The sequence below is a fragment of the Gymnodraco acuticeps genome, unplaced genomic scaffold, assembly GCF_902827175.1.
Source record: "Gymnodraco acuticeps unplaced genomic scaffold, fGymAcu1.1, whole genome shotgun sequence".
Lineage (NCBI taxonomy): Eukaryota > Metazoa > Chordata > Actinopteri > Perciformes > Bathydraconidae > Gymnodraco > Gymnodraco acuticeps.
The window spans coordinates 44,837-116,925 of record NW_022990059.1 but is presented as its reverse complement, the minus strand read 5'-3'; the positions used below and the strand labels follow the sequence as shown (position 1 = coordinate 116,925).

Sequence of the window (72,089 nt, the reverse complement as noted above, 5' to 3'; positions counted from 1 at the left end):
AGAAACGGAGATGGTTAGATAAAACGTGGAAGATAACGTTTATGTAGCATTTATTTATTGTCGAAATGATGACATTTATAACGGGATCAAACTGAATGGCCTGCTGCTGCTGAATGCATGGGGCAAGTGACTGGGAAAAGTTTTAAAAGTTATTACATCGTTTCAGATAATAAATAATAATGATAATTCATTCCATTTAGGGGCGCCTTTCAAAGCACCCAAGGACACCTTACAATTCATAACATATTCCAAGGAAAGGTTTTAAGATAGTAAAAAAAGAATGCAGTCTGGGTGAGTTTTTTATGTGTGGTGCAGATGAGAGCTGTCCAGAATGACACTAAGATGTTGTGTTTGTGCTCTTCATAAGCCATTAAAACAGTAAAATACGTGTCTCCCGTTCACCAAAACATACCCATCTGTTATGGAAAGAAGTATTCCAAAGAAAAGAAGAAAGAAAGAAGAGAAGAAAAGGAAGTATTCTAAAAGTAATCTGCCACCGGTACCGGCGGGGATTGTTGTTAGCTTCTGATGCGCAGAAGAAATATCTGGCCAACCCTATATTTTTACAGGCCCACCCTAAAGTACATTTCTGCCTACGCTACTGGTCCGCACAGCAGCGTGCGTTGACGTTGGCGGTCGGCGTGTCTGAAGCAACAACCAATCACATGAATCTCTTGCCCCCGACATACAAAGCAATAGCAATGTTAAAACGAAATAAACTGGAAAAAATCCCCAACAGGCGAAAACCTACCAGTTTTATCCACTTTCTCTGCCACCTCCCTCCATGCCTCGCTCCTCTGGTTTGTATCCCGGTAGTTGAACAGAGACTGATCATACAGCACCGGGTGATCACTAATGCTATAATGAATTTTCCCTCACATTTTTGGAATATGAGGAAATGACCTGCGTAGTCTCTCCCAGCATACACGCGGTCTGATTGGCTAGCGCTTGTATTGGCAGATTTGCATAAACGGGATTTCATTGGCCGACGCTTCTTCCGAGGCGCCAAAAGTTTAACATTGCTCAACTTTTGAAGCGAGCAACGCCAGCAACGCCAGCAACGCTCCACATCGCTTCCGAAAATACAGTTCTGCTAAAAGTGACGTCACCCCATTCAAAGTGAATGGGCAGAAGCGTTTGGAAGCTTTAACGCACGCCACCGTGTGGACGGGTCGTCACAGTAGCTCTGCGCCAGAAACATTGTGAAAAAAAACAAACATTTTGGAATATCACCCCTCCACTCCCATTAACATCCCTCAGCTAGCAGCTGCGCTATCTACTCACCCAGATTCCGTGTTTGTTGACTATCTCCTGTCAGGGCTCTCCCAAGGCTTCAGGGTAGGGGTCCTCCCATCTCCCACAGTGACTTTCGTAGCAAGAAACGTACAGTCAGCCGCTAAAGAACCCAACATAGTTTCCCAGCTCATCGACAAAGAACTTCTCAAAGGATATATAATCGGTCCTTTTAGCTCCTCCCCCCTCTCAGTGTTCCGTTCAAATCCCATCGGAATAGCCACACGTAAATAAAAAGGCTGATTTTCGATCTGTCCGCTCTCCGCTCCGGCCCATTCTGCAGCGTCAATAGCATCATCCCTCCAGATCAGTTCTCCCTTCACCATGCTCAGTGGATAATGCAATAAAGATGATCAAGTTCACAGGGCACGGAGCTCGGCTCTCCAAAGCGGACATTACCGATGCCTTCAAAATCATCCCCATTCATCCGCCTCAGTGGAATTTGTTCGGTATTAACGGAGCCTACACACGGCGGCGTGCGTTGCCGCTTCAACGCTTCTGCCCATTCACTTTGAATGGGGTGACGTCACGATTCGCCGAACTGCATTGTGGGAGCAAAGCGTAGCTTCTCTCGCGGTGCTCGCTGCAAAAGTAGAGCAATGTTCTACTTTTGCCGCCTCGACGGAGGCGTCAGCCAATCAAATCCCGCGTATGCAAATCTGACATTACAAGCGCTAGCCAATCAAACCGCGTGTATGTTGGGAGAGCCAGACCGCAGTTATTTCCCATATGTCAAAAAATGGAGGAGAAAATGATCGTGGCGGTAGGGAATCACCCGGTACTATATGACCAGTCCCTCTTTACATACAGGGATACAAACCGGAGGAGCCAGGCATGGGGGGAGGTGGCAGAGACAGTGGGTGAAACTGGTAGGTTTTCTCCTGTTTGGGGAGTTTATATCCAGTGTACTTCGTTTGAATGGACAGCTAGCAAGCATAGACAGTATATTTAGCCAGCATGGATGTAGCATGAATGCTTTGCTTTGTATGTCCGGGGCAGGACATTCATGTGATTGGTTGTCGGTCGCGTTGTTCGTAAAAAATCCCCAAGCTTCAGACACGCCCACCGCCAAGCGGTAACGCACGCCGCCGTGTGTAGGGGCCGTGAGTGGGAGTCCAAACTCTATTTTCGCCGTTCGCCTGACCTTCGGGTGCAGAAGCAGCCACTGCATCTTCAATTCCTTCTCGGAAGCGCTCTGCTGGATCCTGCTGAACATCCGTCCTTCACCTACCGGACGACTTCCTCCCCATAGACCCGCCACAGGACAGCTCAGGGATCTCACTGGCCAAGCTTAAACACTGCTTCAGGAGTTAGGTGTCCCTCTCTCCAAAGAGAAAACGTTAGGTCCCGACACACGCTTACGGCCCGTACACACAGCAGCTTTTGGCGATTTGTCCACCGCTTCCAGCGCGTCTCCGCTCATTGACTTTGAATGGGGATGACATCACTTTCCCTCGCTTGTCGCCGAACTGCATTGTGGGGGGGCGAGGCGAAGATTTCCAGGATGTTCAGGATTCCAAAGTTGAACAATGTTCAACTTTTGAGGCTGAGCTGGAAGCGACAGCCAATCAGATCCGTTTATGCAAATCTGACAGTTCAAGCGCTAGCCAATCAAACCGCGTGCAAGCTGGGAGAACCAGACCCGCAGTTCATTTCTATATTCCACAAAAATGGAGGAGAACTTAGTTATTGCGGTAGCAAATCACCCGGTTCTTTATGACCAGTCCCTATTTACTTACCGGGATACAAACCGGAGGAACCAGGCATGGAGGGAGGTGGCAGAGGCAGTGGGTGAAACTGGTAGGTTTTCGCTTGTTTGGGGATTTTATATCCAGTTTACTTCGTTGCTAGTTTACTTCGTTGCTAGCAAGCATAGACAGTATCATTAGCCAGCATGGAATGTAGCATAAAATAGCACCATAAACATTAATCTCATAAATGTTAAAAAAATAAATGTTCATCATAGCCCTTCCCACACTTTACCTCTGCCACATCATAGACTATATCTGCATCACATTAATGCACACAATGTCATATTCCTTTATGCACATATTCTGATTTCACATTTCTTAGTTTATATGCAAAAATGCATTCATAGCATTCTATTTCCATGTAAATTACTGCTTTATGTAATTGTTATCTTATTGCAATTTAACTGTATTTTATTACGGTGTAAAACATTGCGTTTTATATTAGATTTCTTGTTTTTTTATATATGCACCATGACATCAAGTCAAATTCCTAGTATGTGCAACCTACCTGGCAATAAACCTGATTTTGATTCTGATAAAGTGTGACAAAACCTTTTATGCAATTGACAGTGATAAAGGGATTAGGTTTTCATTGATGGAGGAATAATTTTCGTAAATTAAAGAAATTAACTGTATTCTTTCATTTCATTTTATTAGACGAAGTGTGCAGAAAGAAATGGAAGACACTGAGGGACAAGTACAGAAAGGAGAAACAAATTGAAAAGGAGGGAAAAGAAGCGGTGCAGGGTCTTCGGGGGGACATAAGCCCTGGCATCTCGCGGCAGTCATGACTTTTTTAAACCCATTCATGATTGACCGTGAGACGTCCAGCAATGTCCCCCGGCAAACCCTTCCTCCATCCACCCTGGTGCCAGAGGAAGAGAGCCAGGAAAGCCAGCCAGCCAGTCCAGCCAGTCAGCCGGCAAGTCCAGCCAGCCAGCTAGCCAGCCAGTCAGTCAGTCAGTCAGCTAGTCAGCCAGCTAACAGCCAGCAAGCAGAGCAAACAGGACAGGAGGAGGCGAGTGTTGCGATCCGGGGGAAAAGGAAAAGGGGAAGTGAGATGTCCTCCTTTCAGCAAAGTTTGCTGTCTGCCGTCGGTCCTATTCTGGCCATGCCACCACCAGATTACATTACATTGCATTTAGCTGACGCTTTTATCCAAAGCGACTTACAATAAGTACATTCGACCAGGAAGACACAACCTTGAAGAAAACAGAATCATATAAGTACATCAGGTTTCAAAGAGCCAAACATTTCAAGTGCTACTCAACTGGCTTTAGATAAGCCAGTCCTTTATTAGTATAAAAGTGCTTTGTTAATAAATCTATCGCTCGAAGTGGAGTCGAAAGAGATGAGTTTTCAGTTTGCGCCGGAAGATGTGCAAGCTATCTGCCGTCCTGATGTCAATGGGGAGCTCATTCCACCATCCTGGAGCCAGGACAGCAAACCCACGTGTTTTCGCCGATGGGAACTTGGGTCCCCCTCGCAGCGAGGGTGCAGCGAGTCGTTTGGCTGATGCAGAGCGTAGTACACGCGCTGGGGTGTACGGTTTAACCATGTCCTGGATGTACGAAGGGCCAGATCCATTCGCAGCATGGTAAGCAAGTACCAGTGTCTTGAAGTGGATTCTAGCAGTTACCGGAAGCCAGTGAAGGGAGGAGTGGTGTGGGAAAATTTAGGAAGGTTGAAGACCAGACGAGCCGCTGCATTCTGGATGAGCTGCAGAGGTCGGATGGCACATGCAGGTAGACCAGCCAGAAGGGAGTTGCAGTAGTCTAGGCGTGAGATGACGAGAGCCTGGACCAGAACCTGAGTCGCTTTCTCTGTCAGCTGGGGACGTATCTTCCTGATGTTGTAAAGCGTGTATCTGCAGCAACGGGTTGTAGCAGCGATGTTTGCAGTGAAGGACAGGTTGTTATCTAGGGTCACACCCAGATTCCTTGCAGTCCGAGTCGGGGAAACAACTGAGGTGCCGATGTTGATTGTTAGGTCAAGAGTGGGACAATCTTTTCCCGGAAGGAAGAGCAGCTCAGTCTTGTCAAGGTTGAGCTTGAGGTGGTGAGCAGACATCCACTGAGAGATGTCAGCTAGACAAGCAGAGATGCGTGCGGCGACCTGGGTCTCTGAGCGGGGAAAGGACAGAATTAATTGGGTGTCGTCAGCGTAGCAGTGGTAAGAAAAACCATGCGGGCTAATGACTGATCCGAGCGAGTTTGTGTACAGGGAGAAGAGGGGACCAAGAACAGAGCCCTGAGGGACCCCTGTAGTTAATTGACAAGGCTCGGACTCAGTTGTCCTTCACTGTCCTCAGTGAAGGACAATGGGATCTGGGTTAAAGTGTCTGTTGAAATGGAACATTGAAAACACCTTTGTTTATGTATTTGTTTCTTAAATGTTTCCCTAATTTATGTTGACTACTCAGGGAATTTAAACATTTTTGTTTTAAGTCACTGTATGATTGTTTTATGATTCATGCAATGTAAAGTTGTTTTTGTTTTATTTCTTTCTTTAAAAAGATAGAATGAGATTGTTAACATGTAATCTCTTTGCGCCTATACTACTGGCCTTACGGTAGTCTAGGTTGCCATCTTGAGACTGTGAAACGCATGCGCAGTTAGTCTGTGTCGACCTGGAGCATGAGGTCCACTGTTCGCTAATGGCTCTGTATTGGTGTTATGCACGTTGATTGAATAAACCAAGTTAACAGAAGATAAACGTCTGTGTTTATTTGTAGTAGACTAACATTGGTTGCCATGTATGGCAACCAATGGTGGTGGAGGAGGACGAGGACCTGTCATTCTTCAAGAGTCTCTTGCCCACCATGAGAGTGATGTCAAGACAGAAGAAGTTAAGAGTCAGATTTGACATTCACAAGGTGGTTTTAGAGGCAGACCAGGAGGAACATTGATTACTGATACTGATCCACATTACATGTTTTTACACTCATCACACACTTCACTGACAACATTACATAAATAAAAGTTATTTAAAGTATGTTATGGCTCTACTGTGTCTTCACTTGTTCATGTGGTTTGTCAGTTGCAACATACCAGAAGCTTCATGTATGTCGATATATAATGTGCCGTCTTCTGTAATTGTTCAGGGGATTTCATCGGAGCGGTTCTTTCCCTCCTGAATGATTATCCTGCAAACCGGGCCTAATCGGCAAACACCATTCCATTCTCCTTTTGCATTATCATGGCAATCATTTCATTCATATGACGTGTAAACAATAAATATGTATTCCTTACATCACGTCTCTCCGGTTTGAAATGGCGGCAGTGGGAAACAGTTGTTCCAGGGTGGGTAGATGGGCCTGGCTGGTCTTGGGAGTGTGGAAGGCCTTGGATTCCTCCTGGGAGAGACATAAAAATGAGTGTGAGGCAAAAGCAGGCAAAGTTGTCAAATAATATGCTGGTAAAAAGGTAGAGCGGCACGCAACAAACTGTTCACGGCAACAATCCGGTAGGGAATGAGTGCAGGCTGCAGGCTTTCATAGTGTGGCTGATGAGCAGGTTGCAGGCGTGGTTGATTGGAGATTGCTCCCAGCCGTGTAGAGCAGACCAGCAGGCAGAGAGAAGAGGCTTCTCAATAGTCAAATGTCCCCTCCTCGGGTCCTCGGTCCTCCGGTAGTGACCCGGAAATGAATTTCAGCGCGCCATTTTGAAGGACGTCTCATTTCTCTAAATGCACACCGAGGACCGAGCGTCGAGGAAGCTCTCTGGAGGAGCTATAACCGAGGATACACTGATGGTTCCTCCACGGCTCCTCCGCGGATGCATTTCCGGGAACGGTGGAGGCGTGACGCACGGCCGGACTTATCTCAGCCAATGACAGCTCTGCATGCATCCTCTGGATATTATTTTAGAAACTGCTTTCATCGCGTTGTGATGTTTACAGTGAGAACAGCTGTGGGGTCCGTGCAGAAAGCAGAGCAGTGTACAATATCACTCAGTATAACAGGCCTACATTACTCTCTTTATTTGCTGTAGTACAAAGAGTCGATATTTTTCTAAGACCATTTAGTGCTTCACATAATAAAATACACAACGGCTGTAGCCTGATTATGCTTTAGGAGCTGTAAGTGTGTGTTGTAGGCTGTGTGTGTGTGTGTGTGTGGTGTGTGTGTGTGTGTGTGTGTGTGTGTGTGTGTGTGTGTGTGTGTGTGTGTGTGTGTGTGTGTGTGTGTGTGTTGTGTGTGTGTGTGTGTGTGGTACAGTATGTAGGTGTGTGTTGTACAGTGCGTAGATGCGGCGGACAGACGGGTCTCAGTTGGTTTGGTGTCCTCTGCTTACTTTTAATTTAATTTAATTTCAAACCTTTATTTAGACAGACAAATCCCATTGAGATCATTGATCTCTTTTTCAAGGGAGACCTGCTCAAGTAGTTCCACATGAAACATAAAAACATAAATAGAACAACTAAAGGACATCATACAGCATCATTTACATAATTATCCACATAAACAGGTACCAATAGCTTCCGATTGACGAGCATCCAACCGAGCTTTAAAAACATTTAGTGGCACCAGATTGTTCAGTTTCCATTTAATTTGCAGACTATTCCAAGACAGAGGAGCTGCACATCTAAAAGCTGTCTTCCCTAAGTCCTAGCAGTTGGCACATTTAATACAACTACAGCATTCCATCTCAGGCAGTAGCCACTTACAATTTTCCGTGAGATCAGGGAGCAGATATAAGATGGAAGTTTCCCTAACATGGCTTTGTATGTTAGGGAAACTTCTTATATCTGCTCCCTGATCTCACGGAAAATTGTAAGTGGCTTATTATTATTACAAGTTAATACTTGTAAATACAACTTTTGGCCCGTAATTTCAATTCCCCATTTCAGCGAACAGAGAGAGGGGGGATATATCCAGTCTCTGATTGTGTTACGTTATTATGAGAGTGCTCTCATACTTTAAATTGTATATATTTATATAAATATATTTGTGTGTGTGTGTCCGCATCTGTAGCCTGTTATTGTCTCATTATACGGTATACCGCACTCTCAATGAATTCAAAGTAAATATGTGGGGGAAACAATGTTCAGCTGATCTAACAGAGATTATACAAATACAGCGCTATGACAAAACACTCGACAGCTGATGCAGCTGTTGCCACGTAATAATGAACGGACGTCGCTTTAATATGACCGCTCAGAGGAGAGGAGTTCTCATTTCTTTAAACGTCTGCTGCTTCCCCTCCTCTCTCCTCGGTTCCCCTCCTCGGTCCTCCGCTCGCATCTCCTGTGGGCGGGTCTAAGTCTCGAGGAGGGGAACCGAGGAGGGGAGTCGAGGAGGGGAAATTTGAGTATTGAGAAGCCTCTAGAGAGACACACAGTAGAAACAAATACATACAAACACTAACAGGGGTTTCAGGGACGGGCAGTGACAGTCAGTCCGTTCCTCTACAGTATATGTCTGTCGGTCTCAAATCTAAAGGGTGCAATAACGATTTGTATCCAATATGCATAAACATCGGACACTGTTTATACGCAGCCCTCACAAACCACACACGGCCAGATAGCTTATCTAGCAGTTAGAACCTACAGAAAATTAGGGTATTTTTTCGGGTATTTCACACATTTTATACGTCCTATTCATTGTCTCAATGCGCTCAAACATCTTAAGAAAGCTATCACCAAACATTTTAAGAATGTTTTTAGAGAACGTTATCCTACCTTTCAGAAGAACATTCTGGGAACCAAAATAAACCGTCCCGCTGAAAACGTTTTAAGAACAGTAGGGCATAATGTTCGAACAATGTGATCAAAAACATCTTAAGAAGGTTATCAAAAACATCTTAAGAAGGTTATCCCCAAACATTTCCAGAATGTTTTTAAAGAACGTTATCCTACCTTTTCAGAAGAACATTCAAACTAAAACATCCTGCTGAAAATATTCCTAGAACAACGAATGGTAACAAACATTTCTAGCTGGGAACTCACACATGCCACCGCAAACATGCAATATCTGCTTACAGCTTATCATGAATTACGTGCTTGTTTGTTTTTTTCAAAAGGAAAATGTGGTGACATCAGATTTTCTTTTTAAACATCCTTTTCAAACAAATGCAACAAGTTTGTTTTTTAAAGCACTCTAGAAATAAATCTGACGTTGACCATGACCGTGTTAATATTTGCCATAACGGGAACGTTTTATAAAAAAAGAATAACATCCTGAAAACATTTTCAGAATGTTTCTTTGAAAATGCCCTTCATTTGTTATCATGTAACATTGAGGGAACGTTTTATAAAGAACATCTTTAATGTGTTATCCAACAACGTCCAAAACACATCCTTAGAATGTTGCAAGGAAAACGTTCCGCCTTTGTTAACATATCACATTAAAGAAACGTTTTATAAATAAACTTTCTGTCATCTCAGGCCTCAATAACATCCTCAAAACATCCTCTGAATGTTGCAGTTAAAACGTTATGTCTTAGTTAACCTTAAACCTTATAGGAACATTATTTGAAAAAATAAACATCCTAAAAGGTCCTTTGAACATCAGATTAAAACGTTTCTTTAAAACCTTATAAGAACCAATAGGTAACGTTAGCCAAAGTTGTGAGAACGTTCCCCACTAGCTGGGTAACATGTGGGTTATGAACACCTCGGAGAAAGAAGCCAAACGGGTTGTAATCAAATGAATGTGAAGCACAACGGCTTTACAGGTGGTATTCCTCTCTCATACAAGTTCTCCGTTAAGATGAATCCTAATTTTGCAAATAGTTGTTGTTTAATTTTAGACAAATGGGACATTTCTGGCCAATTGATGCAGTTGAAACAATGTCAATATGATCCCGCTCCAAGTTGATATTGCAAACTTATAAACTAACAGTTGCCTGCTCAGAGGAACATTAGCATTCATTTAGTTAGAGTTGCATTTCTGACAATCTAGCAAATACAACTAAACCTTAAGCTTGTTTTGTCTCAATTTACTCCTGAGGGAAGTATCTGGCCCTTTAGATGGTAAACTCTGCATTATATTCACCAGCTAGTCGCCAAATCTGTCCGTATGTCCTGTGCTGGCAGAGTACAGTACCATTTTGGGAGATTTTTCACACTAAAGAGCTGCCTCCAAAATGTGAACAGTTTTCCTAGTCCGTATAACCCAAAAACTATAAAGTTCCTCAGAGCTGAGGGGCACTGCAAAGTGTCTCATGTCTATGGGTTTGTCATTGTCAAACTATTAAATATTGCTTGTATATATTTTTTGTATTATTGTTAACATTTATTTGACACGAAATGTATACACAATCGATGTATTCAGACTGACAAATAAAGGTTTTTTTTTTTTTAAATCTTAACATTTAAAGGTGGGGTAGGTAAGTTTGAGAAACCGGCTCGAGATACACTTTTTGTTATATTCCATGGAATGCTCTTAACATCCCGATAGCAATGCACATCTTAAATACTGTCATCTGTGGAAGCCGTAGTACTGTAAAAAGCGCGACCAATCATTCTAGCCGGCCCCGGCTAAAATAACTGGATGGCCTACCTGTCTGTCAGCCTTCCATCTGTGCACAAACTTATCTCGTGCCCTCATTGGTCATGTGCGCGTTCGTGTGTGTTGGAGGAGGGGCTCTGTAAGGAAGTGGCAGATTTTTCCCGGCTGTGTATTTTCAAATTCTAGCGCACTCGAGCTGATTTCTCCAAAATGACCTACCCCACCTTTAAGTCCAAATAATATATTAGTATAGACATATCAAAAGTCATCTCTCCAGCCCTGTGTGCCACTACCAAGCAGTGACCTTCAGAAGGTCAAACCAAAGGGGGAGTTAAAGGATGCCTGGGATCAAAGGAAGGAGGGTTTAAGGAGAAAGTGATTAAGGGTTTGTGTTTTGGGGGAGGCGGTCATTCTTACAACTGACTCTCCTCTGGCCTGTAATGGCCTTTGCCAACAATGCCTGATAGAGGTGTGTTAATAATGTAAGAGACGGGACAATAAAGCTGTCAATCAAAGAGCTTCAGTCCCCACTGCACTGAGTGAATTATTCACCAGAGGCAGTGATTAGCACAGGGGGAGAGAGCGAGAAAAGGGGCTGACAAAGGTGTGGAAGAGTGATGTGACTCTCAGGGGAGGAGGATGAGGAGGGGAGACTGGCAGAAGAGGGAAAAGAAAGGTATTCTCCTGTTATGTAACTCAGGGGTTGAAAGAGGAGAGTAATGGGTTGTGGCTTAAGTCAAAATGACATTTGTGTTGAAAGACAAAGCAGCAACCTGATGGTACAGAAGTACATAGAGTAGTGCTCTGCCCCTTTTATGTCTCTGTGTGAAAACCAGTAGTTTCACAATCTTATCTCCCTTTAACCATTTATTTACTGCTCCCATCCATCCCTCATGATTTTGTTTCTCCCCCATCCCCTTTGCATGCTTTCAGAGCTTTGGGTGAAAGCTGATCATTCAGATTGGAAATGGATAAATCACACACCAAAAGGAAGCACAAGTAAACATGTCATCTGTCACTGACGGGTAATGCATTTCTGATGAGCAGCTGCAAACACTGTAAGCACAATGACGCATTACAAGATTGATTGCTTGTCTTTGGATTCAGTCACAAAATCCACATGATTTTTGTTTCTGTTCACCTCCATGTTTGTCCCTGCCTGTTTCCCTCCTCCTCACACAACACTACTTCCTGCCCTTTGAATTAGCAAATGTTTGAAACACAACGCTTCCAGGCAAAACTTCATTCATTAGGATGCAATTAGCAACTTAAATGTTGAGCTCATGTATAAATATAGCGTGCATTTGATCACTTCATACTAGCAAAAGGCAATGCAGGCATGGAAAGAAGCTGGTAATGAGAAGCCTATGGCACAAAAGGAAATGTGCCACATAATCATCTACAGGTGTGCAGAGACATGCAGGAACACACACACATGCATGCTAATTCAAGGTTTTCCATATAGACAGAGGTCCTCAAAGTTTAATGATGTCTTTATTCAGATCTTCAGGTTTGATTACATTGCATTTAGCTGACGCTTTTATCCAAAGCGATTTACAATAAGTGCATTCGACCAAGAAGATACAAACTAGAAGAAAACAGAATCATATAAGTACATCAGGTTTCATAGAGCAAAAACATTTCAAGTGCTACTCAACTGGCTTTAGATAAGCCAGTCCTTTGTTAGTATATAAGTGCTTTGTTAGTCATTTTATTGTTCGAAGTGGAGTCAAAAGAGATGAGTTTTCAGTCTGCGCCGGAAGATGTGCAAGCTATCTGCTGTCCTGATGTCAATGGGGAGCTCATTCCACCATTTTGGAGCCTGGACAGCAAACCCACGTGTTTTTGCTGATGGGAACTTGTGTCCCCCTCGCAGTGAGGGTGCAGCGAGCTGTTTGGCTCATGCAGAGCGTAGTGCACGTGCTGGGGTGTACGGTTTAACCATGTCCTGGATGTAGGAAGGGCCAGATCCATTCGCAGCATGGTACGCAAGTACCAGTGTCTTGAAGTGGATTCTAGCAGTTACTGGAAGCCAGTGAAGGGAGCGGAGGAGCGGTGTGCTGTGGGAAAATGTAGGAAGGTTGAAGACCAGACGAGCCGCTGCATTCTGGATGAGCTGCAGAGGTCGGATGGCACATGCAGGTAGACCAGCCAGGAGGGAGTTGCAGTAGTCTTGGCGTGAGATGACGGGAGCCTGGACCAGAAGTTGCGTCGCTTTCTGGGTCAGGTGGGGACGTATCCTCCAACCTGATCCACTACGAGTAAAAAGAAAAATGGAGATTAGCAGTATTTCTAGCAGTTATTGTCAATATTCTTAAATAGTCCCTATACTTCTGACTCAGGGTTATATTTTGGTAAGTTTATCTACATGATTAGGTTTGATTCCAACCTGAGGACTATTTAAAGCTTTTCAAAGTATCCTCTTTGAAAACCTGTCTTTATAATAAAGGCACAAGAGGCTAAAAAAGTTTAGAATTAAATTCAAAATGAAAGAATAAAAAAAAGAAAAACATGAATGCGGTCGATCCAAATGTGGGCAGGTTATGACTAACAAGGCACAAATTCCTTCTCAGGTGCATCACTGTAGTTTTCTCATGTCTTGTAAGCTTTGCACTTTACATCTAACAAAGCCTGTGTGTGAAAATACACCATGTGCAGCAGTGGTAAAGCAACTCTCAAGTGTTTCCTCCCAGACCCAGTTTACTGTTTTTCCAAGATTGTGGGCGAACATCCTTGATGGAGTGCTGTTGGTTGAAATCTACTTTTTCCACGTGTGTGTGTGTGTGTGTGTGTGTGTGTGTGTGTGTGTGTGTGTGTGTGTGTGTGTGTGTGTGTGTGTGTGTGTGTTGTGTGTGTGTGTGTGTGTGTGTATGTGTGTGTGTGTGTGTGTGTGTGTGTGTGTGTGTGTGTGTGTGTGTGTGTGGAACTTTTTGTCATGATTACACATGGTGGAATAATGCCCCAGGAGTCTCTCTCTAAGAGAGCTACACAATCCAGTTAATCTTTGCAGTCCACCATTTATTTACTCTGTAATAATGGACATATTGTACAACAGTGAAACTGAGCAGACCTTCTTTGAATAGATAAGTCCAATTCCTGACAGCAGAAGCTTATCAAAACCATATGATCACTAAAATACTTGGATGTGGAGGAAGAGGAAACATCATGAGCTGCTTGATAGGGATGTGACGACCCTCAACAACTTGTCCCAGTAATCTTTAAGGGTGGATGTCAAATACTAGTAAAGGATTGCATAAATAAAAATGGTATTACAGAAATACGTTACAGACATGTTTTAAAGAGTGAGGTTCTAGTGAAAATGCAAGTGTTTGGGAAAAAGTGAGGAAAGTTCTAACTCAAATTTAAAGGAACTTTATGGCATGACCATGTCAAAAAGATTGAATTGACTATTGCCAAATGTATTGGATAAATAAAATGTGGATTATATCGAACGAGTTATGTGAGACTGTAAAAACATGTTTGCATAAAGTTTCGCTGTTAAATGCTGTCCCTATTTACTTCAATTCATCAAGTATTTTCTCAGTTTTTCAATTATTTGTTCATCATGGATGTTCTTTCCAAGCATAATGGTTATTTTGCAGGAACAGTATTTATTTAACATTGCTCCTTTTGACTTCACGTCTTTCAGATTATTGCCGTTTAATGACAAGCATTAAACAACCAAGTTTACCACATTTCTTGAAAATTAGCATATAGAGCATATCATTTTACTCTGTTGATCTTTGGATGTGTTTGAGATGATTTTAAATGACCTTTCTCACACGGTTTTGTTGCCATGTAGGCCTACAGCTGATATTGAGAGCCACGGTAACTTGTTGATAAACCCTGCACTCTTGTTTCATAGAAATCAGGTTTACAGGGAAGCCTGATGTCAGAATCAGAATCAGAATACCTTTATTAGTCCCACAGAGGGGACATTTGCATCGTTACAGCAGCAAAGAGCCACAGACAGCTTACATATGTTTAAAAAAGTACTAAGTTATGATATAATAAAAAATATAATAAAAAAAAACATAGATTTATGATTGTCCTGGGCCATAAGTGTCGACTCTACAGAAGTGACCCTTTTTTTTTTTTAATATGCCATTTATGAAATTATTATGAGGTTCCATGTAATGACAACAGGACATGGACAATAAAGATGACTGGCCCTGATTATGATGTCCGCATTAATGTGACCAAGCTCCAGTTTCACATGGGGGAGATAAGTGTCCCACATGGAGACAGAACATGGTGTGTGATGTTTCCATACACTGTACGGTACAGACATTAGCCCTCTCACTGAACTTGAGCACGGCATCTTTAGAGTCTCCAGAGAGATCAGCTACTCTAAACCAACACCAAAAGGCAACTCAACCGCCACTTCCTGAGTAGATAATGCAATACATTTAGGCCGCAGCATTCAAATTAAGCAACAAGCTCAATCTACAAAGGTTGATTGCGATTCTTAAATTCAAGAAGATCTAAATAACCACAAAGGCTCACACACTGAGTTAGATTGTTGCCCAAATTCCAGCCACCATTTTCCACTGAGATTGACTTGACGATCACTGCTGCCCCCTAGTGGTATGTAGGGAGAACTGAAGAGGGTACCAAATAAAGCGATTGAGTGAAAAGTGCTGAAGTTACTCCTCTCATCATACAAACATGAGGGAATAAAGAATATGGTAAAAATCAAAAAGGAAAATAAAGTATGACATTAAGAAGAGAGAGAGAGGAAAAGTATGGAGAGAGCAGGTAAGGAAAGAGAAGGGAGAGTATTTTGGAAGAAGCTTTTGTGCTCCAGTACAAAAGCGCATACAAAGAAGCATGGACACCTGATCACCGAGGCCTTGGATCAGAGCGAGAGCCTATAGGAATTAAGAGAGAGAGAGACGGGCAAGGGCATGAGGTGCATTTGAGTATATGTGTGTGTCTGTGCAAGTGTGTGTGTGTTTTATCTGGGGAAGGGGTGAAAGCCAAGAAACAGGTCCCCATTGTGCAGCGGGGAGTAATGAGGAAGGTAATGAGGGTTTGGGTTTCCAGAGCTGCCCAATTACAAGTGCACCATGGCTGCACCCCAGAGAGCCAGGGGACCGAGAGCAGAGGACGGGGGGGGGTGTATCAATGAAGATAGGGGAGCTTGATCCAGATAGCAGTGAACAGCCGTCTGTCTCAAACTACCACACAGGGAGTAGAAGTGACACTGTGGGTTTTGATAATAAGGGACGCTTACAATTTAATATGTTGAGCATTCATGTTAAATATGTCAAATGGAATATATCTGGGAAATCTGGACATTCAATTTTCCTGCAAATGATGTTGCAACTTTGGGTTTAATTGGCATTTTTGTTTTCATTTTTGCTTCTCTGTAGTATTATTAATAACCACCTGAGGGCAGCAAACAACACCAATGTGCCAATGTTTCCTCTCAAGCTCTGAACATATGATGGGGAAACTTTATCAGCAACATCATCATTATATGGTTAGTATGGTTTATTTATTGGCATATCACTGTAGTTAGGCGTATGAGTTCTCACACACACATCTATCATTCTGAGGTCCCCAACCTCCATCAAAACAATATGCCTTTCCTCAACTTGTTTTTAAACTCAGAGGTAGAAAAAGTACTAAATATTTTACTAAAGTCAAGAAAAATGCAATCAAGCATGTGCTAAAAGTATTAAAAAGTACTTACTACAGAGCAGACTTAGATTTTGGTGGAACTTATTTTAGATAAGCAGCTCATCTATATGTTGTATGGCAAACAGTAATCTGTGAAGTTTCAAGTTACTTTATGTGACATAAATGTAGTCAGCCACTCTGATATTTAGAGCAGTAGAAGTATAAAGTAGCAAAAACATAGAAAGAAAACGTTACAATTACTTGGGGTACTTGTTCCTTTCTTTACAAGTTTAATAAAAGTACTTAGTTACTTCCAATCACTCCTAAACCTTAGACATTATTTAATTCAAATGTTAACCTTAAAATCTTGTTTTAACCACAGTCTTTTTAGTCTGATACGCAGATATAACTCAGCCATCTTTATTCTCATTAGACAGGAGGAGGAGATGACACAAGGAATGCAAACATGCCATAGGGTTAAATCGAACAAAAGAAAGGTTGAGACTGATAAATGGATAACAAACGTGTATCGCTTAATTGTGTTAATTTTTCCTGAGAGCCGGAAGTTCCTCTTCCACTTCAGTAGTCAAACAACATCTATAATGCAAACAGTATATTTTGCCTGATCCGACAGGCTGAAAGGCCATCACGGAAGAAAGGCACGTTAATAGCTAGGTGAGGAGGGATTTACAATGGATTACATGTTTACTGTCTGTATGTATACACAGTGGATTGAAGAGATGTCATCCTTATGAAAGAGTCTGTGTGCAGTCGGCCCTGCCGGCTGGGAAGTAATGGAAGATTCAACAGCAGCAATGGTTGCTTACAGAGGTTAATCTCATCTTAAATTAAATCAGTTAAACCATGTGAAGTCAGTTGTGACTCTTTATGGCTGTAAAGTCTCCCTCTCTGTTCCCTCAAGGTGTATGTCTTTGAGAGCATTACCATCCCAGCTTGGTGTTTGTCCAGAGACACAAATATCACCTGATTCATCTCTGTGTGTATCCATCAAAGCGGTTAAGCTTTGGATGTCTCCTTGTCATCCCTCGGCTTGGTTGTCTGACTGTGTAAACTCAACAGACTGACACTGAGACTGGGGCAGAACAAACTGGCAAGTGGAATGTAAGCATTTGGGAAATGTGAGAACTTGTCTGCGCCTTGCACTCCGTGTGCAGTCTAAAGCAGTATTATGGTCTGTGCTTGTGCTTATGTAATGTGTGTGTGTGAGTAGCCTGAAACCTCAAAGTATATCTGACTTGTTTTTACAAAGACTTTAGTTGTTCCTGGTGACCACATGAACATAATACAGCCGTAATCCCTGAGAGTCTGCTCACTATGTGTACAAATCTAAACATGTCAGTTATCTTTAAAGCTATCGTTTGACAGTAAATCCAGCCCCCCCCTCTCTCGCTACAAACACTCATATGTTCAAGATGACAAAAGGAGGAAACACTGCGAATGTGGTCTGGGTAAGAAAGATGTTGTAAAAAAAAAAAAGTGTAACACCTTTGGGTTCTTGCCATGAAATGTTCCAATGCACTTATAAAAGTTGGTGTGAGTGTGTGCAATGGATTATAGGGGAACAATCTGTTCACGTCATCACATGTGGCGATTCATCTTCCATATGGGGACATACAGTACTGTATAAAGATGCTCATAAAATCTTTTAAAGGTATTATTAATCCCCAGAGGATGAATCCTAATAACATTGATGATATCCTGAGATTTATTTTAGTGCCACCAGCAAATTGACATACTGTGGTTTTGGGTGAATATAACACTATTGGATGACATTGACATTTATCGCACTCACATTACAAACTGTAGTAACATTGCAACATTGTGAGCATGTTAGGACAGCCTCACAGAGCCTCTAGCATTGCTGTAAACTTCACGTCTTTTAAACGAGGACATTCTTGTTTGTCTTGACTTCTTCAAAGGGATGTTTAAAGACTCGGATGTTAAGGTCTAGGTGAGCATTAGGTTGGGGTGAGGAATGCAGATTTGATGTTTAAGTGTGGTGGCCGGGGTGAGTGTCTTCCAAATGCATGTATCAAGAAGGATCCCAAAAAGTAACGATGTACAAGAAAAATATATAAATCTGTGTATGTGATGTTGGGGTTTGGGGTTATTGGACAAACATATCGGCTACTAGCGATTGGTTGAACATCGCCTGTTGTTTTTAGGTGATCTTGCCGATTTGTTGCAAGTGTACTTTAATGGTCTGCTTCTTAAGAGCGAGTGGGATACAGAAGAAATGTGCAAAGAAAGACTAAGCAGGATTTGGTGAGATTTATTTTTGTTTCTGTCAAGTTTGAATAAACAATTAGATCATAGATCGCTTGTGGTTGGGCTGGTGATGGCCAGTTGAAATGTATAAGCATATTAGTCAACCCTAGTAGGCACTGCATACAAGGTGGCATATAAGGTGACCTAATGAGTAATTCATAAAAGTCTGGGCACACATTGATGTTATGAAAGGAACAACTTGCTGAATACATTATATAAAATGATGATCCATCCCATAACAACATGCAGACAGACTCTGATTTTTCCACAGAGTTCAACTCCTGCTGCGTACAGTAGAATGACAGGATTCCTCCATATAAAACACAAACAAAATATGATCCGTCTGCATCTCTTCATCTTTCCACAAGTATAATTTAACATGTCACATGCCACTGTAATCTACCACAAAACAGTAACTTAATTACAACGTAGAATAAAGAGAACTATTTGATCAGCAGAAAAAAAACACCAAAACAGAACACCAATCTGAAAACAATTACTAAGGAGAGCAGAATAACATGCATTTCAATGTGTGGCTATAGAGCTTTTTGGCGACTGTCCATACCACCCATATCCCCTGATGGCCTGCATTTATTTAGCTCAAAGTGAAACCCAGTGGATTTGCTGAGCTAGGAAGCCGAAGGGACTTGAGAAGGTTTGTGATGGAACAGTTTAATCCAAAGGAATTCATTTATTATCAGTTTTCTGTGCAAATAACTCCAGATTCTTTCATTATGAGGGGATTTGTAACTTTTCCAAAGTTGCATTTTCCCTCTCTGTATTTTGCTCTTTGAATGCATTCCTAGAATGACTTTGAACTGCGAAATCGACGATTAGCCAATACGCTCCAGATGTGTCTGCAAGTTGAGGTTTGCCACATTTACATTAAAGAGAAGACAGCAGCCTCTGTGTCAGCCTATTAGCTCTTAAATATACCCCCCAACACTGAGTGCACACACCAGCAGCCCAACTGCACAGCTCTTAGTTGTACATTTCCTTCACTCTTTCCCATTCTTCTCTTCACATACACACACCGTTTGTCCCAGGTCCCAGTCATGCTACTCCTCCATTAAGGGTCCTTATGGCAGTGGGGCCACCCTATCAAAAAGCTGCGTCCTGTTTGATCCCATCCTAGATTTCAAAGAGAGACACCTGATCCCCACCCTGGGTGAGGTGGGTGCGGTAGTGGGGGGGTGGACATTGGGAAAGACAGTGGGCAGGAAGTACAATGTTTGTTATAGATGGGTATACGCATCGAGTTCTTGTTTGCTCTCTTACTCTCATGTTCTCTCTCTTTGCAGAGGATCTCGTTTTAACGTACAGGTAAATATGGACAGCTTGGTTATATTATATTCAATGCTAAATCCTTTACATCAGGAACCTCATCTATCAAATGTGCGCATGACGAGTTTTGTGTGTAAACAGAAAGTGCTCCCAAGCTCCATGCTATGGATACACCAACGAGTAGACCCTCTGCTCAATGCTGATGCAGTATTTCTTCAATATGGGATAATCAAAAACATGTTTGGGTTGATTACTGCCAAAACAAAACACATTTGTCTGATTATCTGACATCCCTAAAGTCACAAGAACTCAACTTTATTTGGAAAACTAGGAATTTATGTATTTAATGGAAATGATGTGATACTGTAACAAAGATGTTACAATGGTCAATGGTCCAATAATGTAAAGGCCCAGACTCTTCTCAATTAGCTTCTCTCTCTTTCTGTATGTTTCATTCTTTCCTTTTGAATTGTGCATTTTTCTTCTCTTCCGCAGCAATTTCTCATTGCGTGTCTGAAGTGTTAGAAATGAAATTCTTAAGTTGGAGCAAGGTCAGGTTGGACGTGTTATAAACGTGGACACTGGGGACCAAATGTTTTCTGAAGCAATGGTAGGAATTTGTACAGTTCAAACACCGGCCCAATCGCCTTCCAAGCAAGTCCTGCATTTTTGCACTCTGGTTTTATGAATGTGAAAACACTACCTTGGCCCTGATTGTTGGCGCAAGGCAGTAATCGGAAGTTCTGAAGTGTAACATGTAAACAGATGATCAACATTTGTTTGGTAAGACACAAATAGTTTGCAATCATCTAGCATATACTTGACTGTTCCCATCAGAGGGAGACCTGTTTTTCTTACATTGTGGCCAACCAGAAGGTCATTTAACATGGAACATCGTGATAGCTATAAAAACAGTAAGAAAACCATCACATTTAAAAAAATATATTTCTGTTGAACAGAGACATTGTTTATATCACAGACTACACTGAATTTCTCCTAATTCATAAACAAGGCATACACCTGTCCCTCCCTGCCTTATTAAGCAATGGAGAAACCTGGTCACTTAGTGCAATGTTGACGTCCATTCAACTGATGCATAGCTTACTGTTCTAATAAACTATGACCTAAATGGTCTTTTAAGTACTGACAGTAATCCTAAAAGGATTACAAAGGGCACTCAAGAAAACCTAAAATAGACTTGAATTATGCTTTCCAGTTTCCAGATGTAGATCAGAGCAAATCAGTGGACGTAGAATATCATATATTACTATTTATGCCATTGCTAAGTGTTCTAAATTTGGATTAAAGTCTGGAAAAGAATCCTGAGAATCTGAGCCACACGGATTCCTGAAGCACCTAAATCAAGTGATGCATCCATAACAATTCTGGACATCAATCGAGTGGAAAAAGCTGATGCAAGATGCTTTGTGCACATGTGTGTGTAAAAGATAAATCATACAGGGTCAGACCCAGAGGTGTCTCTGGGGCAGGTAGCAGCAATATGTCACAGAGTCAAACATGCACCTGTGTCTGGGGCTGTGCCTGTAATCTTTAAGCAGCTGTCATTCTGAAAACTACTATACCTGCAGATGTGGCCTCTAAGTCGTATCATCATTTATGTACAGCACATCAGTTTGCTCTACACATGTCATTTTGCAACAAGCAGCTAAAAGGCCAGAGTATCCAAATGGTTGCGAAAGTAGCTCACTCACACAGGCAGCATGTGGGATCAGTGGTGGTCTGTTTCCTTTTCTTTATGAGGTGAATTAATGCAACACACACCAGCTCATTATGTGAGACCTTTACAGCATGCATTTAGTCAGCACCATATTTCAAATGTACAGTATGCATGCTCTGTTTCATGCACAAAAACACACGCTCTATTGTAGCACGATCTATAAAAGGTTAAGTAATTATTTTTGATTCAACTCTAGGAAAATTCACACAGCAAAAATATAATGTTACATCAATTAATCTGAACTCCCACAAAGCAATTGCAACACATCCATTTCAAGTAATTGCATTACCATCAAAGCACATTTACATTGTGCTCAGGCGTTCTGGTTTTTGAAGCAAGTCTCCAGTATAGAATTCCCATAGTACCCACAAAGCAGTGGGGTTTCACGCAGTTCTGCTTGCTTAGCTAAAGTTGTCAGTTAGGACATTACTGTGGCTTAGCAGGCATGCCTTATAGCGCCTTTGCTTTACAAGATCTCCTCTGTGTCATTAGCATTGTAGTATACTGTATCAACACTAGTCATGCCTGAAAGTCTTATGGTAAAGAATGACTGCCAGCACATTCATTACAGCAGCATTTGGTCAGAGAGTTCAAAGTATGATCAGAAATTGCACAAACAGATCCATCTCTCTTTTTAGAGTTTCATGGTGCTGCATAATCGTGCCTTGTAAACAGTTTATCTGTACAATTAAAATCTAACGGGCCACACTTAGCAAAGAGCCACGCGGGGCTGTTTTCCAGAACAAATCTCATAATTTCTCATTATCGACCATGTTTATATTCATTTTTGCACTGCAAGCCCTCTTCTCAGCCCACATTCCTCCAGATGGGACCGGGTGTGTTTGAGTCTGCTGCACTCCAAGTTCTTGTGCAACTTCAGCACATCACCTGGCATATCAAAAGACTTGATTTCCTCCACGTTATCGAGCTCTTGAGTCAAAAAGGCTCTCTGGATAAACAATAACGTCGCTGGCAGGAAATCAGCAGTGACAATAATCCTTGTGATTTAGATTAACAGGGTAAACCATAAACCCCCCTTCCCAACGCCCTGCTCAGCTCTGACCTGTGTTATGGTTTCCAAATTGAAACTCAAGCTTGCCGAATGTCATAGAGCAGAACAATGCAGCGGGCATATGTGGGCAGGATTAGTTTACTAGAATTCAATGTTTTATTTAGCATGCGTCAAAGTACTTGTGTGTGTGTGTCTGTCATTAGGGCATGCTCCGGTGTGTTTAAAGGAACATCAAGGAACACTAATCAACGGCTTATTACTATTTACAAATGTGATTGATGAACTTTGGCAGACTACGGCAGCCTAAAACGTTATAGGTCACATTACTTTTGTGTGTGTATCACTGTGTGAAAGCACATGTCTGTCTATCCATATGTGGTCGATATTTTATTCAGCGGATGTCACTGCCCCTGGTCACACTCCTCTAAACAAGAAGACACACAGATGCAACCTAAAACCATGGGCTTGGATGGCTCTCTTGTAATAACCCTGACATCATTAAATATAAAGGGGGGAACATGACAATTACCACCTATTAGAGTCTGTCTTGCTGAGGCGCACACAGTTTGCATTGAGTATACTGTATAGCCATGGCTGCTGGTTAGAAGACCTTCTGTATAGACTGACTTTATTTAGATTATAATTTCCTAATTTAGGTGTATGAGGAAGAGGATTGAGGTTCCATGTTGACTTTAAAGTGGGTCTCTAGACAGAAATAACCTATGAGCTGAAAGCTTTTAAAATGTGATTCTCTCTCCTTGCAAAGACATCAATACAACTAATTAAAGATGTAACCTAGCCATAAATGTGTTTTACAAGCACATTCTTTGACAACATGTTGACCTGCATAATCAGGGCAGGAAGCCTCCAGTGAACCGACTGCAGAGGAGGAAGGAAGTTATTTATTTATATATTTTAGAAATGTATGCTCTGTGGCCAAAACAAGAGAGAGGAGTCTCTGGGTTACATTATCTCTGATCTTTGTTTATCTCATCGTCCACTTCAAAATTGACTGTGATGGATGTTTGTCTCTGAATTTATTTATCTCTGAATGTCTCTACTCTTTTTTTAATCACCATTCTGCCTTTCACCTATAATCTTTTGTTCTTTGCTTTGGTTGCTTAAACGTGTATGTTTTTTAGCTCAATGTTTTTTCCAGCCAGATTGTGACATTAACTCTGGAAATCCATTTAATGCACCTTTCCACCTTTTAAGTAAAATGTTAACATGTAAATGATTCCTAATTCACTTCCCACGCAGTGTTTGGTCCAGCAACACATTTCCACTCAAAAGGTGTGTAATGTAGCACCAGCAAAAGTGGTAGTGGTCCAGGGATGGCATTTCAGTCTTCTCGGAGCATAAATTCCACATTAATGGTAAGGCCAGTGTGCTTCTACCTGAGTCAGGAATACTTTACATGCTGAGCTACTTCTAAAGACTTTAGCATGCTAGAAATTCAGAAATACATACGACCATTGCAATATAGCTAAATCGTAACCAAAGGCTCCAGTTTCACCTTTGGTGTATATAAATCGTAAGAGAGGAAACAGGCTCACAACCCCCTCTCACAGACCTCCATGACATAATATAATATAATTGCGAGTGTCTGGTGACAGTGAGATACAGACTCAAGATGTACTGACAGCACTTATTAGGCTTTGTTTAAACAATTGCCTATGAGAACATTGTTGCAGTGATTTTCCATGGCTGTCTACCCAGCCGGAGACACCAGGAATACGCTTCCATACTTGTGAGTGTGAGGCAGACCTATAAACACATGTTAATGGCTATGGACACCTGTGAATACTTCACTGTAGGGCCTCTTTGAATCCCTCTTTTTCACACACACACAGAACACATTATATGTCCTGTAAGCTGCCCAAATCACATCTGCATCCGTCATAGTGGGTGTATAGTGAAAGTTGGTGATTTTCCATTTGATTATTCTTTGTGAGTCACCTCCATATGTGTGCAAGCTCCCTTTCTCTCTCTCACACACACAAAATCCCTCCTACAGACTGACAATGGAGACGACCTGGTCACAATCAGTCAGGCCAGGGGTTAAAATCATTGTGTCTTTAGTGTGTGGAAAAGGCTCATGGAGGGATTGTTAAGGCAGGAAGAAGGATTGAGTTGGATTTGAAATAGTCTGATGCAAAAAAAAAAAAGGGCCTGAACACCTTTTAAAAGACATCCATTAGTTTGACGAAATTCCTCTGACACTTGCCAAAAAGTTGACCATGACAATTGCAGTGTCATGCTATCCTACAGTAAGTATCCTAAATTGCTCTAATGTTTCACAAAGAAAATAGCTGTGATCAGGACTTTTTATGGATGAAAAACAGACAGATCAAACATTTGAAAGAACTAAATACACCATGTCAGAAAAATGGCGTCACGGACAAAGGGAAGTGGGCATCAGGCTATCTAGTTCTCACTTTTCAAACCCCTGACATTTTACATTAGACCTTTAACTCAGGAAGTAACGCTAATGTCACAGCATATAGTTTTTGCTGCCATGACACACTGTTGAGCCCAGGTAATCATCCGCAGCTGTCTACCAACACACGCAGAGACAGAAATATTTGGGATTCTTTCTGATTTTTTTGTAAAAACAACTGTTTTAAGTGCTAGTCAGTAGAGATTGAGACTGATAAGAGAAGACAGAAGAACAAAGGAAATGGCAACTATGGGGTTGATACAACAACAGAATCAATTTCCTGCTACGTGCCAATCTAGCTAGTCAAGACTCAAGGCCAAAGATAAACACAAATGGTTTTAAGTAACGTATTTTCTTTTTGCATCTCTGTGATACTGTAAGTAAAAGGTGGGACAAGTGCCAATGGAGTCCATACGTTTCCCTGCAGAGCATGGAGTGTTTGACAGCACTTGCCTCTCAACATTTATCTCTGACGACACACTGAAGCAATGCTGATTAGTTGTGTAGTTTGGACCCTGTTTTCTGAGAGTGTGTGTACTTTTGTGAATATACTTAACTGTAATTGAGCTTTCTTAAACAGTTTGACAGCGCAGACCCATCACTTTGTCTTTGTTTGCCCACTTTCCTTCAGCACTCGTGGAGTTTCAGAAGTAGCTGGAAGTCGTTTGCTTAAAATAGCCGTCAGTTGCTGTGTTTTATCTTATACTTACATAGTCTGCGCTGCCAGACGCAAATCCAGTTCCATCTCTGATGTGGTGAAATTAATCAGTAGGATTGTCAGCTGGTTTTAATGGCCGCCTTGTCTCTGTGCCATGTCATTCTTTCCTAAAGTGTTTCTTTTTGTCTGTCTTCTGTCTCTCACTCTCCTTATTTCTTCCTTTCTCTTCTAATGTCTTTTTTCCAGTCAAGATGAAAACCAGAGCTGGCCTCGACGGCAACACACAAGAGGAGGTTGTTGCCACAATAAGCATTTCTCAACAAACAAAGAAATTAATGTGTGAAAGCCAAAGCTGTTCACTGTACCTCCGCCCGACATGTGGCCGACACTCTGCAGACCCTCGACGTGGCAGCAGGAACACGTGACATCATAAACGAGCCGCAGGACATAATGCTAAAAAGACATTTGTCATTCAGACACTGTCTTGTCAGGTTGATTTGGGTTAAACTTCATTCACCATTTCTTTGAAATATAGTTTCCAGTTATTCATTGAGTTAAGATGTTTACATCAGTACATGCTGAGCGTATACAACAGTATGAAACTTTTCACCCCCATTAATTGAGAGGCCCAATGTGAATTGGACCTGACTGATGAAAATGTCTTATGCTTTTGATTTATCGATATTTGTTATTGTAATTTAAAATGTTAAGCTTCTTCGCACACAGCACTGTCTGCAATCAGAATGTACTCAAGGGGATCATGAATTGGAAATGTCTAACTTGATTCTTGTCCATGTTTTGAGACAACAGTAAACCATGAAGCAAATGTCATCTCATCGCTCATCCCCTCAAAGGGTTTCTGGATTTGACTCACACATTTGGCAATCAAATGTTTGCTTAAGCAAGACAGGGTGAGTAACTAGCGCCTGGGGTGTTACTGAAGAGCTGATCCCATGTGCTCTGGTCACCCATCCAATAAAAAAAAAACACAAGAGGATTACTAATATGGAATATAATGTTCTCATTCAAAACCACAAGCTTTTTGAAGGTATTTTCTCTTCCGACAGATGCAAACTCTGTCGGAAGATATTCCTCATTTGATGTTGATACTGATATGTTGGTTGTGAATCACACGCTGATGTTATATAAGTACATGATTACACACACGCACAGTGCTGAGGCATGTGCTGTATGTGGTTTGGTTTAGTTTATTGTGATGTCATTTTACAAACATCCAGCGATGCATGCTTATCAAGATTGAGGAGATGAGAGAAAGGGAGTTGGTAAGAAACTGAAAAAAGCAGAAAGGCTTGACTCTGAAATTCTAAAACCAGATTTCTACTTCTATTCTCAGCTATTCAAGATACACCTCAAACAGTAGTCGTGTATAGCCTTGTAACTCTAACGCATGGTGAACTCTGGCTGACTGCAGAGTTGAGTTACAGAATAGTCTACTGACATAGGAAGCAATACAAATAATCCCAAGGTAAGAATGATGGTTAATTATTAGAGAATGCCTTTTCAATGCTGCTGAGATTTGTTAAAGTTCTGCCATGCAAGCCTGTCAGTTGATAGAGGATTGGTAAAGGGTAGTCACATGGTGATGATGAGGGGTCATGTGTGGTCCCCCGGGTTAGTTTGGAGTTACAGTAGTCAGAGGTTTATGTGAGTGGAAGAGACATCTTTATGGCTCTGAAACCATCTCTCATTGCTAGAAAGCACCAGGAGATTTGGGTTTAGCAGACCATCGGGAGCCCCAGAACATGATGTGTGTGGATTTAAAAGGTGTATGTGTGTGTTTGTAGACATGTGTGCATGTTACTCCATTAAGAAGAACTCCATCTGCAAAATACATTTTTTTTTAAAAACGGGAAATATTTACCGAAAACTAATCGTGTTATTTTCCCTTTCTATGAAATCTAAAAGTATGAAGTAACTTATATCTCAGAGATGCAAGCATAGGACTTGGTCTGTGTCTAATGAGAATGTTTTTTATGGCAAAGAGTGAGTGGAAAAACACAGCAGCAATTACTGTGAAAGTTAAGATTGGCCATAACTGCTGGCTGGAAATGCTTACTGCAATTTTCAGTGTAACACGGTAAGCAGCTCCACCTTCATTGCATAGACGCAGTATATTTAAATCTCTGGTTTCATAATGAAATGATTATAAACGGTCACCCAACTTTGAGTGAAGGGATGGAGCTCTGTGCCGAACGGAGGGTGAAACCGTTACATCTTTTCTCAGTTAAAGAGGTTTAGAGAGCAGCAATCTAACTCCAGTGACCAGGGTTGATTAGAGAAGCATTTGGCACAGAGGCAGGGTGTGTCTGCCAAGCTCCAACCACCCAAGAACAGTGTCTCACACACACACACACACACACACACACACACACACACACACACACACACACACACACACACACACACAGAAATCAAATACAAATGTAACTTTTTTTTCAGCAGACAAGCTGACTTCATGACTCCTAATTTGGGAACTCAAATGAAAACCACATATCGCAGAGAGTCTGGTTATCACCTCACTTCCAGTAATCGAGGAACAATTTGGTGGTTCATTCCATTCTGTTGATGTTTCATTCACTCTACATGGTTTCCAATTGGGTGTGTAGCATCTTTTGAAAGTTTGTAGTGATAAAGACTTGATTTGAATGACTTGAATTTATCAGTATTTTCTGACTGGGAGACATATATTGCACAAATGATTCCAATGTAGCCTCTGTTGAGATGACAAATTCCCTAATTGTATTCATCCATCCATCCATCCATCTTCTCCCGCTTATCCGTGGTCGGGTCGCGGGGGTAGCAGTTCCAGCAGAGAGCCCCAAACTTTCTTTTCCCTGGCGACATCAACCAGCTCTGACTGGGGGATCCCAAGGCGCTCCCAGGCCAGCGAAGAGATATAATCCCTCCACCTGGTCCTAGGTCTACCCCTTGGTCTCTTCCTAGCTGGACGTGCCTGGAACACCTCCCTAGGGAGGCGCCCAGGTGGCATCCTAATTAGGTGCCCGAACCACCTCAACTGGCTCCTTTCGACGCGAAGGAGGAGCGGCTCAACTCCGAGTCCCTCCCTGATGACCGAACTTCTCACCTTATCCCTAAGGGAGACACCAGCCACCCTGCGGAGAAAACCCATCTCGGCCGCTTGTATCCGCGATCTCGTTCTTTATCTCGTAATTGTATTCATATTGTTTTATATTTACACCCCAACCACCAAACCAGGGTCATTCCAGAGCTCCTTGTTATAGTGTTAAAGTGGGAGTGCAAGAGATTAGTGACAAAAAGGAGAAATCTGGCAGGAACATTCATATTAGGTGTTGACCATTTGAGTCAACACCTAATATAGAGCCTTTATTCACGCCCAATAAAATCATGTTGTGCCCAACCCCTTGCTTAAAGAAAACGCATATTACCAGTAGATGAGAATGCATCCTACAGATTTTTTAGCAACTCCAGATTCCCTGATTCTCGTGAGATTATATGTGAAAATGTCTTCAAGGACAGGGCATTTATGTATTCATATAGGCCTCTTATATATGAAATGGCCAGACCCAACTACTTCTGAAACTAGATCAAATGTTTAGAAAAGAGCGTTGAATGATTTAAAAATGTTGATGCAGTGTGTGGGGGACAGCTGCTCTCCTCAGGCGACTATGATCTCACTCATCTTCCAGAACTTTTGCATGACTCTTTTCTTTCTTTGTTTTACCAGTGCAATGTTTTCGGCCTCCCCACCCTTCATAGTCTTCAGCGTATACAATCCTGCTGTGTTCAACCTTGCCTCTCCCACCCGAGAAGCACATCAACTGAGACAGAAGGGAACATCTGTCCAGAGCTATCTCCTTGTCAAATGAGGTGCCAAGTACACAGAGTATGAATATTATTTTAGGAGGGTTATAAAGAAACGTCTTTTACATTATCAATTGGCTTTTTGAACAAGGAGTCCCTAATAGACAATAACATAACAATTTCCTCTCATAAGACTCAGTTTCCTGCACTTTGACCCCAGATAAATGCAGCAAGAGTAGCTTTGGATGCTGTGTGAGTATATTTTGGCCGAGTGTGCAAATATAATCTTCAGCCATCTGAAGGCCAGAAGAGGAGAGATTTTTGGAATACAAAGACATCAAGTATTCAATATATATTTGAAGAGCACTCTGGAGAATGAATGCTCAAGGGGCAATATTTCAATGGTTATCATTTATAAAATTGCTTTGTTCCAACAGAAAACTCCCTTCTACTTAAATAAAGATTTTGTTTAAAAGGTTGATGCCACATGTTAACATCTTGACTAATTGTTATGGTTTTGGCCATCATTTATATTGGTAGGGATAACGTGGTGCTTGCTGTAGTAACATGATGAGATCTGGGAACATGGTAGTATCCCAACAATTCATAAATATCTCAAGTCTGGCAAACATGATTGATCAGATGATCAGACATTATGTAAACAAGACAAACTAAAAGTGCACATAAGCAAGAATGGCAGATTCAAGTTAAACTAGGAGGTCATCTTTTAAACGGATGCACGTTTGTAAAATATTATTTTTAATGTTAACTCTAGTCACTCTTTTTCCAAATTATGTGTAAGAACCTGGTTTTACTTTAAATAATGAGGATGGTAAGGGTGAGTGCTTCACAAACAAATCAGGAAATAGCAAACTAATGGGTCATAATTGAGGGCTGTCTTCAAAGCCTTGTTCTAAATATTTTGATTAGTAAAGTCGAAATAATACAATTTGAAAAAAAAGGACCTTTCAAGCAGCTCTTCTAGTTGCACTCAGGTAAAGTGATGTCTGGAGCCAACATGCTATTGTCATCTCACCGCTCTAAAAGACATATTGACAAACTGGCTGCATTCTTTCATTTATTATCTCTTATTTATTCCATTCATTAGGCAATATTTGCCTAAGCTGTATGATTCATCACGTGTGGTCAGTGTTGCTGTGCTAAAAGATGCTCTCCGTGCTTCGCCCTCCGTCATGGTCGACCTTTAAGGTTCTGCCATTTTTACCATGCACATTGTTAAAATCTGAGTCACTGAACTCAATGAAGCTCTTTCCATGATGCTTCACTAGGGGTGTAACGGTTCACAGAAGTTACGGTTCGGTTCGTACCTCGGTTTGGAGGTCACGGTTCGGTACGGTTCGGTACAACAAGAAAAAGCAAAAAAAAGTCCCAAATGCATAATTCCAGGTTTGTTGTTATTTATGTTTGAACAGTAGTGCAAGTTTCAGTTTAAAAATAAAGAACTCTGACATTTTGAATAATTAACTGTATTAAACAGTTAAAAACAAACCATACACAGTACCACACACACTCAGATGGCCATATTATCTATAATGGCTGATGTCAAACAAAAAGGTTTCATCAAGCTGTAAAACTAAAAAGGATGTCTTGAAAATATGACATCATAAATAATAAGAAAGTGTTTCAAGAGCGCAAAGTCGTTGAAAAACATATGCCAAAAGCTTCCGTTATTTATTTTGGTCTCACTGCTTTCATGTCTCTTGGCTTCTTAAAAACAGCGGGGATCAGCTGTTGAACTGCTGTTGTCTTTTGCCGGGCTCCGGTGATTGGCAAATCTGGGTGATGCCTTCTGATATGATTTAGCATGTTTGTCGTGTTTTGGCGTTACCATTAGCATACCGCACCACTGTAGAACAACGGCGACACACCGTCCTCGTCCGATCCACCACTCGTCCGATCCACCACTCGCACACTTAATTGTTATTGTAGTCCACAGGGAACCCGAAATGTTCCCACACAGCTGATTTAAAAGAAGCAGGTGGGTTCTAGCTCCTGTGTGTTATCTGAAATGGCCATACTAACTTTTCTTCTTCTTGTATTTTGTTCGTTTTGTTGTTGTGTTTCTTCTTGTTCTTCATTTGTTGTTTAAGGGCGGCTGGCAAACAGCTTTTAGACGCAATACCGCCCCCTGGATTATAAATAGTGTAGTGGATACTGCCCTGAATGACAGACTTTTTTCCCACTCGTAAAAAAAAGGCGTATTCGTCGTGTGACTGCACGTGCCGAACCGTGACGTCTGAACCGTGACGGTACGGGACGAATACGGATACCGTTACACCCCTATGCTCCACAGAACCAGACAAATGGAATCTTCCTCAAACCCAATCCAACACACACTACATTTTTCTTTAAATGCTTTTTTATGGTTTGGAGATTCCTTTATCCCTTTGAGAAAGACCTTGTCACTGAAGGTCTTATTGCTCATTGCTCTTTCACTCCATACTTCTTTCTGTTTCCTTTCCACCACTTCTTACGCTGCCCATCCTTCACCATGGAGCTGTAATGGCTTCAGCAGATGTGATTTTGAAGTAGCAGATAGTAGCTACTGTGTCAACGTGTTCTGGGTTCTTGTTTATGGCTGTAACTAAGCCCTGTAGGCCAACACCAGCCCTGCTGTCTGTCAGATGTCCACTGCCAGCCGCCACACACAGAGGAACACAGGAGCTTAAAGAACCCAAGCAGAGGTTTCGCCCAATCAACACAGTAAATCCCATGTGCTTAAAACGTATATTACGGATATCCATTTCCCAATTCGTGCTGTCATGTACATGAAAAAAAAGTAGAGAATTGTGGGTCCTGCTTTTGATTCAAATGTTCAAAGTTAAAGCTTATTTTCATCAATTAAAATAAAAAATGTGGCAACCCTCATCATAATGAATCACCTATACTGTACACACAATGTTTTGTTACATTTACGAGAATTGTATTATGCAGTGATCTGCGAAACTTTTCTTGGTGGTGGATATCTTTTGGAAACTAAAACATGGCATATAAACAATTATGGGGAAAGGAACCAATTTGAATGTATGATGTTGAAGGTTGAATGGTTTATAAAAAGGATTTTGTTGATTTGAGATTGGAAGAGAGTTATATATTAGGCAAGGCAAGGCAAGTTTATTTATATAGCACTTTTCAACACAAGGCAATTCAAAGTGCTTTACAAAAAATGAAAGACATTAAGAAAAAGGCATTTAAAAACAGTCATTAAAAAGAAAAGCTAATAAAAGAAACATTAAAAGAAAAAATACATGGATACAAGTTACAGTGCAATCTAAGATATGAATAGTTCAATTAAACATTAAAAGAAAAAATACATGGATAAAAGTTACAGTGCAGTCTAAGATATGAATAGTTCAATTAAAAGCAGCGACAAAAAGAAAAGTCTTCAGCCTGGATTTAAAAGTAGTCAGAGTTGCAGCGGACCTGCAGGTTTCTGGGAGTTTGTTCCAGATATTTGGAGCATAATAACTGAACGCTGCTTTTCCATGTTTAGTTCTGACTCTGGGGACAGAAAGCTGACCAGTCCCTGAAGACCTGAGAGATCTGGATGGTTCATAATTTAGCAGGAGGTCAGAAATGTATTTTGAGCCTAAACCATTCATTGCTTTATAAACCAGCAGCAGTATTTTGAAATCTATTCTTTGACACACAGGAAGCCAGTGTAAAGATTTCAGAACAGGAGTGATGTGATCCACTTTCTTAGTGTTAGTGAGGACATTAGCTAGTAGACGGCACATAAACAACATTTCTCCCTGTCAAACCCTTATGCGGGATATCACTGGAAGATCAGCATTGGAAGGAGCTTAGACAGACAAAATAACAACGCATGAAGTATAATATTTGCTTGATCGGCAAGATAAGCAAATGTTTTCCTGATTTCAGTAGAATAGAAGGGTTTATTCTTCCGTTTGTTTGGAAACAGTCAAGAGTTATCTGAAGTACATGTTTCTAACAGAAGCAACAAGGGCATCTAACCAACGAGTTCGGAGGAATTCTTACCATTACTGATCCCACTGTTTATATCAGTAACTCACTATGTCCATGGCCTTTCCAGTAAACTCTGTGCTTTGGTTACATCAATACAAATGACACAAATGGTCTTGAAGAATTATACAAGCTTGGGCATAATACATCTGGTGTGTGTCTTTTTTAATTGTGTATAAGGGTACAGTGGTGTGTATCTGAATTATTTGTCCCTACTTAAGAGAGAGGTAGCTTCAGATCAAGCTGGTGAGCTCGTTTCCGATACGTCTTGCGTGTCCTATGCTGGCATTTCCTATCTAATCCTCCTTGCAGACTCCGTCTGAAACTGATCTCTTTTTGTCTAAGCATACCAAAGAATGGCTCAGGACAAAGGAACGATTCTAAAAGCTAATAAAACCTTCAGATCAAAACACACTGTTCATTTAATGTGTCACGTTTATGTGAAAGACGAAAGACATTCTGGATTCTTATGTCTAAATCTTGTGCAATGTCATTCCTTCACAGGCTCATCACATGGTGTGTCAAACAATGTTGGTGGTTTCTCAACAGTTAGGACTCTTAAAGCCCGGATACAACGGGCCAATTTCGGCCGTCGATAGATGTCTGGCCATCGATGAGCGTCCTGTCGCCCTACTCAGATTGGTGTGTCCAGCACCATTGTGTCTTTTTGGCCAAGACGCAGGAGACGTGAGGCAACACAACAATCGGGTCCGTCGGGATGTGTTCTTTGGTGTCAGGGCCTTTACAGACCAGAAAACAGCTTAACTTTAACCCCACATCATTGTTGTATCAAATGATAAGGCTGGCATTATCTTAGTTTCATCAGTTCATCTCTTTCATACGTTCTACTAGCTGAGCCTACCTGCGGCAAAGTGTTGCTACTGAGAATGTAGTTATTTTAAAACTGGTCACAAATCTAGTGCTTCATTTTTCTGGGGGATTATTTTACTCTATGTGGTGTACCACAGAGAGCTTAAAGCAATAGGAAGGTGATCGCGTAATAGATTTGAAAATAAACTATGACCATTGCAACAGTGTGGCCCTTTGATTTGCTCTTATAACACTTTTTAGACAATAATATAGCACAGACAAAATCAAATATATATGCAAAATCTTCAAAGTGAATGCAAGTGTTTGCACAGGACATACATAAATGCATCTTGATTCAACCTCAGTTCTACAGCACTTTAAGATGCAATACTATAATCCTACTTGTTTTCCCTATTACTCAGAATATATCTGTGTTGAGTTCACAAGGCTCCTGGTAAATAACAGTGGCTTATAGACACAGAATAAAAACATATGTTGCTTAAATGTCCAAGTTTTTCTCAATGTCACTCCTGCACTAACTCTCATTTTATGTATTTGGGGTAAACAGGATGGTGCTTGGAGTTGTCTGATGCAATATTGCAGTGTACACTAGACAGGCAATTTTGTTGGTGTTTCTGTAGCTCCATGGACGTGAGATCGAACAGGGAATGACTCTCCTCATGCATTCACACACTGGGAGTGTTTTGACTGTTGGTTAGAGGTGTGGGGCATCATGCCTGGAGGTTTTCTGGGGGTGGTAATGGAGCGTTTCCTAAAAGTTATGATCTCTAATAAGCATACCACTCTTGTTTTCTTACTTATGTAATCACCCTCAGGGTTCTTACTAGCTCTTACCTGGTTGGGAAAATATTAAGATTAGTCAGAGCAAGAAACACCCTGGGAACTCCATGGTGTCATAAAGTTGTCATAAAAAAAACTTGAGCTTGAACATCATGGATGTCTCCTGCCCTTGTATAACCTTCAGCTCTGTACATTCAGAACATCAATGTCAGATGGCATGCTGATAATGAAGCATCTCAGTCTCAACATGCTGGAGAAAGAAACATAAAACCCATTTCAATCCAACATAAAGAAACCCGACTTCTCACCATACAGGTTGTGTTTGGACATGTGTATGTGAGTCTGTAGCTATGTGTGTGTGTGTGTGTGTGTGTGTGTGTGTGTGTGTGTGTGTGTGTGTGTGTGTGTGTGTTGACCCAGTTTAACCCTTTAAAGACTCTGTGGTGTTTCCAAGAAGTAAAGCCAAGCCAGCTGCTGCTGCTTTGTTCCTCTCACAGGTGTCTTTTTTAACTCACCTTTCACAACTTTCACTGCATCCCTTCCTTCCCCCTCTCTCCTCCTCAGCCTTTACAATTTACCTTAACCCACTGCCTCTGTCTGCTTTGCTATGCACCTTACCTCTCTCCTAGTGCCCAACTCAACTGTGTTTTCAATAAAGCATATAAGGTGTGAATCCAAAAACAATGGTTCCATTTGATAAACCTTTTACCAACACATACTTGCTGTCAACTTTTAGAAACCAACCCTATTGTTGCTTCAAACAAGACTCTGTGATGCCTAATCACGCAAGCGGTGTGACCATATTATAACAATGGGAAAATAAATGTTACTTGGTTTAATGGTGCCAACAATCAACCACTAACTATAACTATGTCATCAAATGTGGCAGATAAAGCTGTCAAATGTGTTATCGTTACAAAATGCTGAACAATTGTACATGTTATATTTGACAGTGTAATTATATGTAGACAACTGCAGAACAAGGAAATATGAATGACACTGTTATTATTGGATGTCACAGTGTACTAATTACAGTGTCATTTTAAGGCCTCCCATGTTATTTTAATGACATATCCCTTTGATACATTGGAAATATCGTGAAGGATCAACCAAAGTGTCATTTGAGATGATATACAGCAGTCAGAAAACAAATCTGGCAGGTTATCACTTGTTCATGTCTGTTTAGCACCTTGGTTACCAGAAAGCATTTATGATGCTCAATTAAATAACAATTTTACACCTGCATAGTCATCTGACCACAGAAACCGATCAGTATGTAAGAGACAACGCCTATAATCACAAAAGCAAGATAACTTAAAGATCAGAGCAACTTCATGGGCATTACAACATGAAAAGAGTAATACTGTGGTCTTGTAAAGCTTTGAAAAAGTGGATGTCTGAGGTTTCTCCCTTATGACATGTTGATACATAATACTTGCCTCCTCCAATTTATGGTGAAAATGTTTTCATTCATTGGAAGGAAAACAAAAAAAAAGTCAGGCGGGAGGAGACAATTTAATATAAAATGGAATATAAAACAGTTTATTTGATTCCATCCCTGCTGAGTCAACGTACGTATCCTCTTTGGTGTCTTTTGTTTGGGAAAGTAACCACTTCAGATTCACAAAAAGTATTTCTGCACAATCTCACATATCTTTGTTCTCTTAGAGTTCTTTATATTTGATGTCCTATAGTCTGCTGTGCAAATGTCCCACCCGTAGTTTCCTGACTGCGATGGGTGGTGTCCAATCTTCCTTTAATCCTGATCTAGACTGCACCAACTCCTGGAGGGAAGTATCTGTCCACCAGCCACCAGCTGGTTGCCCACTGTTCTGCACTGTTCAGCGTGTAACTGCAGTGTGTCATTTTAAAATGGATGGTTGCCACAGGTTTGGTTTTTGTATGATACAGAGTGTTTGTTGGCAACAGGACAAGCACATGTACCTGCGTGAGCTTGAGGTCATATGTAATGTAGCGTTAATGACCACAAACATTGATTGAAAGTGGAAAATGCTTTAACAGATTGAGAGGAAATAATTATAATTATCAGTGTGATGTGTAGACATCAGACCATCCGTCATCATGTTCTGAAATGGTGAGGTAGGCTGTGAGTCACAGAAGTTTCACATTTGGGAAAAGTGGTGGTTTTTGAGACCTTGTGGCTCATATTTATGGAATTTGGGGGAAAGGGGAAAATGTGTCTCAAAGAAAAATAAAGTTAGAACTGATGGTAATTGGATTTATTCACAAATTGCGACTAAGTTTCAATATAAACTCTATCTTTGGGATCCCTGTATGATTGCTTCTGTGGAGCTGACCACAAATAGATTTTAATTTGCGGATAAGGAGGCGAGCCAAGTGATTCCTGCTCAAAGCTGCTCCCATGTTTTTGCATGTATTCCTCATGGGAGATGTACTGTACCCAGCTCCATGCATTCAGCATTTGCTTCCAGATTTGTTGTATTTTTTGTGAAAAACCATTACAGGCTCCGTTGTTAATCAGGCTTTATGGGTAAAATACTGTACTCAGAAGGAAATCCAACCGCAACAATGTGTTTTGAGGCAGAGAACTAAGCCTACATGTCTATGAGTTGTGGGCTGTAAAGCAATGGCCCCTTAGGCCAGGGCTCCATTACAGGACACAATGCCCTCTGTGTGTGAGAAAAAGCCAGCCGCTAAACCACTATGCTAAAGAGTTGGGTTATTTGGATACCATGAATGTATCATTAAATACTAAACAGCTAAAAATATTTGATTAAAAATCTACAATGTATGGATTAAAATAGATTAAATACATGGATCCTTTGTTAAAACATGTTTGTTTATATTGGTCATACAACAATCGAAGAGTCCTTATCAGAGTCCAGTTTTGGGATGAACAACAGCATATGATCTTTAGACTTAAGAAGCTCCTCTCCTTAAGCTCTGGCGCGGACCCAGATGTGAAATGAACACAAGATGTTGCTAGATTTACTATGATGCCAAAATCTCTGGGAATTGGTTACAGTAGCAGTGGGGCATGTCCCAGAAACAATGGTGAGAGAGGCTAAAGGTTATTACACGTACTAACCCAGCACACAGAACCACAGTAACAGACACAGGAACACATAAACACACACATTGACTTTGGGTTTGAATGAGCGCGGTTTCCTCTAAGAGTAGATTAAGATGGAAACTGTGGGAACAACTAGAGAACTATTCCACTTGGGAAAACAACATCTTCATATTATCTGAGCAAATGAAAACGTGTGTTTGTTTGGTTTTTCAGGAGGCTCAGGTATGATTTTGTGTTGTTCCAGATCCATCTGCACATATCGTGCATGGTGTGTATGAGTGTGTGCCCGGCTGTTTCCTAGCCTGTGAACGTGTGGTGGGACAATAGCGGGATTCTGCCTAGCGAGGCCGTGGGAGGAAGGGGACAGAAGAGTCAATGAGTGAAGAGGCTTCTGGGATGCGTCAGCGCAAGGCCATGATGAGGGTGTAGGAGGACGAGCCCTGTAACTCAACAATGTGGAGGGACAGCCATTCAGTCGCCTCACAGGATGACACGCACATGCACACAACCACATGCACACAACCAAAGAAACACACAGTCAACAAAAGGTGCAGGTGAAATAAAGCCATTCATCCACCTTCCTTGTGATATATGGAGAACTGGGCCAGGGAGCCTCAACCAATGACTGATTTTTTGGCGTAGGTTTTCACTGACCATTAAGGAAAAGAAAGGATGAATGAAATGGTAAATGTTAGAGGAGAGATGAGTCAACCAGTGAGTAGAGTATGACCAATGTTTGTGCAAAAAAGATGAGGTACGTCATGCAGAGTGCTTTTCTAATTATCGGGCCCATTAACAATAAGAAAAAGTCATTTTAAATGGCAGATGTATTAGGGTGATGAAGGGGTTTTATAAGGTGTGCTTGTAAAGTCACTCTAATGTGCCCGATTGTTAAGTGTGTCGTGTCTAAATTAAAAAAGGTAGCTTATGTGACCATGCTAGAAACCAATGAATAATTCTTCTTTTTAATTATTGTACCTATTCATTTTAAAGGCAAAGGAAAAGAAAGTGATAATTAGCGTCATAAGAAACTTTTTTTGACTATTATCTATATAACATGATGAAAGAGATACCTACGTCTCTATCAAATAGTCTCTTCTTTGCTTCATTCTCGCTAGGCTAAAAACGGGCAACCAATGTAAAAGGGTTGGTTCACTCAAATTACAAAAGATTAATAAAAAAGCTAAAAAACATGCTTTCCCTCTTACAACTAGTTGTATCTTGTCATACAGATCAGTTATCTGTCTAGGTTTGGAAATACCCGTTTTAGAGAAGTCAACAGCATGTTATTATTATTCTTAATGCAAAGAACATCTCCTTTTAAAGAAATACAATATATATATAACAAACAGTGTCACAATACCTCTCAGTTTGTCACACTGTCAACGGGTCTCATATAGGAGCTACCGTTCAAACACCTTAGCTGAATGTCAGAGGCACATGAGAAAATATGTTTCTGTTTAGTTTAGCTGCATTTAACTTCTTTTCCCTGGAAGTATGACGTCATTCCTTTAATTTATTGAAATTAATGGGGATGTTTGCTCTTCTGTTTCAGGAGGCTTCTGCGTCCCTTTACAACACCTTCAGGCCATGGAGAAACCTGTCCAACCACTTCCCCCCCGATACCATCAAGATTCATATCAAGCGTGGCTAAAGACTAGTTTGTTTTTTGGAAGAAAACACTGTTTTGAATTGCATGTGGATTGTATGCGGGTGTGCAGCATGGTGTCTATGTGTGCGCATATCAAAAAGGAAACAACCAACTACCGAACAAAGCAAATGATGAAGATGGTGTAAAATTGAGCACGATGCATCTTTGTAATTATGCACTGTTGAAGCATAAAGGAAAGACGTCAAGTCTTTGCAGGCATTCACTGGAATTTATAGAGCTGTAAATTGAAGACCACACAATAGGGCCGGATAGTGACTCATCACAGTTATTATAACACGCATGCACATGAACTGTAATAATGATTAACAGCAGATTTTACAGCACCGATCACTGACAAAAAGCCTTATTTACATGTCTATGGGCAGGGTGTTTATTTCAATTGTTGAATAATCATATTAAAACATGTCGTTATCAGATCTAACTGATATTCTTTGTGTAAATAATAGAGGGGACCAAAACATTAAACTACTACATGAAAAAGGTTAAGCAGTTTTCAGACTCATACTTAAAATGCTTAGACAAAAACCTACTCAAGGTTAACAATACTGTTTTTAAAATAACCTTCATTTCTCTCAGCCTGAAACAAAGTAAAACTAATGCACATAGATCGTCTGAAGCAGTTGCAAAATGCCTGAAATGTGAGGATATCCATGCACTCTTGACCTCCTAACCACCCTCCAAGCCCAAAAGGCTCACCCCTCCTCATCATTTCTCACCCTTAACCAACCCCAGCGTGGGGTGCAGGGTCAAAGTTCACTGTCTGGTGGGGTTTCCCCTTTCAAGCTCAGCCTCCATAACAAGAGCCAAGGCAGTTTTGACAGTGACAGAATCTTTAACACATGCACACACGCACATCAATAATTGTCGCGCAGAGAACATACAAAAGAGCCATGTCAGCTTTGGGGAAATGCCCGTTTGCCTTTGAACTCATAAGAGGGGGTCAACATTCTTGAGCAGAGAGAAACCTCTCTCGAGTTTTGACCTGTGTTATTTCTTCCAGGGCCCATTTACTCGAAATAGAGTTGTCTCATCACCGAAACAGGAACTGAAATCAAAGTAAAATCATTTATATTTTCCTAAGAGGAGGAGAAAGGGATGACACTGACACACAATCCTTCCTTTCTCTAATTGTTCTCTTTTCCCCCCCTCTCCTCTCTGTCTGTCGGAGCAGAAGGGTGGGATGTCTGTCTGCTCAGCGCCAGGGGCTCTGACAACGATACGGTTCAGGTCAGAGAGACGCTGTGAAAGAGAGAAACGCAAAGAACCAGAAAAAAAAGGTGAGAAGGCAAGATGGAGAGATGGGAAAATAAAGATGCATAAACAAAAAGATGGAGAAATGTCAGAGAGGGACTGTTGTGATACTGGAGCCTGAAGGCCTCGTTGAATGCAGGGTGTGGCGGATCTCTGCCCAGGGTGAGGGGATATCATAGTTGCAAGGTTTGACATGTTGCTTTATTCACAATTTCTCTCTCAATTTGCCGTTGACAAGTAGCAGAGATACATTCCAGGTTGCAACAGACCATCAAAGCTCTATTATTGTAACTCCACACATGTGTACTGTACACATGTTCAATGTAGCAAAAGGCTGTGTGTATTCACAATGTAGAAAATGGCAGCGTACCACATTTCTGAAATGTTCGACCAAGGACACTGGTGGTTTGACCTCACGCATGGGGGGGGCACGTTGCATAACCAAGAGCTGAGCTAGAAATGACTCAGGTGTGGAATAACAGTGACAAACTTCAGAAGCTTTCACGCCGTAAAACAAACCCTGACGTCACTTGGAGGTGACGTAAAGTCTCATGTGAAAGTTTAATCATCCCATTTGCGCAAAAGAGACAAAATGGTGAATGAAAGGAGAGGATGAATAGCGGTAGCTAGGTGCAAATTATAAATAGCTGTACTTTTTTCTTTTTTGTCACAGAGGAGGAATGGGTAGGCACTAGGACCTGCACTGAGCACACAGGAGGAGGGAGGGAGCAGCTTTGGGACTCCTCTTACTAAACTTTTAGAACAATTCATTTCCCAAAGAGTGTGGGAGGCAGACAGACAGAAGTGGATGGCCCGAGACCTCGATTCAAAGCTTTAAAAGCAGGAGCGGGATTTAGAGATTGGGATAATTCTGCTCTTGGCCTGGAGAGAGTGAGGTGGAATATAAAATAGTTCATCTGAAAGTTTTCACTCACTGGAGAGAGCAGAGAAGGAGCGTTAACAGGCTGGTGAGTTTGAACTTGTTCTTACACATGTTTATTTAAACAAGGAGTTAATGTGTTGAGAGTGTGTGCATGTAAAGATGGGGGGGATAAATAGACGTAAGGGAGAATCTCTCTTAGAAGTTATTCTCATACCTGTCATCAAGTGAAAGTGGTGCGTCTGAATTAAGATTGGGCTCTGCAGCAGCCAGTCAAGTCCTCTGTTGGGGTGAGAAAATTGCTGCTGACTTCCATAAACAACAGTAGTAAGAAAAAGTGGGTGATACATTTTTTTATTTGTGTTGGCTCGCGTGGTTCAACATTTGGACACTGTAGTTTTCCAGGTACAGATGGAGAGAGGGTATGGAAGAGGAGAGGGTGTAGAGAGAAAGAGAGAATAGGTGAGGATTAGAAAAAGGGGTTCTCCAAACTTCAATGGGAACCAGTCCTCTGTTCAGAAAACTCCTAGGACATCAGGTTACCTTCATTCTTTCCCTCCCTCTCTCCCCTTTTTTTCTATTCGTCTGTCTCTTCCTTCCCCTCTTTTTCAATCTGTCTTTCTCTCCGCTCATATTACACAACTCTTAAAGGACATGATGAGCTCTAATGTCCGTCACAAAGTGTGTTGCTAAGCTTGTCCGTGTGCCTGGGTGGGGCCTCTTGCTGTGTGTAGCTGATCAATGTTTTACACACTCGATATTTGTGTGTTGTTGTGTGTGTACGCGTGTGTTCTAAACACAGACCTCATGCCTGCCACTCCTACCAGGGAATTCCTTTCGGGGTTTGACAGGGGAGGAATGTCACTGAGGGCCAACATTTACGCACACAAACAAATATCACACAACAGTCTTCACAAGTGTCCTTTTGGTGCAGTCACCCGTTATACCTGTTGTGTTGATTCAATTTGACTCTGAAAATGTACAAAAACAGGTGTTGTTGGATGAAATAAATACAGAAAAAGGCAGCTTTTCACAGACACACAATATGTGTACATAGACTGCTTCTACAGCATTGTGTGTGTACATCTGTGTTTGATAAGAACAAGTATCAAAACGTATAGCGTGGGCCAGCGAGTGAAGCGCTCCCAAGAGAAAGGTGCTCTGTCTGGTACAAATATAAATGTTCTAAATTGTTTACGAGCTTCAATTTTGCTGCCAGCGTGTGCCGGAGGGGAGCGGAGAGCGTTTTCATCACCTCTCTGTTGGTTCACAGAGGAAGTGGAGGGAGAAATCTGCAGCAGCCTGGCCATATATCTTACAGGACATCTCAAGAGATGCTGTAAATTTCTCCAAGTGGTTAGCATTTTGACTCAGGGTACAACTAAAATTAAAAAGCATATATTTTTTACTTTCATAGATCAGCTTTATACCCCACACAATTATGTATAAGGAGAACATTCTAGCACGAAGTCAATCAAAAATGTTTCATTGTCACTGCTCTGTCATTGTTGATACAGTGACACTGACTGATAGCAAGCTAAAACAACTACAATAGAGCCATGAATGGTAAACCACACCAAATGCACATAACAATACGACTACCAGTTCATACAGGAGATCAATGACATGTACCTTGTCTCAAACAAAGCAATTTCAACAACAAAAAGAAAGCTAACTTTCCGATCGGATTTTGAAGGCTAGAAAAGAAGAGAGCTTTAATCCGCCAAAAAGTATTATTAACTAACATTCAACCAACTGCTTATCCCTGGGCTTTTCATCTACAATTTAGTCTGTGTGTTTACAATGTTGCTGCTGGCTCACTTGACCATCAATCATACATAATGACGCAGAAGCTTGCAGACTTGGCATTTGTTGCTTATATATAGCTTCAGTGGCTGTTTCTCCCTCTTTGTTCAATATTCAAAGTTAAATATTAATTTAAATTAACATTATTGTAAATTGCAACATGGGTTGATATCTGTTACTTTGGTTAAAGATTCAAATGTAAATCTTCTATTAATTACCATATTTGACCAGTTGAACCATGTCATTGTGATGAATGTCATTGCTAAAAACAGCTTAAGCCAGTTAAACTTTGTGTGTGTGTGTGTGTGTGTGTGTGTGTGTGTGTGTGTGTGTGTGTGTGTGTGTGTGTGTGTGTGTGTGTGTGTGTGTGTGTGTGTGTGTGTGTGTGTGTGTGTGTGTGTGTGTGTGTGTGTGGCAGATGGACAGTGCTGTTTTCCCCTGCAGACAAAGATGTCTGTGATTATTCATGACCCTCTCAGGTTTCCCTTTGAAGCTGAATTACAGCTTTCCCTATGTTAGCACCTGTGTGCGTGTGTGCGTGTGTGTGCACGTGTGTGTGGTGTGTGTGTGCACGTGTGTGTGTGTGTGTGTGTGTGTGTGTGTGTGTGTGTGTGTGTGTGTGTGTGTGTGTGTGTGTGTGTGTGTGTGTGTGTGTGTGTGTGTGTGTGTGTGTGTGTGTGTGTGTGTGTGTGTGTGTGTGTAAGTGTAAGTGTAAGTGTAAGTGTAAGTGTAAGTGTAAGTGTAAGTGTAAGATAAAGGGTAACACTTTACTATGTCAGGTAAATGTCACAAAATGTACTATTTAATACATTAAACTAACTGAATATTTACTAGGAATGCATCTATTTAAAGCACTTGCATAATAACATAACACTTTTGTAAAAACAACAATGCACCTGTGACAGTCTTGGTGTGAAACTTGAACTTGTTGTCCAGGATGAAAATGAACTGTGTTAATTTAATAAACCAATAGAAGTATTATAAAAAACACCGGTTCAAAACAACCTATTACCTGGGTACAGGTAGCAATTATTGCATCAGTGGATGCCATTATATTTAATGTGAAGTGGATCATCATCAAATTATGGAAGGATGTAGCTATTAATTTAACTACAAATGCTCCTTTAATTCATGATTAAGACAAGCAGGTGTCAAGGTGACAAGCAGATGGTGCATACAATTTAAAAAGAGATATCATGTTTATAGCACATTTATATTAAAAATATTTTCCATACATCCTGTGATTACAGCCTGGCTGGATGTACCTTGTCAGGTAACTGGTAGACCAAACTAAAAATGTTGGACTTCATCATAACCTATACTAGGCATCTTGAGATTGTTTGTACCTTTCTGCTAAAGTTTGAACTCAAATGTTAATGACATGCACTAAAGAAAATGCATTTTCAGAGATTTATGGCATTCATTTTCTACATTGATCAATTTTAACCCTACTTGTGTCACAAATTACCTTTGGCATTCAATGTTATATATCTGAGAAATACAATTTTTTGTGTGTTGTACAGAGAAGCCAACACATCATTCCATTTTAAGATGCATTTAGGATAAACTGCCATTTTGTTTGACGCTCATGAGACATAATATATCGCTATCATATCACCAGGTATGCAAATCTATTGAATAGTACTCAAATTATGACAGAAAGTAGAAGATCCACCCCATAAAACACATAATAGATGGAGTGGTGTGAGCTGTCTAGACTGCAGTGTTGTATAGGACACCTGGGCAGGGGAGAGGCTGTGACAGCACACCTGGACTGTGGATTTAACTGTCGCTACTTATCCTCCAAACTAACCCTTAAAGTCAGACAACAAACACAAACATCATTAAAATGGTTTATATGGTCCTGCATTGTTGGTCCTTTTACCGAAACGAAAACCATCCACGGTATCAAAAACTTTGTATTTGTTGGTCTACTGGATTATGTGTGTCGAAGCACACAAATATTTCCCTTCATAAAAATTAAGGAATGAGTATTTGTTGCATTATTCAGCCAGTTCATTATCTCCTCAGATAGTTAGTGAAAGGGTATGGACCAGGGAACATCCCATTAAATGATGGAGCAGATCACTGATACATGCATCACTTCAGGTCTGCACTAACAATGTGTCCTTATGGTTTTCAATAATTTAGTTTTAGGACCCAGAGGGGCCAATTTGCATTGATACAATTATCAAAACTGAAACCCTTTTGTTAACATGCCATCTTTGGTTTGTATTGTAATAGCTAAAGCATTATAGCAGTGTAAAGCATCAGCAAGTCTATCAAAATGGCACAAATATAATACATTGATTTACACGTATGGAGTGATGTGACATTATTTAATAATCATTTTTAATTACATTATTAATGTTGACCTAGAAAACATGATTTATAGTACTACAATGTGCTGCACAGTTCCAGGCCAAAATTCCTGGCTACCAACACAGCCCCAGCCTTAGATCGACACGAGTACAACTATTGTTGCTCAAAATGTCTGGGGCAGTTCCAGCTGGCAACAACAACTGATTAAGGGTTTGTCACTCAGGAACATGAAGTCTGATGTCTTATCAGATCCAAAAGGCATGAGGCAGACTAGTCACAATATTCTTCTAGTCTTAGATAAAGTGGTTAGTAACCAATGGCCCCATAAAGGAAGATTGCCGTTCATATGAAAACTTATTCTCAGCAATAATTATTTACAATTCTACACAAGAAAAACAGTATATTGCATTTTTTGCCTCTCCATCCATGACTATCAGTTTAAGCCGCACCTAACTCTTAGACAGGTAGCAGCCAGCAAAAATAATACCACATTTGTTTTCAGTACCACTTCCTAGAAAATAACTTGCCAAGCTCATTAGGTATTATTTGTGTGCAAGTTGTGACTTTTCCTCTTGCTGTAAGGCGTTCTGTGCCAAAGCCACATGTCAATCCGGATACTTCAATCAAATTCATGAAAATATAACCCAAAAGAAATTAGCTTTCTTAACAGACCATCTTTTCAAACTCGACAGCCAATTTTTTTTTTCATTATCTTATGTTATCCTACTAATTTCATGATTTAAAAAAAGGACCAAATTATAAAACAATTGCTTGAACATTCAAAACTGAGCTTCTCTGTTTGGAAGAAATAGGGAGACGATAATTCATGGATAAAAACGTAAACCCAGACCATGCTTTGGTTATCTTTTGGGTCGGTACAGCTGCAGTCTGGCACAGGTCAGTGCACAGACTGGGGTGAGAACATCTGGTGTAAAATGAACCAGCTAAAGTGTTCCATCTGAAGTCAGTGGGAGAGGTAAGAGGTCAGAGTTCAGGTTCGGGGGTTACGTCTGTGTTTGTAGAGGAAAACTAAGATCTAGAGTTCGCAGCAGGTCAGGATCCTGAACCATGTGGCACAAGAGCTGAATGGAAAATACGGAAATGTGACGTCCCCTCCAGAGTTACTTTCTGCAGTAATTCTCGTGGACGTTTCCTTTACAAACATCTTCTCAGAATGTTTAGGAGAAAATTCAATCAACAGAAATCACCGCTAACATTGTTTAACATTGGTAACTTACTGGATTTGAACATAAATGTTGGTCAGGCATGAGCAGACTCTTTTGTCCCGGCACCTTTACCACATATGGACCTGGTTTTCAGCTCATTTGCACTGTGCAAAATCAAGAATAAAAGACTTGTGTGTTTGGACTCCTCCATACATTGAAAACTGAATCAAAGACTGTTAATGCAAGCAAGCCTTTGTGTAGAAGAACTGATTTCCACAGGTGCTCCATCAAAGGGTTATGTTTGCCTGCGTCTGGCTGGTTCTATGTGTGTGCACATATGCGTGTGTGTACTGAATGTATATGCTTCCCAAAAATGACAACTAAATATGCAGACATGCCTGATCATTCCACTCTAAATGCCTCTATGACTTTCAGTTATGGCTCACGCTCCTCTCATGCATGTGCACGCAGACCAAACACACAGTAGCCGATACATCACCAAATTACCAGGGCTGTTCTTACAGCTAAAATAACAGTGTTGTGGTCTTAATCTGTTGACTCAGTGCACGTCTCGTTTGAAATTGATTCACCGGAACCCTTTTTCATGTTTGTGTGTGTTTGTGTGTACATTTGGATTAAAGTGATGACACCCTCTCACTCTCACTTTCCTTCCCCTTTATCCCGATTAGTAGGTTGACTACAACTTGTCTGGACATGTAACTCTGCCTCGTTGCCAACAACAGAGAAGAAATACTTGATATTTTCAAATATTAAAATCAACTCCAAAGCCTCAAATAACACACAATTAGCATTTGTTTTCAGATCCTTTGTTATGAATGTGTCTTTAGCTATACTCTAATCTGTTTTTACAAATCATCAAGAGATCAGATTTACTCCAACAAAGAAGACACAAAATAAAAAGAAACATAAACCACACCAGCATTGGAGGAATGTGGTTCGTTCATGTACCGTATGAGCAATGTGCATGTGTTGGATACACATCAAACACACACACACACACTCACACAAACACAAACACGCCTTAGCCCCAAGGATACAAGTGAGGTCACGTATTATGCACTTATTCGGGTTATGCCGATTTGGGAATGCACAGCATGCAGGAGGATGATCCACTGACTAGTCTTAACAGATTGGTCACATAAACAATGGGCGGAAATTAATAACGCGTCATTATTTGGTTGTTCTAGCCAGACAGGATCCTAAGAACTACAGAGGTTTGAAGAACTTTACAAGCAGTTTTCTCAACTCTGCCTTCATGCAATCAGTTGCATCTGTCATCAAGTTGTTTTTTGAGGATTAATTGCGTGTCAAGAGGAGTTTTGGGGAGGATGACGCTGTAGGAGCCACTCTATCTCTTTCACCATTACTCTGCTGACACGCTGAACATGGCATGCTGCTAACAGACAGAGGATTGGCCTGGGAGGTCCCACACAGACAGGTGGTGGACATCAGCTAGAGGCTTAAAGAGTGGGAAGGAGGCAGAGAGGGGGGAAGATATGGACTGAGGGAGATAGGAGGCATTGAGAGACAGAAGCAGAGAGAGAGAGAGATGACAGAACGATGTGCAGACCACACAGAATAGAAAATGGCCGGGTCAAGTCTACAGTGAGATGGGTGAGACTGCAATCAAAGAAACACTGGGAGTGACGAAAATATCACATGTGTGCAATCTTCAGAACAGTCCGGACAGTCTGTGTGTTAAGGGCCATCTATATACTATATATATATATATATATATACTATATATATATATATATATACTATAGGCTTTGTTTGAATCCCCATATTCTTTTCACTACTTTTATCATTGTTTTCATGCTTCAATTCTGTACGTCTGTGTTGTCTATTCATGACCATGCATTTTTAAAAAGGTACAACGAATTACTGGAATGCTCCTCATGAACATGAAAACATGCTAATGTAATGCTGATGTCTTGTCATATTAGCATATATAAGCGCTGAGGTGTTAGTGTTAATCAGCACTAAACACAGAGTGCAGCAGCTACAGCAGCTAAAGAATTGGTACTTAGATTGAAAGATACTTCATAAAAAAAACGAAATCGACTTGGCAGCACTACAGGAAACAACTTTTTACTAGGATTCATTCATACAAGTCTGCAAACATTTGTATGCTTCTTTAACCAATAATGTTGAGATCGTTAATCTCAACCAACCAACAGACCAATACTGCTGTCCACTGAGCATGGCCAAAAAACATCAACAAATCAACCAACTAATGCAAAGAGACTGTCAGTTATGCATGATGGCTCTTTAAGGCCACATGCCAGCAAGATGTCGTCATGCGAATGAGGTCTTTACCCATGTTAATACTTCAGTATCCTGGAGTGAGATACTTAAACTCAACATGCTTCAAGAGGTGCCGTGCTGGCTGGCTGACTCTTCGCCCCCGAGAGCCGGGCCAAAAGAAAATTGAATTAAGTTTAACAAATCAATTCCATGTTACACTAATTTAAAGTGGAAGGCTAAGCTCAATGCTAGCCTCCAGTCAGAGCACAGTGCCTCTCAAATACGATCTTCTCCTTTATGTTAAATAAAGCTCATCATCATCAACAGACACTTTGTTCTCTTTGATAATTACTCCTACCCACATTCAGATGTGAAGAATATTAATATGCTTATTGGTAGGGCATACTTTCATTGAAAGAAAACCGTACATGCATATCTTTAGGTCTGACGTAACATATACGCAGTTTGCGTCTGGGCCCACACCCAAGCTCATGGCATCCAAAGCGCAGCACAAATGGGGCGTGATGGAAAAACGTGGGTGTTTGATTGAGCACATCTGTCTATTAACGCCCATGTTTTACTTCAAGTTGCATAGCAAATGTATCTGTGTGACTCATTCACAACCTCTTTGTTTAGCTGCGTTGACAACATGCACATGAAAATCTGTAAGCTGAATTTATTTGAAGGTAAAATCTGATAAAGATGCATAGATGAGTCAAATTAGACTAAAGATGAATCATTCTGACATTACTCTGATCTTTATCAGAAAGACATCTAAGATGGATTTGACTACAGTGAGATTTCCTCAGAAACATGCTTATAAAGATATACTCTCCGGGAGGATTAGTATCAACATGACTGAACCCCTGCATGGACAACATGGAAGACGCTTTCAAAATTCCACTCTGGTGGATGCCCTGAGAGTAGATAATGCAACATGAGTTACAGCCCCTCTGAGACAGTTCGCTGTCTGCTCAAGGAGAACGGAGAGTAATGTTATTTTCTGTAAATGCTATTGAGATGAAAGACACAGCAATACAATGTTCATGTCTATTACTCCTCAACTCTTTGTAACTCCCTGAAGCCTTAATACCTCTTTTGTTCCCTGTCCTTGAACTCCTTTTTGTCTCCATTTCTGCCCCGAAACAACATTGTACTTCCTTTCTCTGATTCTTTGTGTCACATGCTTCTTTATTTGCTAAATTCCCAAGACATCTCATTGCCCATCTGTACTTGCCTCTCCCTATCCCTTGATGTCTCTGAACCGTGTTCTCCATCCCTCCATCTGCCTCTCTCTCAGTTGCCAGACAGGCATTCCTGCCTCTGGTCCTCCTCCTCTCACTGCTCCGCTGTGGGATGTTAGATTCTCACCAGGAAATGGGAGTTATTACCACGGCCATGCCAAAAGATTAACCACTTGTCATGAGAAGATTGTTGAATGTCAAGGTCATAAAAACTAGAGGTCTGGAAAACATGTTAATCATTGTGTTCATCCTGCCTTCAAGGCCTGGAGGACTGGACTCCCACGTCTGTTGGTCCAGTACAGGGACCGGGTGGGTTTACTGGGGATGGGCCCTGTTGTTAGAAGCAAAAAGGGGGGAGGGGGATTAGAATACCTTTACCTCTTACACAGCCACAGAGCTGGTGGTGGTCTTGCCCCATTGCCAAGACCTTGGGTCCAAGAGTTCATTATGAGGACACATTGCACCAACGAAATGTATTATCTGTAAGGATCTTTTTTCAAAGTAGAATTAAAGAGTGACAGCGTTTTTGTTAGAAACAGTGTAATGGCGTATCATTATCGCAGAAACGTAACTCTTTGATTATTGTGTATTTGGTTTTTTGAGAGGGCTCTGCAGTGTTCACTTCAAATGTGTTGAACTTCGACAGTTTTAACTAAAAGATTATCGGAAATGTACAATGAAAGAAGGGATCTTCTGCTAGCAGTAAGGGTGGCACCATACTACAGCAAGGAGTCGTGGAGTTCCTAATGTCCTGCCAACAAACATGCGGAACATTAATTACCATACTATTAATTTCCAGTTTTCTTTGCATTCAGAAAGAAACAGGCTTTATTTTGACTAAATAAGTTGTAATGCTCTTCTCAATCTAAATGCATAGCATACTGAGAGCTCAACTAATCATGAACATCTCAAGAAACGCTTGTATCTGCATTGTTGTAGTTTCTGGCAATATGCTAGAAACCACATTATTAAACAAACAGGAAAAACAACAATGATATTCTTTGGTGTATAAAGTTTCAGTTTCTATTTGCTACTCATCTCTTTCTTCCAAATGCAATTACTGGCGAATTTAGCTCTCAGCTAAAATGTTGTTTAGTTTGGACTCCTTTCACAAACAACACAAGGATTCAATCTCTATTATAATGAATCAACGTTCAACTTACTGTAGGACAATGTGTGACAACAAGGGAGAGGCTGGAGTTACATTGTAGTCATGTCTCTGCTTTGTCTCAAGATTGCAAATAAAAAAAAACCTCTGGAACAAATATTGTGCCAAAAGCTGACTACCATATGTTGCATCATTCGTAGCTGAAGACGTGAAAAGTCAGCTGAAAATCAAATAAGAAGCCAAGAGAGATACTATATACGCCAAACTTGAAGCCTGTGGTTCATGAAACTGTGTCAGTATCTTGGACTGAAACAAGAGCCTTGCAACATCAAAGCAAGATGTAAACATAGTGTATGGTAACTTAACATTCAAATAGGCATGCTATTGCACTTATTGTGTCAGGTAAGTGGGACTGGTTTAGAAATTATTAACATTCTGCTAAACTGTATTGGCACACCTTTGCTCAATTATTTTACATCTACTTCTCCTGGACAGTGTGCATTGTTAAAAAAAAAAGTCGAACTGCTTTCATTATTCCAGCTCCAAGACAAATCCCTTCCACAGTTAAAATCCTAAAGTCTGTTTTTTCAGCACAGCAAGTCTGTATTTTCAGCTTCTGAAGCAGTAGTCAATTATTTGTAGCCAACAACACAAAAAACTAAACAAACAAGCACATAGTCTCAGACGGCCAAGTTGGAAGACATTGAGAAGTTTTTTTAGAATCAGAAAATGGTTATGTAATTTCCACAAAACAGCAGGAAGAGATAGAAAGGACCCACAAGGGTAGTGCTCTGCACCTGCACACAGCTATATCTCAGTGTTGAAATCGCTTATTGTTGTTAAACACAGAAACAGCCATGTATCCAGGCAGTTACCTTCGGGCTTTAAACCGTTAGAGAAAAGAAGAACAAAGGAGAAGAAAAAAGGAAGGGCCAGGATAAATGAGAGACAGCCAGACAGGAAAAGAAAGTCAGAAAACAGCAGGATGAAGGCTATGGCTCGTTGCCAATCTCTGTTCATTTAAGTTTCCACTTGTGTTCTCCTATGCTCTCAAGTTGCCTTGAACAGACACAAAAGCTTTTATTTGAACAAAGCTGATGGAGACAGACGCGTTAAATGGTGGTATATACATTAATTCCAACAGGCGCCCTCATTATGTATCCTTTAAATCAAAACAAGAAATGAACTTTACATTGCAGACTGCTTGTCTCTAATGGCACCGTGTTCTTTTACGGTTTTATCGACAAATTGTTGTAAATGGTTGCTCATAAAACCTAATGCCACAGATTTCAGAGGTCTTGTTGGCAGCATGTTACTGAGCTGGAAAACATTCAGTAGGTGAGTGAAGTGAAGTACCTACGTCTGTACGACTGCCAATATCAGCCGTTGAATAAAAGGTCAGTCTTTTGAAAGCTGCTTTCTTTTTAGAGAAAGTTGGAAACACATTTACCTGTGTGTAGTATACGCAAGGCATATTTTATTGCTGCACCCAGTAAACCCATCAAGATAATACAAGCTGATGTCCCATATGATGCACATATGTTCTGCTTTCTATATTATAGTGCCTGTTCAGTTCATACTACAAAAGGTTTGTACAGTCAATGTTCTTTTGTCATGCATATCTTTCATTAGCAGAGTTTACCGTTTGAAGTTTCCCTGATGAACAACAGGTGCTTTAGTCCTCACAGCAAATGTCTTTTAAATATGAGAAGATGGAACAGAACAGGGCAGAAACTGATCATTCCATCTCTGCTCCTCACATTACAACGGTCATATGTCTAACGTCTGATATTGTTCACTGCTAGTTTTTTTCCACCAGCCTGGAATAGAAGTCAGTGCAATTAAGAAACAAAAGGTGCAGAATCGTACCACTAGTGGCGCTTGTGCTGGTAACCAAAGTACTATGATGTGATATAGAGCAATTTGTCAAATGTGCCAACCTTACTTCGTTGCACAACACACATTTAGGAAGACTCAGTAATACGAGTAAGATTCGGACTTACATAAAAAGTACCAATCGTGCTTCTTTGGGTTTTTTGGTTTCCTATGTAATGCTGTTGCTGCTGAGACACACAAATAGACGGACACGATGACAGAAAGTTAATTTCACATAAGATAAAATGCTAACCGGTGTGTGAGATTTCACAGCGGGGCATTGTTTTAAATTGTCAACAATAAAAAAGTGCAATTGAACTGAAATACTGAAATGTTTAGCGTTAATGGTTGCGAAGAAAAAAAAGAATCATTATTAAATTGTTTTTTGTTTTATCCCAACGTAATACTTCATTGATGTCAGTTTAAATGTATCGAGGTGGTGTGTAACCTAAGCTTAATTATAAGCACTGGGTTACTACAAACCTTTTAACACATTATCGTGGAAAATACCACACATGTATTTTCCAGTGTTTACCTATTCTGACTGTTTGACCTGTGCTTTTAAAAGTGTTTCCAAGAAAAGCCAGTCAGTCACACTGAGAGCCTCTCAAGAACGTTTGGAGTATATCTTCATTGCACTTTTGACAGAAGCTGCATGACATCATTTTTGCGTGACAAAAACTTGATTTATGACAGTATGTTGGCTGCAGTATTAATTTCACAAGGCGGTTTGTCTAAACTGTGACGAGCAGATGTCTTTCTGTAGATGACAAGTTACGATTACAACGGCGGCTATACGAGGAAATGGAGGCTTTTCAATTACAAGTATGGCTCTGTAAAATAAAATAAATATTAGAAAAGGCATCTGATGCACATTTAAATCGTTTTTTACTGGAGTGTTTCATTTCAAGTAAGCCCTATCCAAAATTAAGACTTGTTGTTCCTAAGACTGATCCATTTAAGTCACTAATTGTTTCCAAGCATTGATTAACGAGCATTCATTAATACAAATTCTTTAGAAGAAATAAACATGTCTTCAAATATTTGGATGCAGTTAAAAGTAAAAAGAGAGCAAGTTGACCTGGCAGCCATCTCTTGTGATAATTATTTCTCTTGGATGACAGCAGGAGGAACTGCACTACACAGGCTTGACGAGAGACACAGAAACACTGTTGACCTTTCTGTTTTCCTCTGCATCACCCTCTCTCCGTCTCCTTTCTCACCATCTCTTCAGCTGTCAGTCTCTGTTTCTCACCCCCTCATAATCTGATGTGATTGTCATCGTCCCGAGAGAGGTGTGTGTTTGTTTGAGAAAACCGTTGACATGTCGTTCCTGCACATCTTTTAACAAGGACATGTATCTACTGACTGGTGTTTCACACTGATAGGAAGACACCTCTGCTAAATGTAAACTAACCTCTGATTGATGGTGAGCAACGCTGTCATAAACAGCTTACTTTTGGGCCCACCTGCCTTATGGTCATTGTATCACAGTCAACACACCACACTGCAACCACATTCAGTCATTTGGCAGCTTGTAGGCCCCATGGTCTGATCAATGGAGCATCGTGAGCACTGGCACACCAAATGAAAATGTGTTATTAGCCAACTGCCTAGTCAGTACCAGTAAATATGTGGCTGGTCTCCACTGCCTTTGGGTAAGTAATGACTCTCCGTCTGAATGTGTTTTCCTCTCTTGCAGCCAAATTATTGTTTTTGCAGGTCACAACCTAGCAGCTGTGTGACTTAGCCCTGCTTTCCATATACTTTCATCAACTTTGGCAATCTTCTTGAACCAGGTGGTGCCATGCGGTGCCTCTAAATCTCATGCCATTGTTGCATTTGCAGAGTGATTCAACAGTGCTGGTTTTGATTTAATAGTTTGAGGAACCAGCCTATTGTGAGAAAGGGAACCTCCTCAGAGCAGGGGATGCTGCAGTCGGCCACATGAGGCCGTTCTATGAATTCATTTCCCGTAAAAAAACCTCCTTGATGAAAACATTATAAGCATGAATCATAAAAGGATATTCATTAACTGCTTTGTTTAAACCAGTGTTTATTAATACAGTATGATGAGTGTATGTAAATATAAACCATATTGTCTCTGAAATTGCTGTGGTATTTTTAATCAGTGTTGGAATACCTTATATAATAATAGCTATTTTCTTATTCAAAGCATATGCCATATGTGTTTGTGTGTATTTTGTGCCTGGATACCCAAGAGGAAAAACAGCTTACTGTTATGTGCACATCAAAAAGTTCAGGGAGCCTCACGCAGAACCCGGAGACTTCCTGTTTTATCAGTACCATATGGATTGCCTTTCCCAACACAGTTTGATATAGTATTTAGTTCCACATAAAATCTATTGCACCATTTCATCTAACATGGTATATTCAAGGAACAGTCAACACCCTGCAAATGTGGCTGAAATATAGTACTTTCATTGATGCTAGGAAAACATTTCTGGAGTAGTAACCACAAAACCGTAACACAAACAAAAGCAGATCATTGATTGGAGATCATCCAAACTCTGTTCACTAAAAACACACAAACATTTAACAGGCATGTGTGCCTCTGTATGTGTGCAACATGTGTGTTGTTTTGCATACAGTGCAGGGGGCGGAGTGAAAGCCAGACAGATGCTGATTCAGTTCTGAAGTAATCCCATAAATCAGAGGTGCTTTCTAAACTGCTCTGACCCCTGTGCTCCTTCACTGCAGTGTTTACGCTGGCTCCACTGGTATTAAACACAAGCCACATATTTTTAACGTTAGGATCCTCTGGGCTCACCCCGGGCCATGTAAATAGTGAGCTGCCCGTCAGCCGGGATCAATCAACTCACTGCCTGTTTGGAGCAACTCCATATGTGTGTGAATGTGTAGTGCACGTATATCATTGTGTTTATTAAAGCCAAAATATATCACCAGTAGGGCAGCTTCTCAAAAATCTCAAAAGATAGCTCTTTCCATCTGCCAAGAGATTTTGAGTGTTTTGCAGTTGCAATGCCAGCTGACCCTAAGGTATTCACAACTTTTATCAAGTAAATGTATTTATTTGTCAAAGTATTTAATAACAAGGTATTTCTTAAATGTTATTTACACTTTTTACAGAAGTAAAAATGAATGAGCTTTATCGGCAAATGGTATTCATTATGAATAACCACCACTTTTAGAGTTACAGACCATTATACATTATGATGGATTATTTATGGCAAATAATCTATTAAATTCTATTAAATACAACAAATGTTGCCACATTTAATGTTGTGCCTGTGTGAGATGAGCACTTAGTTCTTACAGGTTGATAATGCACCATATTAAAGCTCAGCATACAGTATGTACATTCTTTGTTTTCAGTCAAATACAAATTTCCCAGCTAGGCCTATGGGTATGGGTGTGAAAAGCTAAACTAGTACCAGTACCACTAAATAGAAAGACTCCAAAAAATAAGAACAAGTTCCTCAAAAAGACAGTTTGAGAAGTTAGACAAAGAGTAACTCTCTACCACAGCCTTATATTTGTAGAAAACTGTGGGTCAAAAAACAGAAACCAAGGACTTCAGTACAGTGAAAAGTGTCTTGAAATGCTAAACCTCTCTCACGCATTGTAGTTGCTATTTGTAATGGGAACAGGACCACTGACATCTCTCAGCTGCTTGACAGTTGTCCTTGAAGTCTGGTATATGCAGTCAACACTGACCTCTTCTGGTTATTATGTGCAACACTGCAAGGATTTCAATACAATTCATTTGTCTATAAAAAGGCATGTTGGCCCCAAAAAGGATTGACTAAAAACAAGAATGTTTCATTTTTGAAAATATGAACATGAATCACTTAACTATTTTTAATAGCCAGCCAGGATGCTTACTCTCTAAAAACAAGGTTGTTAAATAAACATGTTGAGCTAAAATGTTACAACACCAATAAAAATTTGTGGTATTCTAACAACGTACTTAGCAAAGTGGGTTTTTACAGAATGCTGCAGATAAGTCACAAATACACACCAGTTTCAACACCCCTGAGTGACCTGCTGAGTGTTTGTGTGCGAGGGGCTGTATTCATAAACATTTCAACATCCAAGCACGCCACATGTTCATACAAACACAATTATATGTATTACAACATTTGCATGTATGGCAAGAAATCCATTGTTTGCATTTGTGTGAGTTTATGTGCGCATGTGTTCACATAACTCATTAAAGATGCATGTTGGAGAGGTTTATGCTCAAAATACATTATGTAATATCTAATGAGGTGTCAAATGCTGCACATTCCAATGTGTGGCAAGTCTAAGCTCTAAGAGTTAAACATGGGGAACGTGTGTGTGTACTTTGCATGAGATAAGGCCAGATAATGGTAAACTGTGTATGTCTGTGAGAGCAGGGATGTCAAGGGGAAGAGTTGTACTTGCACTATTTGACTACTTGTTGAAACTGAACTGTATGTCAGTCTGAAAGAGGAACACTATGTCCAATGAGCCATCTTACAAAAGGTGGATGGTTCCATGTAGTTCTCTTCTGTGAGTACCAGTAACCAGTTTAATCAAATATTGGCTACAACACTACATATATGAAAACCTGAGGTTCATTCCATATGTTTACTTTAACTATTTGGTCTTTATGTCTGTGTTACAGACCTGTTGTTCAGGGGTTCCAGATGGCAGGCGTGAGGGGCCCGGCCTGCACTGGAGTCTGGCTTTAGAGTCCACAGGGGCTCCCACTTCAACTGGACACATTCCACAGGTACACAACACTCATCACAAGACATGTTCAAATTTGAGGACCAAATTCGTTGTGATGGTAAAATTCGTCTCAACAGTTTAATTCTCAACAATTCTCAAGTTGACCAACTCACTTCGATTTCGCAGAAAATACTCTTAAGGGAGCTTTGAAGGACTCAGAGCAGTGACAATGATTCTGCTGAGAGAGCTAATAAAAGTTAGGAAAGTAGGAGGTCTGCTCAGGTTTTAGCTAAATATCATGTAGGAGGTAACGGTAGCAGGCATCAAAAAACACCAGCCAATAAACCACTCCAAACCAAAACCGTGCCAAAAAGAGTTGAGACCCTGCAGAAATAATGATTTTGCATATCTTCAGACATTACCAACAAAGGGAAAAAACAAGACAACAACACACACAACAACAACACAAATAGATGCACATGCATTGCAAATAAATGCAAACATTGCAATAAAGATTTCAAATGTAAAACACAGCTGCAGCAGCATAGAAAAACAGCAAGAGGAACAACAACCCCTGTAAGCATTCAGAAGCCATATGCTCATGCCAATAATTCATTCATTCATGAAAAATGTGTTTTTTAAACAACAGCACAGCAGCCCTGCTGTGCCCAACAACATTGCAGCCGATTCTTAATGGCATTACCAAGACAACACAACCAGAGCAAAAACATGTCACCAATGAATATGACAACAAACAACACAGCAGCAGGTGCTCAGGGCCCGGTAATGGTGAGTCGACATCCGGTGTTGAGTCCCCCGGCAGAATGGTCTCAGTCCGACAGTAAACACAGGAACACTTTTTGAAGGCTGGTCAGCTATTACTCGTTGAGCAACGCCATTTTTTATGCTTAAATCAAGTTATCTAAAACGAGAAGCAGGACAGTGTTAGGCCATGAATAAACCAGCAGCAATTGATTAGTGACAGGCCATAAGGCCTGCGCTGCACACCTGCATGTATATGATTGGACGATAGGCTACTAACCTGTCTATGAATGAGCCAATCAGTGTTAAGCATTTTACAAACACCTGATGCCAATCAGCCAATTCAAGCCGACTTCCGTACGTATCATTAATCAATGGTAAATGCCAATACGGTTTTAAGACCCCTAATATATTCCATTAAATTGTCTTAAAAAAGTGGCAAATCTTCTTGTAATGTGAATTGTGTCTCTAGAAAATGTCTGATATTCTTAATTGTTTCTTGTACAATAGCCCATAGACCAAGCATGATATTTAAGCCATATTTCTGAACTTTCTTCTTTTCTTGTCGGCCTCAGGACGTTTGCCCATGAGGTCGTCATCACTGGTCCTGCTCCTCCTGATTGGCGTCCAGGCTGTACAGACCATGGGAGGTGGATTGGCCCGGTGCGCCGAGGCAGCCAACCACAAAGTAGGACAGCAGACTGCAGCCAATCACAGAGCAGGACAGCAGCAGACAGCAATGGGGGACCACCTTTCTGAACACCATTCTCCACAGGAGCATCAAAGGACCAGCCATCACAGGACCAAGAGGCCCCATCGAGCAGCTTCACACGCCCAAGATAGAAGCCCTGTCAATGGGCACTCTACATTGGATTCCCCCCCTGAGCCCTCCATCCCAGTGGTGGACCCAAAGCTCTTCTCCAAAAGACGTTACCGCCCCTCTCCCCGTGTTGTCTTCAGCGAGGTGGCCCCATCCCATGATGCTCTTGAAGGTGAGGGCTATGACATTGAAGGGGTGAGGGGGATGAGGGTGCGGCGCAGAGCAGGGTCGCACACCATGCACCGAGGAGAATACTCAGTATGTGACAGCATAAATACCTGGGTGGGCAACCTCACAAAAGCCACAGATATTGCTGAGAAAGAGGTCATAGTGCTGCCCAACGTTACAATCAACAATGTGGTGAAGAAACAGTTCTTCTATATGACCACCTGCCGATCCCCCACGCTCAGAGGCCCTGGGACTCCAAAAGGGGGAAGGCCAGGTATACGGGGTGGAAAACAGGGCAAATCAGGCAACTTGGGCTGTCGGGGCATCGACAGTCGCCACTGGAACTCCTACTGCACCAATACACACATATTCGTAAGCGCCCTGACCATCTACCAGGAACGGACAGCCTGGCGTTTCATTCGCATCAACGCAGCATGTGTGTGTGTTCTCAGCCGGAAGTCTTGGGCCGGATGAATGGGACACAGACTGGGGAGAACGACTGCTGACAACCAAACTATGAACCAAGCACACACATTTCTACTAAACAGCCACTGCAGCTTTATTGCCAATACTGTAATCCTCTCCCCCACCTCCATACATACAAAAACACACTTACACACACATACACACACACAAGCAGCTTTATCTATCCAACCCCTTGGCCCCTGACCCTACCTCAGTACGAGAAGTCCTGGTTATTTTTAAGTTATGAGGACTGCATGTCATATTTATGGTTTATACAGTCAAATATGAAAATATATACATATGTGTATATATACAAAATGAATTAAAGCTTTTAATGTTGTTGTTGTTATCGATGTTGTGTTGTTCATGCTGTTATTTATTAAACACCTCAGTACTTGCCTGGTTTCTTGTGTCAGTTAGTAGTGTTGATGTCTTTTATCAATATTTTTTATATTAACAGTTAATGAAATTGCAATGTGAAATGTAAACGAGGTTGTCGTAGTGAGACACTCGCAGAGAGTTATCACCCAGCTCTGCTGTTCCGTCCAACTTTCAGTGGCTTTTTCAATTATTTTACATTGTTATAATTGTAATGATGTGCAACTTTTCTGTTTTGCTTCAGTCTCACCTCTTTTCTCGATGCTGTGTCCAAATGCAACAGTCAGCTGTTTTTTAGTGAATCACCAGTGTCTGGTAGCTCCTCGGCAACAAACAGTATAACCAAAGTAGCCCTAGCTGGTGAACATAGAGAAGCATTTAGCAGTTAAATGGCCAAATAGCCATAAGGATTTGTTGGAGGCTTAACCACAGAGGAAAGTGGATGTATTTGACATTCATCTGAGACACATTTTTAAATAGATGCCAATGCTGCTCTGTGTCTGTTCAATGTATACAACTGCTTGGTAACATGCTGTCCAAATAACTTTATGAGGTGATAATATGTCAACGTGTTTACTGCCCCTAAGTGGCCAAAAGAAATACATATATTTCTATAGCAAGTAACCTCCTTAGGGCTCTAAAAACAGAGAGGGGAAGTATGATTAAATATATCTGTTCAAAACCAAACAAGAAAAAGGGCCACAAGTACATTTTCCTCCATGATATTTAACAAGCATAAAGCGTTGTCAAATCCAACATAGGTGCTAATTGGGCTCGGTGAGAGCTGCAAGCATAATTATATAATCTATCTATTCAGTAACTCCTCTTTCCCTGGATGGAGGCATCTGCATTTGGTTTGTTTCTCCACTCCCTTTTTCAGGTTATTCGTCACAGATTTGTCCGCAAACAGAGTGAAAATCAGGGCAGTGAAGGGCAACCAAGAGAACTGTATATCACTTAGATTTCCTCCAACAAAATATGAAACTACACACTGATTATATTAGATCACATTGGTCATAATTGACTTGCATGCCCTTATCATTTTAGTTGATTTTGGTTTGGTGATGCTTTTTAAGGTTTGTAATTAATCAAATTACAACACTGCAAATGACGTAAAAAAAAAAAAGAGGCCTTATCTCTGTGTTGCCTGGTAGAGGGGGGCCAATCGCAGACATTCACAAAAAAAGATAATTTAAACAGACACAATATCTCTCCCTCTCAGTGGTAGAGTGGATGTCCCTGACCATTCCTTTGCAATAATATGCTGCCCTCTTGTGGTGAAGTGAGATTGGTAAAAACAAATGTTCATGTTGGTGCCAAATAAACCCAGGAGTAAAAGGAGGAATCTCACTTCTTTACTGTCTTCTTAGTGAACATTCTGACTCTGCGCCTCTCCTCAAATCATCGCCATGTCCCAGGTGCCTGGCTGTACTCTCACCTTCACATGTTTACAGATCATACACGATGCTATTCAGATCTGGGCGTGTTGCCAGGAAACTTCATCGCAGCATGGCTGTCTGATCAAAGATATTTGAATGCAGAGAATAAATATCAATCCTCGTCAAAGAGCCTTTAAACAAGGTTTACCGTGATCATTTGTCAGACCCTGTATTTGTACAACTCATCTCCTAATAAGTGAATGAAGAGGACTGACTTTCCCTGAAGATGAATTACCTCACTGTGAGTGTTTGCAGTGTGACCTGTATATGGTGTCACACATTTCTGCCACAGATCTCTTTCAACACTGTGTCCTGACTCTTTATTGATGTGTTAACTAATCAAAGTGTTAAGATAAAAGCGTAACTAACATTATTTAAAACAATTTGATCAAGCTTCAGTTTAGTTTTAGCTTAATTCACCTTGCCTAAAGTGTGACCCTCACAAACAGACTTCACAGTCTGTCATCAACAATGACCTTAGATCCGGGCCATGCTTCTCAAGAAAAAAGGAAAAACACTAGGACTTCAAATTCCTAAGATGCTTACAGTCAAGACAATCATATAAATATGTTTAAAGTTGGCTTGTTCACAGTTATCAATATGGTCGCAGTAAAAGACAAGCGCTACTAAACAAAACAATCCAAAGGTGGACCTGTTAAAGTTAAGCTGTAAAACCATAGTCTAACATTCTAATGGGATTTATGGCCTGCTTGTATTTTTTCAAATGTTTAGAAGCACATGGCACAAAGACAAAGGCAGGGACACAGTGCTCATGTCCCAGTCTTATCAGCCTTTCCTCTTTAGGCAGAGCTCTGGTTAAGGTCCAAACCAAACCTCATTTGTTTTTGTTCCTTCTCCCTTAACGAGTGTCGCAGCACAAACTTTGCTGCTCTGAGAATTCCAGATTGTTCAGTTTTGAGACTGATGTCTGTGTGTGTGAATGGCTGAAAATAACCACATGTTGTTCACATTAAACATCATCTAAGTATTTATTCTAGTCCTCTCCCTCTATCATGCCATTCCTGTCTTACTTGTTATTCCCTATAGTACTCAGCTTGGCAGACAATTTTGTTCCTCTATAGGGATATTTTCTAACCAGTGCCTAATTTCCCAGTGATAAAAGGATCTGCTCTTTGGACGTTCCCACTGCTCTCCATGGTTGTGGGGAAAATATCTATGTTGAACATGGTGTTGCTACTGGGTTACATGCTCCCAGTCACTGATGACACTGAGGGAAGAAATCCAGCAGAGGGGCTACTCTTTCCATTTCATTAATAGAAGATTTAGTTTGTATCTTGTACAAAAGCTGAGCACAGGGTTGGGCAATACATTTAGAAATAAGAAGTCAATGAGTTCAGTGAAAACATTGATGATAAACATCAGTGGGTCATTTTTGTGTGAGACATTATCATAAGAATAAAGAAAACAAATGTTTCCTCAAAGCAACTATGGCTTTCTAAGCCTTTTCAGGACACACACTTATTTAGACATGTTTGTAGCAGTCACATAACTTCTTCCTCTGGTGTTCTTCCGTTTGGACATCCCAGTGTATTGTTGTTAAAGAGAACTGACAGTCAGGAGTGTAGTAAATCAAAAAGCCTATAGGTTACTTACGTAACCCCAGTTCTCAGAGTAACATGAAGTGAGATGTCTGATTGATTGATTGATTGAAAAGTTTATTAACAGCTTGTATATTGGGTACAGTACAGTACAGCTCAAAACATACAATTGTTAAGGGGATGCAGACCAGAGAAAGACTTTCGTCTTGTTTACATCAGGGTCCCCCATTTCCAATTCATCATGAATGGGAATGGCGTCTCACTATGGGATGCGCCTCATCGCGGAGCAAACAGAAGCATCAATCTCATTACGCCAATCCTGATTGGCTGGTGATCTTGACGTCAGCGTCAGGGAATTCACCCCCTATAAGTAGCTTGCGCCACGACGCATGCGTCATTCAAAATAAGCACCTCTTCTCGCTTCACCATAGCAAGGAGGGCCGTCTGGTGAGACATCTAATTTCATGTTACTCTGAGAACTGGGGTTACGTAAGTAACCTATAGTTCTCATTCATAACACTCCGTTCGATGTCTCACTATGGGAAATTGTAGCTCCCGTATTGTCAGACGAGCTTATCTCGAAAATCACCAAACCAACCAGAACTTAACAGGTAGAGCTCTGACTCAACCAGGTGCCCAGCACTGATTGAGTCACACTGGGAGCAGAACGTCCAGCCTGTTAAGAGGCGGACAAAAGTGAGCGGCGAGGACCAGCTCGCCGCTGCACCAATGTCTTGGATGGGAGACATCCTGGACAGAGCCCAGGATGTAGCCAGACCCTGAGTCGAAAGAGCTCGCGGACCCGAGGGTGCCTGTGAACTCTGACTCGTATGAGCCCCAAAGCAATTGCTTCCACAAACCAGTGGGAGAGCCGTTGCTTAGTAACAGGCTTGCCCTTATAAGGGTTAGCCCAGGACACAAGGGGTTGGTCATTATGACGAAGCACCCTTGATCTGTCCCTGTACGTGCGTAAAGCACGGGCTGGACACGGCAAATCCAGCCGCTGTTCCCCGGAGGAATACAGTGGCGGGAGGATGCCTCAATGTCAAATGTGGTACCTGAACCAACCGCCTTAAGATAAAGGCAGGGTTGGGCTTCAACCACACTCTGTTTGCCCTGGAGCGAACTGAGTGCATGAAGACTGTACAGATAGTGCATGAGTGCCACTGGCTCGCTTGGCAGCTGCCAGGGTCAGCTTCATGTCACACTGTATTCAGATTGTACCACTCACGGGCCAGGCCCATAGAGCCAAGCGCTCTGGGTGTGGGTGAAAGATCGCCCCCCCCCCCCCGCTTGGGACAGTATGTCCCTGCGTAGTGGGAGCTGCCATGGCTGCCCGCACAGCAGCTGATATATCTCCGCTGGCCAGTACATAGCTGGCCAGTGCGGAGCTATCAGGATAAGTGTGTGGCGTTGCTCTCTCACTCTGGCCAGAGTTGGGGGTATCAGAGCCAGGGGTGGGAACGCGTACAGAAGGCCCGGGGGCCAATCGTGCGCGAGTGCATCCACGCCTAACGGTGCATTTAGATCGCGCATCGAAAAGAACAGCTGACACTGAGCGTTGTCTTTCGATGCGAACAGATCCACCGCAGCTCTGCCGTAACACACCCACAGCTGGCTCACAATTCTTGGATGTAGAGTCCAGTCTGCATAAAGTGGTATACCTCTGGACAGTAGATCTGCCCCGAGGTTCATCACTCCCGGTACGTGCGTCGCTCTCAGAGAGAGGAGACGTCTACCGCTCCATAGGATCAGTTTGCACGCCAGTGTGTGTAACTGGAGAGAACGCAAACCCCCTTGGCGGTTAATATACGATATTGTGGTCGTATTGTCTGTCCTCACGAGTACGTGATGTCCCCTGAGGAAAGGCAGAAAGCGTTTTAGGGTGAGAAACACCGCTAAAAGCTCCAGGTAATTTATGTGCGCCCGCTGGAGGTCTCTGCTCCAGAGACCCCTCACCGGGCGACCTTCATAAATACCTCCCCAACCTGTCAGACATGCGTCCGTGAAAGGACAGCACCCATAGGCACACCTCGTACTAGAAAAGTCGGGTGCAGCCAGTGGCGCAGTGCCATTACGCATTTCACAGTAACCATCACGGGTTTAGTTTTAGGGCGGCCACCCAGCGCTGAAACTCCCTCATGTGTAAGCGTCCCAGTCGTACGACCAGGATGGCTGACGCCATGAGCCCCAGCAATCGCAGGCATGATCTGAAGAGAACATGTTTGCGCAGCTGGAAAAGAGCGAGACAAGCTCTGAAAGCTTTCACTCTTCCCGCTGACAAGCGAGCTGAAAAGGGCACCGAGTTCAGGCGTAAACCCAGGAAGAGTATAGTCTGCGCGGGGCACAACATGCTCTTCTCTGTGTTTATTATGAAACCCAGGTTGAGCAGATGCTTTACGAGGACATTTGTCTGCGTAACAGCCTCCTGCTCCGACTGTGCGAGAAGCAGCCAGTCGTCCAGGTAGGTCGCCAGGCGAATACCCTGTTGTCTTAACGGGGCTATCGCGGCTTCCGTACATCGTACAAACACCCTTGGACCGAGAGACAGACCGAAGGGGAGTACTCTGTATTCATAACAGATCCCCTAAAATGCGAATCTCAGATATTTCCTGTGTGGGTAATATACTGGGATGTGAAAATACGCATCTTTCAGGTCGACTAATGTAAACCAGTCGTCTTGTCGCACGAGCCGCAGCAGAGATGTGTGAGTGAGCATTCTGAACTTATATCTTTTTAGATATTTGTTCAGAGCCCTCAAATCAAGTATTGGCCGAATTCCGTTCCCTCCCCGTTTGGGAACGAGGAAGTACTTGGAATAGAAGCCGCCCTGACTCTGCCCGCCGGGTACAATAGATATAGCCCTCTTTTCTAGGAGAGAGAGAATCTCTCTCTCCAGAATATGGGCTGACTCTCCTCGGGCCTGCGAATGCAGAATGCCCGAGAAGCGAGGGGGGGTGACGGTGACTTGGAGTCTGTAGCTCCGTGTAACTGTCTTGAGAAACCCAAGCAGATGTCGTGAGCATCTCCCGCTGTATGCTCCTTAGAGCCAGCTGAGATGTCACGTCTCTTCCCCTCTGAGTCTCTATTTGTTGTGTTATGGGAACCTCCAGTGTCTGAGCACTGTGTTGTCCCATTTCGACAATCCCCACCGACACAGCGCATGCGCGTGGCGGTGGTGCCCTTACGGCTCCAGCCGGCACTGCGCATGCGCGTGACGGTGGTGCCTTCACAACCCCAGCCAGCACTGCGCATGCGCGTGACGGTGGTGCCTTCACAGCTCCAGCCGGCACTGCGCATGCGCGTGACGGTGGTGCCTTCACAGCTCCAGCCGGCACTGCGCATGCGCGTGACGGTGGTGCCTTTACAGCTCCAGCCGGCACTGCGCATGTGCGTGACGGTGGTGCCTTCACGACCCCAGCCGGCACTGCGCATGCGCGTGACGGTGGTGCCTTTACAGCCCCAGCCGGCACCGCGTATGCGCGTGACGGTGGTGCCTTCACAGACCCGTCAATTGTCCGCCCTTTGAAAGAGGCCGTAGCTGCTCTCAGAAGGGGAACAGCTGACGGACTGTTTATTGTTTTTATTGTTTTTCTTTTCATTTTTTCGAGCTGCTTCCTTGGCTCGAAGCCTGGATGCGTCAGCGGAAAATGTTTTATGACAGAAAAATCAATAAGTGTGTGACATGTGTTTATGCGGACTTGAGGATGGTGTTGAGGCATCTCTCGAGGCGGCGGGAACACATTTAGAGCTGGGGAACCGTAGACTTCCAGCTCTGTCACAGAGGGGAGAAGGAGGGGCTGTCACGCTGCTCGCTTCTTCTTCCTCGACTGCTGGCCGAAATTCTGGGTTGGCTGCGCCTGGGCTGCAGCCGGAACCGGAGATTTTCTAGGCCAGCTCGCCCTCGTCCCCTGCCTGGGCTGGGGACTCGGGGCGGACTGCGACCTCTGCGTTTTCGGTATTTTGAACCGAGCAGGGTTCGGAGCAGCTTGGACGAAGGGCTGCCACTGCGAAGGCAGCGGCTGGGCCCTTCGAGGGAGGCAGAGGTGGAGGGCCTCGTCCTCCTTCTCTTTCGACTCGCATCTCCTCTGCATGGAGGCAAGAGCTGAGCCAAAAATCCCCTCGGGAACGATGGGCATGTAAAGCACATCCTCCTTTTCCTGGTCTGGGAGGTTGGTGAGGTTGAGCCATCTAGCTCTTTCCTGCACTACCATGATCCCCATTGTTTTGCCCGTGGCCTGGACGGCGCAGCGTTGGACACAGAGACAAATGTCTGTGACCGCGGCCAACTCATCCAGAACGGCTGGTCCAGGATTACTCAACATATCCTCACAGAGCTCCGCTTGGTATGCGGTTAGCAGTGAGGAAACATTCAGAGCCCTGGCGGCAGGGGCGGACTGGCCATCTGTAGAATCTGGAGAACCACAGAACGGCCGGTCGTCAAGGGCCGTTGACGGCCGGCTGGCCCTTTTAAAAAAATTGTTTAACGTCATATGCCATACATTTTTACACACATTCACAGTAAATATGTATTCAGTATGATAGCTGTCTAACAGAAGTTAAATTCATTTCTCACTTATTCTGACAATGTACTTAACCCCAAATAAAAGAACCCCATAAAAAGAGTTGTTAAATAATAGTGAAGTCACGTTGTATTAACAATAACACATCTCTCTCTCGTTTTATTTTTGAGCTTTGCTAAAAGCCACTGTGTCAAGTGTCCATCTTGGGTTGCCGTCCGGAGTTGTCCAATATGGCGGACCATCTCGCACATGCGCACTGCAGATCGGGCAGAGCTGCAGATCGGGTAGTGACAGCCCTTTCTCATTTAATCAAATCTCCCCTCCTCGACTCCTCGGTACTCCGGTAGTGATCCGGAAATGAATTTTAGCGCGCCATGTTGAAGGACATCTCATTTCTCTAAATGCACTTCGAGGACAGAGCATCGAGGAGGCTCTCTGGAGGAGCTATAACCGAGGATACACTGATGGGTCCTCCACGGTCCTCCACGGCTCCTTCGTGGATGCATTTCCGGGAACAGAGATGTTTCAAAGAGGCGTGACGCACTGCCGGACTTATCTCAGCCAATGACAGCTCTGCATGCATCCCCTGGATATTATTTTAGTAACTGCTCTCATCGCAACGCGATGTTTACAGAGAGAACAGCTGTGAGGTCCGTGCAGAAAGCAGAGCAGTGTGTAAAATATATATCACTCAGTAACAAGCCTACATTACTCTCTGTATTTGCTGTAGTTTAGTAGATATCTACAAACAAAGAGTCGATATTTTTCTAAAACCATTTAGTGGTTCACATAATAAAATACACAACGGCTGCAGCCTGATGATGCTTTAGGAGCTGTAGGTGTGTGTGGTACAGTGTGTAGGTGTGTGTGTTGTACAGTGTGTAGGTGTGTGTGTTGTACAGTGCGTAGATGCAGCGGACAGACAGGTCTCAGTTGGTTTGGTGTCCTATGCTTACTTTTAATACTTGTAAATAAAACTTTTGGCCCGTAATTTACTTCCCTCATTGTAGCGACCAGAGAGGGGGGGGGGGGATATATATCCAGTCTCTGATAGTGTTACCTTATTATGAGAGTGCTCTGTTTGATTCTGAAATGGTATTTATATAAATATATATATATGTGTGTGTGTGTGTGTGTGTGTGTGTGTGTGTGTGTGTGTGTGTGTGTGTGTGTGTGTGTGTGTGTGCGTGTAGGTGTGTGTGTGTGTGTGTCCGCATCTGTAGCCTGTTATTGTCTCATTATACCGCACTGTGAATGAATTAAAAGTAAATATTAGGGCCGGGACTCGATTAAAAAAATTAATCTAATTAATTAGAGGCTTTGTAATTAATTAATCGAAATTAATCGCATTTTTAATCGCATATAAATATTTGACCTAAGAACAGTGAGAAGCAATTTTTTTCACATGGATTTTAGTATACCATTAGGCGCATTCACACCGCAGTACTTTTCCCACAAAGGTTCATGAGAACTTAGTTCATGAGAACAAATGAAGCCGCTGACGTCACTTCTTCTTCTTCTGCTTTGGGTTTACTGGCAGGCCGCAAACCACTTCACGGCGTATACTGCCGCCCAAAGTCCCCGGCCGGAAGTCCCCGGAGTTGGGGACTGGCTTCAGTAGAAGCTGCTGGGAGTCCCAGCAGCCTTCCGAGTAAATCGCCAGAACGCCGACACCTCCTCATCTCCACCGCTCCCATGTTTTATTTTGTGTTGCCATAAGTTAGTCTCTCTGCGTTTCTGCGCTGGGCTAATGCTAATAATGCTAATGCGAGGATAATAAAATGGCGGCTTCACCAAACTTTTTGGGAGTTTTACGGGGCGTGGTTTGCAATCCGCCCAGCCAATCAGAAATATAGCTCTTTTCTCACAAGAGAGCCGTACGAAAGTCCCTGCTCTCTAGCAGCTCTCTGCTCTCTAGCAGGGACTTTCGTGGGGGTAAAAAGGTTCTCATGAACTAATTTTAGTACCGGCTCTTTTTGGTGTGAACGCGATAAAAGAGGCTAACGTCCACGCTAGCTTCCACGCTAGCTGCTATATGTTTTGCATTGAGGTGATACTTGAGGCTTGATGTGCTGCGGTGATATGCGAATTCCTTTTTGCATAATTTGCACACAACCGTGCTCTTATCAACGCTTCCATCCGTCCGTTTTTTTAAAACAACATTTCCCACTGTTGTTCACTGTGGTTTGTTGTTGTCTGAAGTCATGAACGTTAGTTGGTGCTCCAGTATAATCGGTATGCCTGAAACTCATCCAGTGAGAAACGTTCCGCGGTGCAAAAATAAGTGCGATTAAAATGCGTTAATTTTTTTAACGCGTTCATTTTTGTGTAATTAATTAATCTTAATTAACGCGTTAAAGTCCCGGCCCTAGTAAATATATAAGTGGTCATGAACACATCTGTCCATCAGACAGAGGGCTGCTGTGCCTCCTGTCATCATTAATGGACGTCTCTTTCAAATGACCGCTCAGAGGAGAGGAGTTCTCATTTCTCTAACCGCCTGCTGCTTCCCCTCCTCTCTCCTCGGCTCCCCTCCTCGACTCCTCTGTTCGCATCTCCTGTGGGCGGGACTAAGACTCGAGGTTAGGAGTCGAGGAGGGGAGTTAGAGAAATGAGAAAGGGCCAGGGAGAATTAAAAAAAACATGGATAATAATCAAAGAAAAAGGTGGGGCCGAGAAGGCAAGAGGAAAAAAGGTGACGTCACTCGCAGGTGAAGCATATAAATGTCGCAAATTGACAGACCTCTTTGGCAGCAGCGCTGCTACAAGCACTATCAGCAGCAGTTTAGAACAAGTGCAAGATGATGAAGAGAATGATGTGGGCGCGAGTTCAGATATACAGCCAGCCTCCTGCGTTCATGATGAGGGACAGAGTTGAGCTGGTGGAAGAACCAGCTCAACTGGCACATACAAGTGCAGGGCAAGAGCAAGAGGTGGGTGAGAATTATCCCTTGAACTCAGTGGCGTTTTCTCCTGGAGGCCAGGGGAAGCCAGGCTTATGGATTGTAGTTATCCTTTTAATAAATAAATAAAAAAACTTTGTTTAGTTTCGGTAATTATTCTGTGCTGTGTGTTCAGTGGCGGTTCTAGACCAATTTGACTGGGGGGGCCACTGGGGGGCCAGTTATTTTCTGAGGGGGGCACAATGAATGCAGGACGAAAAAGAGAACTAGACAGTATGAAGTAATTGCGCATAAGAAAACAATGCAATACAGTTATTGGTATTTGTTTCTGTACACTTATTTATTTCAGATAGATCTTATAGTTATTACTGTTAGCTTCAGCTTAAGTTATAGTGCAATGTTTGCACTCACACCATATTTATATAAAAATAAAAGCAATGAACAGTTACATCTCTATTTTACATAAGGGTGTCTGCATCCCAGGCTGTTGTTTCCTTCCCAAAATGTCACATTACAGCAACAAAATCCTGCGGTCTTTGTGATTTTTGGCAAACCGATCAACAAATAAGTCAAGATTCAAAGCCTTTGACCTCCTTGACTCAATACTAAGCAGACCGAGATTGCTCAGTCTCTCATCAGTTATGGTGGATCTGAGAAAAGTTTTGACCAGCTTCAATGTAGAAAAACTACGCTCACAGGAAGCAGAACTGACTGGGATTGCGACTGCTATTTTGCAGAGTCTGAAGAGCTCAAAAAACACTTATTTATAAGGCTCAATTAAC

At 41.8% G+C, this 72,089-nt stretch overlaps 1 protein-coding gene across 2 annotated transcripts; it reads left to right on the top strand.

Moving 5' to 3' along the window:
* Nucleotides 1–41,712: 41,712 nt before the first annotated feature.
* LOC117545995 (nerve growth factor-like) lies at nucleotides 41,713–60,902 on the top strand. Of its 2 annotated transcripts, XM_034216052.1 has the most exons (3): nucleotides 41,713–41,909; nucleotides 58,244–58,351; nucleotides 59,628–60,902. In XM_034216052.1, exon 3 carries the CDS (start codon nucleotides 59,639–59,641, stop codon nucleotides 60,512–60,514), a length of 876 nt encoding a protein of 291 aa, XP_034071943.1. In that variant the 5' UTR covers nucleotides 41,713–41,909; nucleotides 58,244–58,351; nucleotides 59,628–59,638; the 3' UTR covers nucleotides 60,515–60,902. The 2 variants fall into 2 exon arrangements, with proteins under 2 accessions (XP_034071943.1, XP_034071944.1); XM_034216053.1 differs by lacking the exon at nucleotides 58,244–58,351 and having other exon boundaries at nucleotides 41,741–41,909.
* The last annotated feature ends 11,187 nt before the right edge of the window (nucleotides 60,903–72,089 follow it).

What these genes read in the sequence shown, in the direction of transcription:
- LOC117545995 (XM_034216052.1), top strand. Translation starts at nt 59,639, where the DNA reads ATGAGGTCGTCATCACTGGTCCTGCTCCTCCTGATTGGCGTCCAGGCT.